This window comes from Triticum aestivum, chromosome 3B, assembly GCF_018294505.1.
Source record: "Triticum aestivum cultivar Chinese Spring chromosome 3B, IWGSC CS RefSeq v2.1, whole genome shotgun sequence".
NCBI classification, from domain to species: Eukaryota; Viridiplantae; Streptophyta; class Magnoliopsida; order Poales; family Poaceae; genus Triticum; species Triticum aestivum.
In genome coordinates, this window is record NC_057801.1 from 12441396 (window position 1) to 12513256 (window position 71861).

General features: G+C 45.4%; 3 protein-coding genes across 6 annotated transcripts; 1 reads left to right on the forward strand and 2 right to left on the reverse strand.

Moving 5' to 3' along the window:
• Positions 1–31434: 31434 nt before the first annotated feature.
• On the reverse strand, positions 31435–33287 carry LOC123068244 (uncharacterized). Its single transcript, XM_044490755.1, has 3 exons — positions 32731–33287; positions 31849–31920; positions 31435–31781 (listed from the first exon to the last, which is right to left on the reverse strand). The coding sequence occupies exons 1-3, from the start codon at positions 32785–32787 to the stop codon at positions 31602–31604; spliced, it is 309 nt and encodes a 102-aa protein (XP_044346690.1). The 5' UTR covers positions 32788–33287; the 3' UTR covers positions 31435–31601.
• A 498-nt stretch (positions 33288–33785) lies between these two features.
• Positions 33786–39906, reverse strand: LOC123068243 (beta-glucuronosyltransferase GlcAT14A). Of its 4 annotated transcripts, XR_006431627.1 has the most exons (5): positions 39101–39906; positions 37178–37438; positions 36417–37085; positions 34085–34104; positions 33786–34007 (listed from the first exon to the last, which is right to left on the reverse strand). XR_006431627.1 is itself a non-coding variant. In XM_044490754.1 (4 exons), exons 1-4 carry the CDS (start codon positions 39600–39602, stop codon positions 36571–36573), a joined length of 1209 nt encoding a protein of 402 aa, XP_044346689.1. In that variant the 5' UTR covers positions 39603–39905; the 3' UTR covers positions 35913–36570. The 4 variants fall into 4 exon arrangements, 2 of the variants coding, with proteins under 2 accessions (XP_044346689.1, XP_044346688.1); XR_006431628.1 differs by lacking the exon at positions 34085–34104; XM_044490754.1 differs by lacking the exons at positions 33786–34007; positions 34085–34104 and having other exon boundaries at positions 35913–37085; positions 37178–37293; positions 37363–37438; positions 39101–39905.
• A 4186-nt stretch (positions 39907–44092) lies between these two features.
• LOC123068245 (ABC transporter G family member 7) lies at positions 44093–49512 on the forward strand. The gene is made up of 11 exons (XM_044490756.1): positions 44093–44423; positions 44985–45175; positions 45261–45411; positions 45572–45704; positions 46341–46542; positions 47180–47456; positions 47919–48050; positions 48177–48397; positions 48511–48723; positions 48813–48897; positions 49150–49512. The coding sequence occupies exons 1-11, from the start codon at positions 44211–44213 to the stop codon at positions 49324–49326; spliced, it is 1995 nt and encodes a 664-aa protein (XP_044346691.1). The 5' UTR covers positions 44093–44210; the 3' UTR covers positions 49327–49512.
• Positions 49513–71861: the final 22349 nt, after the last annotated feature.

A 71861-nucleotide genomic window follows, 5' to 3' on the forward strand; every position in this document is an offset into this window, starting at 1 on the left:
GTTTTTTCTCCACTCTCCAGAGGGCGACCATGGTACCTAATCGCCCGGTTCTACATGTGTCAAACAAGCAGTGCATGCATTAATATGATCATTTTGAGAACTAAGGCGACCGCGCCCCCAACGTGAGAGGTAAGGCGAAGCTACGTGGCGCAACATAGCGACTCCGTCGATTTCTTTCCGTGAAGGAAAAAAAGTAAGTTATGGGCCGACGGGCTATAGCCCATTGTTAACAATGTCCCAGCAAAGCCATCGGGCCGACCTGCCTTTACCTGACCATTCAATGGCCCATGTGGGTCTCCCCAAAGAAATGCAACTGCAGACAGCGGCGGCGGGAGCAACTAATTAACGAGCGCTTCTTCGGGAGCCTCGCAACGATCATCGCCACTTGGCGCACTCTCAGCCATTTGCCACATGTCGAACTCTGAGCGCTCCATCCGGATTTTGTTTTTTTATTTTTCCGCACGTGTTTTCGGCTTTTAAATTGTTTTTTCGGGTTTTTTTTGACGTTTTGGTTTTCCACCGGTCTTCCCTAGCTTTTCGACAAAAAAAAATCGAAGCGCAAAAACGCATTTTTTCCGCGAGAGTCACGGCTTTGTTTTCGCGAGAGGCACGGTTGTGCTTTCACGAGAGGCACGGCCATGCCTCTTGGAAACGAAAAAAAAATGTGTTTTCTGTTTTCTTTTTCTTTTGCGAGAGGCATGGTTTTACTTCCGCGAGAGGCATGGTTGTGCTTTCGCGAGAGTCACGGCCGTGCCTCCTCGGAAACGAAAAAAACACATTTTCTGTTTTTTTTTCTTTTACGAGAGGCACGATTTTGCTTTCGCGAGAGGCACGATTGTGCTGTCGCGAGAGGCACGGGCGGAAAGGAAAAAAACACGTTTTCTGTTTTTTTTTCTTTCGCGAGAGGCACGGTTTTGCTTTCGCGAGAGGCATGGTTATGATTTCGTCAGAGGCACGGGTGTGCCTCTTTCGGAAAGGGGAAAAACCCCGTGTTCCCAGTTCGGTTTTTTCGTCCGGTTTTTTCGTGAAATTTTTTTCGTCAAAACCTATCAACATGGGTTCTAGTTTTGAAGATCTCAACGCGAGAAATCCAACGTCGAAAGCGATTCGAGATTTGGGCGCACGGTTTAAGAGATAAAATGTTTTGAATAAACGGATCTATGAAAAAAAGGAAAACTTCCAGGTTGCGACAAGTGGCGCACATACAGCGCGCCACTTGTCGTAACCGGGGGAAGTTGGAGTGATCTTCGCAAGGAGTACTCCTTAACTAGTGATTTCGAGCGACGGCTCCCTCCGGGGAGGCGAGGGCCCGAACGGCGGCGATCCGCAGTCCGACGCCGGCGGCGAAGCTTCCGCTTCACTCCGGTAGAGAGGTTAGGCACCTCCATCGCTCCGTTTACTTGCGCAAATCCACTCTCATGCGCCACGCTGTAGCATCTGTACTGTTTGTCGGCGGATCCTGCAAGAAATTAAGCCATTCAGGAACACAAAACTTGATTATCTTCAAAAAAGAGAATCATTCAACATAAGCCCTAATTTGACAAAGCTGCTCGCGAACTTCAAAAAAGAGTTGAGTTGGAATCGACCACCGCGAATCGCGGAGATAACACACACAAACTTGGGGCCGGGGCGCTCTCCATAGGGCAACGTACCGCAGTCTCTAATCGACCGGTTGTGCTGACACAAAGCCTCGCATCTCGTTAGCCGCGAGATCCCCCGTGCAGGGTGGTGCTTAATCGGCGAGGCGCGAGGAGGGCTCCCAGGCAGCTCAAGAAATCGGGCCGAGACGAGGAATCTGACCTTGCAGCGAGGAGCTGGGCGGCTGCGCGGCCATTGGGGAAGTTCACGGCCGCATCAACCACGGGATCTCGCCGACGACGAGCACGGGCGGCGGCGGCGGAAGTGCATAATAGCAGGGCCGGAGAGAGTACGTTGGTCACGTATATTCACACGTGCTTTATCTTCACATGAAAATATGGAGAGAAAAGACGCACATGGGAGCATATGCTCCTGCCATCGAAAAATATATTTCAAAATGTCAAAGAATACAGAAAAGAACTCTACGCACATATTGAAATAACTCTTTAAGAGGTTAACCTGTTCTATATAACTTATTTATTTGCACCTTACCAACGGAGGGTATTATTCATTTACGCCATTAACTAAGCTGTAAGAACTACTATGGTATATCTTTGTCCAGGTTCGCTCGAATACAATGTGTGTTGAAACTAAAAGTTATGTCAGAACTCGATCAAGCTCTCTCTTCAAAAGGAAAGGACAGTGGCGCTTGCTTGTAATCCACATGCATGGTGTCTAATGAAACACACCAGATAACTCGTAATGGTAGCGTTTTCCAGAACTGCAGCCGTGAGTTCTTCAAGTGTTGCTCGACTTGGGACGAAGGCCTGGCACCATAATCATTTCAATCCCGTCGGAGTTGTCACGGTCGCTCCACCTCAATTACCGATGCCTCATATTTCCATTGTGTGCTCATTTATCTTTTCAGCTTCTCTCATGCGCATGCCCCTCTATTGTTTATATGACTACGACATATTTCATGAACCGGACTAATGTTATCAACAAGTTCAAACAAAGTGAAGGCGTGCAACATATCTATCTACTCCTATGAAAAGAGAGTGGCTTATATAAAGGGGGGAATCAATGTTTGAGCAGGTGAAAGTTGGTGGAGAACTTATTTATCTACATGTGATAAATTTTCTTGAGTTGCGGTATAGGTGCATTTTTCTTAACTAATATTTTTTCTAGAATATGCACGAATGTGCATATCATATATTATAGAAGGAAGTGGGCGAAGAAACCCTCCATAAGGTTATTTACAACCGCTTTACATGACTATTCTAAGACGCCACACGAGAGTTCCAAAATATACGATTACTCGCCTACTTAGTCCACCAAAGAAAAACTCAAGGTCACCCTTTAGCCGGCCCGCCGTTTTCCATGTTCTTCCTTCACGGTCAATGTCTTGCCAGAGTAGTTGGATTGATGGGGACTCGCCGTCAAACACAATGGCATTTTGATGTTTCCATAGTTCCCATAAGCAAAGAGTGATGACCGCCCGTAGGTCTCTTGGTGCGCATGTCGTCACGGTCCGCGTGGTGCACCACTCTACCAACTCGCAGTCCACAACTGGAGCTTGGTTCGGTGCGTCGAGGGATGTCCAAATTCCAAGCCAAGAGGTTCTCGCCAAAACGCAAGTGAGAAGGATGTGGTTAATTGTCTCCACCTGTTGGTTGCAAAACGGGCATGAGGCTTGATGTGGCAGGCCTCGGCGTGCCAAACGGTCAGAGGTCCAGCAATGGTTCCACATGGCTAGCCACGCGAAAAAACGGCATTGTAGTGGCGCCTTATGCTTCCAAACGAACTCCGCGTATGGTGCCACTTCTCGTCCAATGAACTTTGCCGCGTACGCAGATCTAATCGAGTAGGATCCATTTTGCTCCCAAGCCCACACGATGGAATCCGATGCCTCCGCTTGCAATTCCACCTCCAATACCTTCAGCCATAGTTGTATATATTCCTCAATGTTTTGTAGTCCTAAGTTGGGTCCCACATCCATTGCCCAGCGGTTCTCCTGAATGCCTTGTCGCACCGTGCGTGAGAACCTGATTCTCGGGGCAACTGTGTCATAGATATTTGCAGCCATTTGTCTTCCCAGAATAGAGTATTGTCTCCATTCCCCACTGTCGCGTGCGTAGCCGCTTGGTAGATCATTTGCGCCTCTCTAGTCACATTGAAGTCAAACTCCGCCCAAGGTCTCTATTGGTCGTCGGTGCGACGAAGTCATAGACAACGCGCCTGTAATGCGGCATTTAGCCACTGCAAATTGGGGATTCCCAGTCCACCAGCCCAACGTGGGGTGCAGACCTGGGATGAGACTTGCCTGCTCCCCGCATGTGTGTCCATCTGTACTCCCGCATACGTGGCATGATTTGATTGAAACAAAATAAGGCCCGACTCACCCCCTTAAAATCAGTTGCCCCCTTGGGCCCAAGCAACGGAGCAGTTGCCCCCTTGGGCCTCTCGCTTCGCACACCACAGGAAACCACGACAGATCTTCTCCTAAGCTCTTATTGTTATTGGTGGGAGCTCCAAGGCCATGAGTGCATGGATGGGGATTGCGCACAGAACCGATTGAACGAACAGTAACCTTCCACTCTTCGGGAGCGATGTTCCCCTCCACGTCGGCAGCTTGTTTGCCAACTGATCCACCAAATATTGGAACTGGGGCGCCGCTAGTTTCCTGATGCTAAGTGGCAGTCCCAGATGCTTGCAAGGGAATGAGCCGATTGTACATCCGAGTAATTCACTAGCCATCTCGATCTGGTCTGCCGAACACTATATGGGCATAGCTGCGCTCTTTTGGAAATTTACTCGCAGACCGGAAGCCATTCCAAAGCTGTCCAAAATCTCAGCAGTCGAGCGAAGTTCCTGCACTGTCGGTCTTAACTAATGTAGATTTCACAAATCTTAAAGCTTGAATTGATGAAGTAATTGTTATTCTTTTTTCCGTTGATGAAGTAATTGCTGAGATGCTGCATGTTTCACCTTACAAGATAACAGGTGTGAGACTTACAGAAGAATAATCGGACCCACACATGTGCCAAACAAGAAGTACACACATTAATATGATTATTCTAGAGAACTAAAACTGGGCACGTCCACGGATGGGACGGATCCCTAGCAACCCACTGGACTAGCATGCAACTCATCCATTGGATGGACTCTCTAGATTGTCTGCATTAGGGATGTGTCCGCTCTCTTCTTTACTTCCATCTGAAGCTCCTGGCAATTATTTGTTTTAGAAAAATGCTGCTCTTGAAAATCATTGGTCCTCTCTTGTTTCTGGAATACAATTTTGTTCCCAGTGATTAAAATTTTGATTCCATCAGAGACAAACACAAGCACGCACGCACACACACGTCTCCCGCCACTGCATGGCGGGCTAGGGGCTCCATATGATCAAGCACTAGTCTCGTACAATTCTCAGAACCAACTTCATCAAGTCAGTACTCTGATGCATTCGATGAATTAGGTTTGCACCTATAGACGCATTAGAAGATTTAGGTTAGTTTAAGAGAAAGTTGAACAAACTTGTTATTGCCTAGAATCTTTAGTGCAGCAGGAATTCCTCCTGGTATCAAGTTTGCGTATACATTTCTCCTCATATGCTCGTAATGTTATATACTACTCCCTCCGTCCAAAAATGCTTGTTGGAAAAATGGATGTATTTAAACGTACTTTAGTTCTAGATACATCCTTTTTTATCCATTTCTCCGACAAGTATTTTTGGGCGGAGGGAGTACTTATTATTGCCTCGAATTTTCATCTTATCCATTTATTTGTTCCGTTGGACAAACTAAACAGAGTGTGTGCTAGATCTCATTCTCCCTGGAATTTTACAACCTGATAAATAGTTCATGTGCCAGGAATTTCACAGATATAATCTTCTGTCTGTACAAAATTTTGTATTCTTCACACAGAAGTAGAAAGTTCATGCTCCAGGAGTGTTACATCCAGTGTGGATACCACCTGATAATTTGATGCAACAAAATGATAATCCCAGATAATGGTGATTCCAAGTCATTACTCTGATTGAAACAAATAAGAGAGTAGTAACAAGTTTCATGAAGAGCTCAATTATAATTACAATTATGGAGGCTAGCTAGTTCATGGTTCCATCACTCATAGATAAACGACATTGACAAATAATCTGCACGGAGAACTGCTTTGTCGTATCTAGAGGCCCAAGACCGGATTCAACGGCATCATCAATGATGGCAACCATAAACAAGAAGAAAAAGAAACCAGAGCCGGCCTAGATGCCGCAATAATAGAGGGCCGGCGCATAGAGAGGAAGAAACTCGGAGAAAATGGACATTATACATGGCGAGGATGAAACCCCGAAATTTTAAGCCTTGTCTCCAAGAAAAAAAGTAAAGCTGAAATCAATCTGACAAACTTGGGTGGTCCTCTCCACTCTCTAGAGGGAAACCACGCCATCTAATTGCCCGGTTTTGCTGATACAAACCATCGCCTCTCATTCCCCTTGAGATTCCCCACTCAGGGTTCCCAGACAGCTCAAGAAATCGGGGAGGTTTCGGCCAAGTGGGTTAGGAATCTGACCTTGCGGCGAGGAGCTGCGTGGCTGCGCGGCCATCGAGGGAGTTCACGGCCACATCAACCACAGAATCTCGCCGACGATGAGGACAACGACGACGGACGGTGACGGCGTCTGGAGTGGACAATAGCAGGACCGGAGACAGTATGTGCGTCACGTATATTCACACGTGTTTTATCTTCAAATGAAAATATGAAGAGAGACAAAATAGCAAAAAGAACTCCATGCACTTATAAATATAACTATTCAAAGAGAAATTGGTCACGGTAGCGATTTAAGAGTTAACTGTTCTATGATGATTTTCAAACAAATTGTGCATCTTAGCAATGGAGGTTATTTTGTTTACGTTTTGAAAAATGAGTTGTAAGAACTATCTGGAACATTTTTGTTGTGATGATGCTCGAGTGGTGGTGGTACAAATTCTGATGCAACTGAAAGTTACATCAAAACTCGACCAAGCGCCTCTCTCTGACGGGAAGGTCCTCCGTGCTTGCTTCTAATCCATGTGCACAGTGTCTAATGAAACACACAAGATAACTCGTAATGGTAGATGTTCCGAGATTCATAGTTGTACGTTTTGCAGATCCGGCTCGGCTTGGCACGAAGACCTAGCACCATAGTCATTTTGATCATGCGACATCTAGATAATTGCCCCACCCCGATTATCGACGCCTCCTATTTTCATCGCGTGCTCATTTGTCTCTTTAGTTTCTCTCATGTGCATGCCCTCGATGGGCTAATACAAGCAACAAGTTAAAACATAGTGAAGCCACCCAACATATCTATCTACTCCCGTGAAAACAGGGTGGCTTATATAAAGGAAGAAATGAATATTTTCGCTGGTGAAGGTTGGTGGAGAACTTATTTATCTACATGTGATAATTTTCCTTTAGTTATGGTAGTTGTACTTTTCTTAACTAATATAAATTGTACACATCTTAAAGCATGAACCGATGAAGTAAATTGCTAAGATGCTACATGTTTCACCTTACAAGATGCAGAGATGTAAGACTTATTGAAGAATAATTGGAGCCACATATCTGCAAAACAAGCAGTACAAACATTAATATGATCATTCCAGAGAACTAAAATCGGGGAGAACCACAGACGGGGCTGATCCAAAGACTATCATGCAACCATTGGAGGACTCTCTTGATTGTCCAGATTAATAGTGGGAATGTGCACCCTCTCTATCTTTCTTGTTTTGATCCGAAGCTCCCATCAATTATGATTTTCTTCAAAACTGTTGCTCCTGAAAATCATTCAAGGACATAATCATAGTTTCATTTATTCTTCATTCTTCTGATTTAGTCCTCTCTCAATTACGAAAAGAAATTTTGTTTCCAGTGATATAAAATTTTGCTTGCATTTATTCATGTTCCTCCTCGAGAAACCAAACCACACACACATGGATCCAATTTACAATTTCATAATGAATCACCGGGTTGCGTGCGAAGCAGATCAAACTTACAAAAACATTGAATATTGCCGAATTGAATACCGGTTAGCCGGAAGATAGCAACGGTGTAAAGTATCAAACAGTGGCGGCAGGAGCCATTCCATATTAATAACTTACTTTATATGGAATGGCTCCCGCCGCCACTGCATGGACCGACAGCGGTAGTGGGAGTGTTTTATCTTCAGATAAAAATATGGAGAGAGAAAAATATCAAAAAGAACTCTAGGCACATATAAATAACTTACCAAAGAGAATTAAAAAGAGTAGCTATTTAAAAATTATCAGTCCTATGTTGATTTTATGCATCATAGCAAATTAGCAATGAAGGTTGTTATTGATTGATGCCATTATAACTAAATTAGAAGAACTATAGTGAACATTTTGCTACTGAATCCCTCGAGCGGTAGCAACACAAATTGCCAATGGAGAAGATTATTGATTTACGCCATTAACTAAGTTGTAAGAGCTATCGGGCATATCTTTGTCCAGGTTCTCGAATACATAGTGTGATGAAACTAAAAGTTACATCAAAAACTCGATCAAGCTTTCTCTCTAATAGGAAAGGACAGTCGTGCTTGCTTGTAATCCAAATGCATGGTGTCTAATGAAACGCACAAGATACTTGTACCGGTAGCGGTTTCGAGAATTATAGTCACGGGTTCTTCAAGTCCTGCTCGACTTCGGACGAAGGCCCGACAACATAATCATTTCAATCACGTCTGAGTTGTCACGGCCGCTCCACCTCAATTACTGATGCCTCATATTTCCATCGTGTGCTCATTTATCTTTTTAGCTTCTTTGGTGCGCATGCCCCTCTATTGTTTATATGACTACGACCTATTTGATGAACTGGGCTAATATTACCAACAAGTTAAAACAAAGTGAAGGCGTGCAACATATCTATCTACTCCTATGAAAAGAGAGTGGCTTATATAAAGGGGGGAATCAATATTTGAGCAGGTGAAAGTTGGCAGAGAGCTTATTTGTCTACATGTGATAAATTTTCTTGAGTTGCGGTATAGGTATATTTTTCTTAACTAATATAGATTTCACACATCTTAAAGCTTGAGTTGATGAAGTAATTGTTATTCTCTTTAGCCGCTGATGAAGTATTTGCTAAGGTGCTACATGTTTCACCTTACAAGATAACAGGTGTGAGACTTGCAGAAGAATAATCCGACCCACACATGTGCCAAAGAAGAAGTACACACTTTAATATGATTATTCTAGAGAACTAAAACTGGGCACGTCCACGGATGGGGCCGATCCTAGCAACCCACTGGACTAGCATGCAACCATTGTATGAACTCTCTAGATTGTTTCCCCCGCAAAAAAAAAACTCTCTAGATTGTTTGGATTAGTGATGTGAATGTGTGTCCGCTCTCTTCTTTGCTTTCATCTGAATCTCACGACAATTATTTGTTTTAGAAAAATGTTGCTCTTCAAAATCATTTAAGGACATAATTGCAATTTCATTTATCCTTCACGAATATGATTTGGTTCTCTCTCATTTTTTTAATAGAATTTTTATTCCCAGTGATTAAAATTTTGATTCCATTTATTCATGTTCCTCGTCAAGAAGCCAAACCACACACACACACACACACACACACACACACACACACACACACACACACACACACACACACACACACACACACACACACACAATTTTCAATTCGATAATGAATCGACGGATTGCATGCGAAGCGGATCGAGCTGACAAAAACTTTCAATAATGTCAAATTGAAGGAAATCATCTAGTCTGAAGATATGAAGGGTGTAGAATTATCAAGCAAAAAGTAAAATAAAAACTACATTGAATGGCTCCCGCCACTGCATGGCCCAACAACGGCACTAACAAGGGCTAGGGGCTCCGTATGATCAATAACAAGTCTCGTGCAATTCCTAGAACCAACTTCATCAAGTCGGTACCCTGATGCATTCGGTGATTTAGGTCTGCTCCTATAGATGCATTAGAAGATTTTGGTTAGTTTAAGAGAAAGTTGAACAAACTTGTTATTGCCTCTTAATGTTATATACTACTCCCTCTGTCCGAAAATGCTTGTTGGAAAAATGGATGTGATGTATCTAAACGTATTTTAGTTCTAGATACATCCATTTTATTCATTTCTCCAACAAGTATTTTCGGGCGGAGGGGGTACTTATTATTGCCTTGAATTTTCATCTTATCCATTTATTTGTTCTACTGGCGTGAAAGATCCAACAAGTGGGTGCTGGACAAACTAAACTGAGTGTGTGCTAGGTCTCATTCTCCCTAGAATTTTACAACCTGATAAATAGCTCATGTGCCAGGACTTCCACTGATATAATCTTCTGTCATTACAAAATTTTGTATTCTTCGCACGGAAGTAGAAAGTCCATGCTCCAGGAGTGTTACATCCAGTGTGGACCCCATCCGGTAATTCGATGCAACAAAATGGCAATCCCAGATAATGGTGATTCCAAGTATTACTCTGATTGAAACAAATAAGAGAGTAGTAACAAGTGAGCTCAATTATAATTTACGGAGGCTAGCTAATTCATGGTTCCATCACTCATAGATAAATGACATCGACAAATAATTTGCACAGAGAACTGCTTTGTCATATCTAGAAGCCCAAGACCAGATTCAACGACATCATCAATGATGGCAACCATAAACAAGAAGAAAAAGAAACCATAGCCGGCGATGCCGCAATAATAGAGGGCCGGCGCATAGAGAGGAAGAAACTCGGAGAAAATGGACATTATACATGGCGAGGATGAAACCTCGAAATTTTAAGCCTTATCTCCAAGAAAAAAGTAACGCTGAAATCAATCTGACAAACTTGGGTGGTCCTCTCCACTCTCTAGAGGGCAACCGCGACATCTAATTGCCCGGTTTTGCTGATACAAACCATCGCCTCTCATTCCCCACGGGATTCCCCACTCAGGGTTCCTAGACAACTCAACAAATCGGGGAGGTTTCGGCCAGGTGGGTTAGGAATCTGACCTTGCGGCGAGGAGCTGCGCAGCCATCGAGGGAGTTCACGACCACATCAACCACAGAAGCTCGCCGACGGTGAGGACAACGATGACGAACGGTGACGGCGGCTGGAGTGGACAATAGCAGGACCGGAGACAGTATATGCGTCACGTATATTCACACGTGTTTTATCTTCAAATGAAAATATGAAGAGAGACAAAATAGCAAAAAGAACTCCATGCACTTATAAATATAACTATTCAAAGAGAAATTGGCCACGCTAGCGATTTAAGAGTTAACTGGTCTATGATGATTTTCAAACAAATTGTGCATCTTAGCAATGGAGGTTATTTTGTTTACGTTTTGAAAAATGAGTTGTAAGAACTATATGGAACATTTTTGTTGTGATGATGCTTGAGTGGTGGCGTTACAAATTCTGATGCAACTGAAAGTTACATCGACCAAGCGCCTCTGTCTGACAGGAAGGTCCTCCGTGCTTGCTTCTAATCCACATGCACGGTGTCTAATGAAACACACAAGATAACTCGTAATGGTAGATGTTTTGAGATTCATAGTTGTACGTTTTCCAGATCCGGCTCGGCTTGGCACGAAGACCTAGCACCATACTCATTTTGATCATGCGACATTCAAGATCATCGCTCCACGCCGATTACCGATGCCTCCTATTTTCATTGCGTGCTCATTTGTCTCTTTAGTTTCTCTCATGTGCATGCCCCTTATGGGCTAATTCTACCAACAAGTTAAAACAAAGTGAAGCCGCCCAATATATCTATCTACTCCCATGAAAGGGGGTGGCTTATATAAAGGAACAAATCAATATTTGTGCGGGTGAAGGTTGCTGGAGAATATATTTATCTACATGTGATAATTTTCCTTTGGTTATGGTAGTTGTACTTTTCTTAACTAATATAGATTCTACACATCTTAAAGCATGAACCGATGAAGTAAATTGCTAAGATGCTACATGTTTCACCTTACAAGATGCAGAGATCTAAGACATATAGAAGAATAATCTGAAGGAAATGTGCCCTAGATGCAATAATAAAGTTGTTATTTATATTTCCTTATATCATGAGAAATGTTTATTATTCATGCTAGAATATTATTAACCGGAAGCTTAGTACATGTGTGAATACATAGACAAAAACAGAGTGTCCCTAGTATGCCTCTACTTGACTAGCTCGTTAATCAAAGATGGTTATGTTTCCTGACCATAGACATGTGTTGTCAGTTGATGAACGGGATCACATCATTAGAGAATGATATGATGGACAAGACCCATCCGTTAGCTTAGCATAATGATCGTTTAGTTTTATAGCTATTGCTTTCTTCATAACTTATACATGTTCCTCTGACTATGAGATTATGCAACTCCCGAATACCGGAGGAACACGTTGTGTGCTATAAAAAGTCACAACTTAACTAGGTGATTATAAAGATGCTCTACAGGTGTCCTTGAAGGTGTTTGTTGGGTTGGCATAGATCGAGATTAGGATTTGTCACTCCGTGTATCGGAGAGGTATCTCTGGGCCCTCTCGGTAATGCTCGTCACTATAAGTCTAGCAAGCAATGTAACTAATGAGTTCGTTACGGGATGATGCATTACGGAACGAGTAAAGAGACTTGCCGGTAACGAGATTGAACTAGGTATGAAGATACCGACGATCAAATCTCGGGCAAGTAACATACCGATGACAAAGGGAACAACGTATGTTGTTATGCGGTTTGACCGATAAAGATCTTTGTAGAATATGTAGGAAACAATATGAGCATCCGGGTTCCGCTATTGGTTATTCACCGGAGATGTGTCTCGGTCATGTCTACATAGTTCTCGAACCCGTAGGGTCTGCACGCTTAACGTTCGATGATGATTTGTATTATGAGTTATGTGTTTCGGTGACCGAAGTTTGTTCGGAGTCCCGGATGAGATCACAGACATGACAATGAGTCTCGAAATGGCCGAGAGGTAAAGATTGATACATTCGAAGGTTACATTTGGACACCGGAATGGTTTCGGGAAGTATCGGATAAGTTTCGGAGTACCGGGAAGTTACCGGAACCCCCCCTCCCCACCGGAAAGTAATGGGCCAACATGGGCCTTAGTGGAGGAGAGAGGGCCGGCCATAGGAGGTGGCGCCCCCTGCCAATCTGAATTGGACAAGGGGTGGGGGCGGCGGCCCCCCTTTCCCTCTCCTACTCCCTCTCTCTTTCCCCCTTTGCTACTCCGAAAAAAAGGAAAAAGGTGGGGGGAATCCTACTAGGTTTGGAGTCCTAGTAGTGAAGGAAATATGCCCTAGAGGCAATAATAAAGTTATTATTTATTTCCTCATATCATGATAAATGTTTATTATTCATGCTAGAATTGTATTAACCGGAAACATGATACATGTGTGAATACATAGACAAACATAGTGTCACTAGTATGCCTCTACTTGAACTAGCTCATTGATCAAAGATGGTTATGTTTCCTAACCATAGACATGTGTTGTCATTTGATTAATGGGATCACATCATTAGGAGAATGATGTGATTGACTTGACCCATTCCGTTAGCTCAGCACTTGATCGTTTAGTATGTTGCTATTGCTTTCTTCATGACTTATACATGTTCCTATGACTATGAGATTATGCAACTCCCGTTTACCGGAGGAACACTTTGTGTGCTACCAAACGTCACAACGTAACTGGGTGATTATAAAGGTGCTCTACAGGTGTCTCCAAAGGTACATGTTGGGTTGGCGTAATTCGAGATTAGGTTTTGTCACTCTGATTGTCGGAGAGGTGTCTCTGGGCCCTCTCGGTAATAATCATCACCTAAGCCTTGCAAGCATTGTAACTAATGAGTTAGTTATGAGATGATGTATTACGGAACGAGTAAAGAGACTTGCCGGTAACGAGATTGAACTAGGTATTGGATACCGACGATCGAATCTCGGGCAAGTAACATACCGATGACAAAGGGAACAACGTATGTTGTTATGCGGTTTGACCGATAAAGATCTTCGTAGAATATGTGGGAACCAATATGAACATCCAGGTTCCGCTATTGGTTATTGACCGAGAATAGTTCTAGGTCATGTCTACATAGTTCTCGAACCCGTAGGGTCCGCACGCTTAACGTTACGATGACAGTTTTATTATGAGTTTATAAGTTTTGATGTACCGAAGGTTGTTCGGAGTCCCAGATGTGATCACGGACATGACGAGGAGTCTCGAAATGGTCGAGACATAAAGATTGATATATTGGATGACTATATTCGGACACCGGAAGTGTTCCGGGTGTTTTCGGAGAAAACCGGAGTACCGGAGGGTTACCGGACCCCCCCCCCCGGGAAGTAATGGGCCTTGACGGGCCCTAGTGGAGAGAGAGAGGAGCCGGCCAGGGAAAGAGGCGCGCCCCCTCCCCTTGAGTCCGAATAGGACAAGGAAGGGGGGGTGGCGCCCCCCTTGCCTTCCCCCTCTCCCACTCCTTCCTTTCCCCTCCTTCTTGGAATAGGAAAGGGGGGGCAAACCTACTTGGAGTAGGTTTCCCCCTCCTAGGGCGTGCCTCCCCTTAGGCCGGCCTCCTCCTCCTCTCCCCCTTTATATACGGGGGAGGGGGGCACCCCATAGACACACAAGTTGATCTACGGATCGTTCCTTAGCCGTGTGCGGTGCCCCCCTCCACCATATTCCACCTCGGTCATATCGTCGCGGAGTTTAGGCGAAGCCCTGCGCCGGTAGAACATCATCATCGTCACCACGCCGTCGTGCTGACGGAACTCATCCCCGACGCTTAGCTGGATTGGAGCCCGGGGAACGTCATCGAGCTGAACGTGTGCTGAACACGGAGGTGCCGTACGTTCGGTGCTTGGATCGGTCGATTCATGAAGACGTACGACTACATCAACCGTGTTGTCATAACGCTTCCGCTTAACGGTCTACGAGGGTACGTAGACAACACTCTCCCCTCTCGTTGCTATGCCATCACCATGATCTTACGTGTGTATAGGAATTTTTTTGAAATTACTACGTTCTCCAACAGTGGCATCCGAGCCTAGGTTTTATGCGTTGATGTTATTTGCACGAGTAGAACACAAGTGAGTTGTGGTCGATACAAGTCATACTGCTTACCAACATGTCATACTTTGGTTCGGCGGTATTGTTGGATGAAGCAGCCCGAACCAACATTACGCGTACGCTTACGCGAGACTGGTTTTACCACCGTGCTTTGCACACAGGTGACTAGCGGGTGTCTGTTTCTCCAACTTTAGTTGAACCGAGTGTGGCTACGCCCGGTCCTTGCGAAGGTTAAAACAGCACCAACTTGACAAACTATCGTTGTGGTTTTTGATGCGTAGGTAAGAACGGTTCTTGCTAAAGCCTGTAGCAGCCACGTAAAACTTGCAACAACAAAGTAGAGGACGTCTAACTTGTTTTGCAGGGCATGTTGTGATGTGATATGGTCAAGACGTGATGAGATATAAGTTGTTGTATGAGATGATCATGTTTTGTTGAAGTTATCGACAACTGGCAGAAGCTCTATGGTTGTCTCTTTGTTGCATAAGATGCAAGTGCCAAATAATTGCTTTACTTTATCGCTATGTGATAGCAATGATTGCAACTTTGCAAGAGCAATAGTTGGCGAGACGACCATGTGACGACACATTGATATAGATCAAGATGATGAAGATCATGGTGTCGTGCCGGTGACGATAGAGATCATGACAGTACTTTGGAGATGGAGATCAAAAGGCGCAAGATGATCATGGCCATATCATGTCACATATTTTGATTGCATATGATGTTTATCTGTTATACATCTTATTCTGTTTTGTTTGACGGTAGCATTATAAGATGATCTCTCACTAATTATCAAGAAGTGTTCTCCCTGAGTATGCACCGTTGCGAAAGTTCTTCGCGCTGAGACACCACGTGATGATCGGGTGTGATAGGCTCTACGTTCAAATACAACGGGTGCAAAACAGTTGTGCACGCGGAATACTCAGGTTAAACTTGACGAGCCTAGCATATACAGATATGGCCTCGAAACACGGAGACCGAAAGGTCGAACGTGAATCGTATAGTAGATATGATCAACATAGTGATGTTCACCATTGAAACTACTCCATCTCACGTGATGATCGGACATGGTTTAGTTGATTTGGATCACGTAATCACTTAGATGACTAGAGAGATGTCTGTCTAAGTGGGAGTTCTTAAGTAATATGATTAATTGAACTTAAATTTATCATGAACTTAATCCTGGTAGTATTTTGCAAATTATGTTGTAGATCAATAGCTTGCGTTGTTGCTTTCATATGTTTATTTTAATATGTTCCTAGAGAAAATTGTATTGAAAGATGTTAGTAGCAATGATACGGATTGGATCCGTGATTTGAGGTTTATCCTCATTGCTGCGCAGAAGAATTATGTCCTTGATGCACCGCTAGGTGACAAACCTATTGCAGGAGCATATGCAGACGTTATGAACGTTTGGCTAGCTCAATATGATGACTACTTGATAGTTTAGTGCACCATGCTTAATGGCTTAGAATCGGGACTTCAAAGACGTTTTGAACATCATGGACCATATGAGATGTTCCAGGAGTTGAAGTTAATATTTCAAGCAAATACCCGAGTTGAGAGATATAAAATCTCCAACAAGTTTTATAGCTAAAAGATGGAGGAGAATCGCTCAACTAGTGAGCATGTGCTCAGATTGTCTGGGTACTACAATCGCTTGAATCAAGTGGGAGTTAATCTTCCAGATAAAATGGTGATTGACAGAATTCTCTAGTCACCATCACCAAGTTAGTAGAACTTCGTGATAAACTATAATATGCAAGGGATAACAGAAACGATTCCCAAGCTCTTCGTGATGCTAAAATCAACGAAGGTAGAAATCAAGAAAAACATCAAGTGTTGATGGTAGACAAGACCACTAGTTTCAAGAAAAGGGCAAAGGGAAGAAGGGGAACTTCAAGAAGAACGGCAAGCGAGTTGCTGCTCAAGTGAAGAAGCCCAAGTCTGGTCCTAAGCCTGAGACTAAGTGCTTCTACTGCAAAGGGATTGGTCATTGGAAGCGGAACTACCCCAAGTGATTGGCGGATAAGAAGGATGGCAAAGTGAACATAAGTATATTTGATATACATGTTATTGATGTGTATTTTACTAGTGTTTATAGAAACCCCTCAGTATTTGGTACTAGTTCAGTTGCTAAGAGTAGTAACTCGAAATGGGAGTTGCAGAATAAACAGAAACTAGTTAAGGGTGAAGTGACGATGTGTGTTGAAAGTAGTTTCAAGATTGATATGATCATCATCGCACACTCCCTATACTTTCGGGATTAGTGTTGAACCTAAATAAATGTTATTTGGTGTTTGCGTTGAGCATGAATATGATTTGATCGTGTTTATTGCAATACGGTTATTCATTTAAGTAAGAGAATAAATTGTTGTTCTGTTTACATGAATAAAACCTTATATGGTTACACACCCAATGAAAATGGTTCATTGGATCTCGATCGTAGTGATACACATATTCATAATATTGAAACCAAAAGATGCAAAGTTAATAATGATAGTGCAACTTATTTGTGGCACTGCCGTTTAGGTCATATTGGTGTAAAGCGCATGAAGAAACTCCATGCTGATGGGATTTTGGAATCACTTGATTATGAATCACTTGATGCTTGCGAACCATGCCTCATGGGCAAGATGACTAAGACTCCGTTCTCCGGAACAGTGGAGCAAGCAACTGACTTATTGGAAATAATACATACTGATGTATGCGATCCAATAAGTGTTGATGCTCGTGGCAAGTATCGTTATTTTCTGACCTTCACAAAATGACTTGAGTAGATATGGGTATATCTACTTGATGAAACATAAATCTGAAATAATTGAAAGGTTCAAAGGATTTCAGAGTGAAGTGGAAAAATCATCGTAACAAGAAAATAAAGTTTCTACGATCTGATCACGGAGACGAATATTTGAGTTACGAGTTTGGTCTTCAATTAAAACAATATGGAATAGTTTCACAGCTCACGCCACCTGGAACACCACAACGCTATGGTGTGTCCGAACGTCGTAACCGCACTTTATTGGATATGGTGCGATCTATGATGTCTCTTACTGATTTACCATTATTGTTTTGGGGTTATGCATTAGAGACAGCTGCATTCACATTAAAAGGGCACCATCTAAATCCGTTGAGACGACACCGTATGAACTATGGTTTAGCAGTAAACCTAAGTTGTTGTTTCTTAAAGTTTGGAGTTGTGATGCTTATATGAAAAAGGTTTTCAACCTGATAAGCTCGAACCCAAATCGGAGAAGTGCATCTTCGTAGAATATCCAAAGGTAACTATTGGGTACACCTTCTATCACATATCCGAAAGCAAGATTCGTTGCTAAGATGGATCCTTTCTAGAGAAGGAGTTTCTCTCGAAAGAAGTGAGTGGGAGGAAAGTAGAACTTGATAAGGTAATTGTATCTTCTCCCAAATTGGAAAGTAGTTCATCACAGAAATCAGTTCCAGTGATGCCTACACCGATTAGTGAGGAAGTTAATGATGATGATCATGAAGCTTCAGATCAAGTTACTACCGAACCTCGTAGGTCTTCCAGAATAAGATCCGCACCAAAGTGGTACGGTAATCCCGTTCTAGAAGTCATGTTACTAGACCATGATGAACCTACGAACTATGAGGAAGCGATGATGAGCCCAGATTCCGTGAAATGGCTTGAGGCCATGAAATCTGAGATAGGATCCATGTATGAGAACAAAGTATGGACTTTGATTGACTTGCTCGATGATCAGCACGCCATGTTAAATAAATGGATCTTCAAGAGGAAGACGGACACTGATAGTAGTGTTACTATCTACAAAGCTCGACTTGTCACAAAAAGGTTTTCGACAAGTTCAAGGTGTTGACTACAATGAGATTTTCTCAACTGTAGAGATGCTTAAGTCTGTCCGAATCATGTTAGCAATTGCCACATTTTATGAAATCTGGCAAATGGATGTCAAAACTGCATTCCTCAATGGATTCTTTAAAGAAGAGTTGTATATGATGCAACGAGAAGGTTGTGTCAATCCTAAAGGTGCTAACAAAATGTGCAAGCTCCAGCGATCCATCAATGGACTGGTGCAAGCATCTCGGAGTTGGAATATACGCCTTGATGAGTTGATCAAAGCATATGGTTTTATATAGACTTTTGGAAAGGCCTGTATTTACAAGAAAGTGAGTGGGAGCACTGTAGCATTTCTGATATTATATGTGTAAGACATATTGTTGATCAGAAATGATGTAGAATTTTTCTGCAAAGCATAAAGGAGTGTTTGAAAAGAGTTTTTCAAAGAAAGACCTCAGTAAAGCTACTTACATATTGAGCATCAAGATCTATTGAGATAGATCAAGACGCTTGATAAGATTTTCAATAAGTACATACCTTGACAAGATTTTGAAGTAGTTCAAAATGGAACAGTCAAAGAAAGAGTTCTTGCCTGTGTTGCAAAGGTATGAAATTGAGTAAGACTCAAATCCCGACCACGGCAGAAAATAGAAAGAGAATGAAAGTCATTTCCTATGCATTCAGTCATAGGTTCTATAAAAGTATGCCATGCTATGGACCAGACCTATTGTATACTCTGCCCTGGTTTGGCAAGGGAGTACAATAGTGATCTAATAGTAGATCACTGGACAGCGGTCAAGAATATCCTTAGTGAGGACTAAGGAGATGTTTCTCGATTATGGAGGTGATAAAAGAGCTCGTCGTAAAAGTTACATCGGTGCAAACTTTTACACTGATCCAGATGACTCTAAGTCGCAATCTGGATACATATTGAAAGTGGGAGCAATTAGCTAGAGTAGCTCCGTGCAGAGCATCGTAGACATAGAATATTTGCAAAATACATACGGCTCTGTATGTGACAGACCCGTTGACTAAACTTCTCTCACGAGCAAAACATGATCATACCTTAGTACTCTCTGGGTGTTAATCACATAGAAATGTGAACTAGATTGTTGACTCTAGTAAACCCTTTGGGTGTTGGTCACATGACGATGTGAACTCTGGGTGTTAATCATATACAGATATGAATATTGGTGTTAAATCACATGATGATGTGAACTAGATTATTGACTCTAGTGCAAGTGGGAGACTGAAGGAAATATGCCCTAGAGGCAATAATAAAGTTATTATTTATTTCCTCATATCATGATAAATGTTTATTATTCATGCTAGAATTGTATTAACCGGAAACATGATACATGTGTGAATACATAGACAAACATAGTGTCACTAGTATGCCTCTACTTGAACTAGCTCATTGATCAAAGATGGTTATGTTTCCTAACCATAGACATGTGTTGTCATTTAATTAATGGGATCACATCATTAGGAGAATGATGTGATTGACTTGACCCATTCTGTTAGCTCAGCACTTGATCGTTTAGTATGTTGCTATTGCTTTCTTCATGACTTATACATGTTCCTATGACTATGAGATTATGCAACTCCCGTTTACCGGAGGAACACTTTGTGTGCTACCAAATGTCACAACGTAACTGGGTGATTATAAAGGTGCTCTACAGGTGTCTCCAAAGGTACATGTTGGGTTGGCGTAATTCGAGATTAGGTTTTGTCACTCCGATTGTCGGAGAGGTATCTCTAGGCCCTCTCGGTAATAATCATCACCTAAGCCTTGCAAGCATTGTAACTAATGAGTTAGTTATGAGATGATCTATTACGGAACGAGTAAAGAGACTTGCCGGTAACGAGATTGAACTAGGTATTGGATACCGACGATCGAATCTCGGGCAAGTAACATACCGATGACAAAGGGAACAACGTATGTTGTTATGATGTTTGACCGATAAAGATCTTCGTAGAATATGTGGGAACCAATATGAACATCCAGGTTCCGCTATTGGTTATTGACCGAGAATAGTTCTAGGTCATGTCTACATAGTTCTCGAACCCGTAGGGTCCGCACGCTTAACGTTACGATGACAGTTTTATTATGAGTTTATAAGTTTTGATGTACCGAAGGTTGTTCGGAGTCCCGGATGTGATCACGGACATGACGAGGAGTCTCGAAATGGTCGAGACATAAAAATTGATATATTGGATGACTATATTCGGACACCGGAAGTGTTCCGGGTGTTTTCGGAGAAAACCGGAGTACCGGAGGGTTACCGGAACCCCCCCCCCCCCCGAAAGTAATGGGCCTTGATGGGCCCTAGTGGAGAGAGAGAGGGGCCGGCCAGGGAAAGAGGCGCGCCCCCTCCCCTTGAGTCCGAATAGGACAAGGAAGGGGGGGGGGCGGCGCCCCCCTTGCCTTCCCCCTCTCCCACTCCTTCCTTTCCCCTCCTTCTTGGAATAGGAAAGGGAGGGGGCAAACCTACTTGGAGTAGGTTTCCCGCTCCTAGGGCGCGCCTCCCCTTAGGCCGGCCTCCTCCTCCTCTCCCCCTTCATATACGGGGGAGGGGGGCACCCCATAGACACAAAAGTTGATCTACGGATCGTTCCTTAGCCGTGTGTTGTGCCCCCCTCCACCATATTCCACCTCGGTCATATCGTCGCGGAGTTTAGGCGAAGCCCTGCGCCGGTAGAACATCATCATCGTCACCACGCCGTCGTGCTGACGGAACTCATCCCCGACGCTTAGCTGGATTGGAGCCCGGGGAACGTCATCGAGTTGAACGTGTGCTGAACACGGAGGTGCCGTACGTTCGGTGCTTGGATCGGTTGATTCGTGAAGACGTACGACTACATCAACCGCGTTGTCATAACGCTTCCGCTTAACGGTCTACGAGGGTACGTAGACAACACTCTCCCTTCTCGTTGCTATGCCATCACCATGATCTTGCGTGTGCGTAGGAAATTTTTTGAAATTACTACGTGCTCCAACAAGTAGGACTCTCCCCTCCATGGCGCGCCCCCTGGCCGTCGGCCTCCTCCCCCCTCCTTTATATATGGGGGCAGGGGGGCACCCCAGAAGCACAACATTGTCTTAGCCGTGTGTGGTGCCCCCTCCACCGTTTACTCCTCCAATAGTATCATCATAGTGCTTAGGCGAAGCCCTGCGCGGATCACATCACCAACACCGTCATCATGCTGTCGTGCTGACGAAACTCTCCCTCGACCCTCTGCTGGATCAAGAGTTCAAGGAACGTCATCGAGCTGAACGTGTGCTGAACTAGGAGGTGCCGTACGTTCGGTACTAGATCGGTTGGATCGTGAAGACGTTCGACTACATCAACCGCGTTAATCTAATGCTTCCGCCTTCGGTCTACGAGGGTACATGGACACACTCTCCTCCTCTCGTTGCTATGCATCTCCTAGATAGATCTTGCGTGAGTGTAGGAATTTTTTAAAAATTGCATGCTACGTTTCCCAACATAATCGGACCCACATATGTGCCAAACAAGCAGTACACACATTAAATATGATCATTCCAAAGAACTAAAATTGGGGACAACCACGGACGGAGCTGATCCCTAGACTAGCATGCAACCATTGGAGGAATATCCTGATCATATGGATTAATAGCAGGAATGTGCACCCTCTATCTTTCTTGTTCTCTTAATTGTCTGTTCTGCTGATACAAACCCCCCACAGGTTCCTGGGCAGCTCAAGAAATCGCGCCAAGGTTTTTTCCCGGCGGGTTAGGAATCTGACCTTGCGACGAGGAGTTGGGCGGTTGTGTACCATCGGGCGAGTTCACGGACGCATCAACCACGGGATCCCGCCGCCGACGGGCGGCGGCGGCTTAAGTGGCTAATAGCAGGACCGGAGAGAGTACGTGTGTCACTTATATTCACATGTGTTTTATCTTCACATGAAAATATGTATAGAAAAAAAAGCAAAAAGGACTCCATCCACATATAAATAACTTATCAAAGAGAAATTGGCCAAAGTAGCAATTTAAGAGTTAAACTATTCTATAATGATTTTCAGTTTTTTGTTTATCTTAGCAATGAAGGTTATTTTTTATTACATTATTAAAGAAGTTGTAAAAATATGGGACATTTTTTTCTGGTGATGCGCTCTAGCGGTGGCGATACAAACTGTGATGAAAGTGAAAGTTACGTCAAAACTTAATCGGCCTCTCTCTCTCTCTCTCTTTCTCTCTCTCTCTAACAGGAAGGTCCTTCGTGTTTGCTTCTAATCCACATGCCCAGTGTCTAATGAAACACACAAGATGACTCGTGATGGTAGATGTTTTGAGACCCTTAGTTGAATGTTTTCCAGATCCGGCTCGACTTGCACGAAAGCCTAGCACCATACTCATTTTGGTCATGTGGCATTCGACATCGTCGCTCCACCCCGATTACCGACGCCTCCTATTTTCATCGCGTGCTCAATTGTTTATGTGACTACGACCTATTTGATGGGCTAATGCTACCAACAAGTTAAAACAAAGTGAGCGGCGCCCAGCATATATATCTACTCCCGTGAAAAGAGAGTGCCTTATATAAAGGAAGAATTCAATATTTGTGCAGTTGAAGGTTGGTGGAGAACTTATTTATCTACATGTGATAAATTTCTGTTAGTTGTGGTAGTTGTAATTTTCTTATCTAGTATAGATTCTACACGTCTTAAAGCATGAACCGATTAAGTAAATTGCTAAGATGCTTATGTTTCGTTCCACACAAAAAAGATGCTTCATTTTTCACCTTACAAGATACAGAGATGTAAGACTTATAGAAGAATAATTGGACCTACACATGTGCCAAACCAGCAGTACACACATTAACAAATTAATATGATCATTCCAGAGAACTAAAATTGGGGACAACCACGGACGGGGATGATCCCTAGACTAGCATGAAGCCATTGGAGGACTCTCTTGATTGCCCGGATTAATAATGGGAATGTGCACCCTCTATCTTCCCTGTTTTCATCTGAAGCTCCCATCAATTGTGATTTGTTTCAAAAAATGTTGCTCCTGGAAATCATTAAAGGACGTAATCACAATTTCATTTATTCTTCACTCTTTTGATTTGGTCCTCTCCCAATTATGAAAATAAATTTTGTTCCCAATGATATAAAATTTTGCTTGCATTTATTCATGCTACTACTCAAGAAACCAAACAACACACATTGATCTAATTTACAATTTCATAATGAATCATCGAGTTGCGTGTGAAGCGAATCGAACCAAAAACTTTGAATATCATCAAATTGAACATCAGTTAGCTGGAAGATAGCAATAGTGTAAAGTTATCAAGCAAAAAACCTATATGGAATGGCCACGGCCATTGCATGGCTCGACAGCGGCAGTGGCAGTGTTTTATCTTCATGTCAAAATATGGAGAGAAAAAATATCAAAAAGAACTCTAGGCACATATAAATAACTTATGAAAGAGAATTAAAAATAGTTGCTATTTAAAAATTATTTGTTCTATGGTGATCTTTTATGCATCATAGCTATGGAGGTTATTATTGATTGACGCCATTATCAGTAAATTATAAGAACTATCCTTTCATAGAAAAAATTATAAGAACTATATTAAACATTTTTTTGCGAATCCCTAGAGTGGTAGCAACACAAATTGTGGATGGAACCAAAAGTTACGTCAATACTGGCTCAAATCGCTCTCCCTAACAGGAAGGCCCTTCATGCTCGCTTGTTATCCATGTACACGGTGTCTAATGAAATGTACGTGATGACTCGTAATGGTAACTTTTTCTAGCCTTCCAACCTTGCAGTTTTGAGAGATCGCTTGATTTGGCAAGAAGACTCAATACCATGATCATTTAGATCCCGTGGCATATGAAGTTGTCGCTCCACCATGGTTACCGACGCCTTCTATTCTTGGTCATGTGCTCATTTGCCTCTTTAGCTCACCTTTGTGATGATCTAAGCTAATGCTATCAACAAGTTAAAGCAAAGTGAAACCACCCAACATGTGTATCTACTGCAGTGAAGAGAGAGTGGCTTTATAAAGGGAAAATTCAATATTAATACAAGTGAAGGTTGGTGGAGAACTTATTTATCTATAAGTGATAAATTCCCTTGAGTTAGGGTGGTGTATTTTTCTTAATTAATACAGGTTTTTATACATATATTGAAAGCTTGAGATGATGCAATAAATCACAAACGTGCTACGGCTTTCACCCCATAAGGTATGCAGGTGTAAGAAGGTGATTAATCATACCCACCCATGTGCCAAACAAGCAATACACACATTAGCATGATCGTCTGAGAGAACTAAAACCATACATGATCGGGATTGGGTCGATCCCTAGCGATCCATCAGACTAACATGCCATCATTGGATGGACTCTCTTGATTGTTTGGATTAGTACTTAGAATGTGTACCCTCTTTTCTCTTCCTTATTTTTGTCTAAGGCTCAAACCAATTGCGATTTATTTAAAAAGAGTTGCTTCTGAAAATCATTCAAGGATGTAAGTGTAGTTTCATTTTAGTCCTCTCTTTCGTTTTTGAAATGGAGTTTTGTTGCCATTTTAAAAAAATCGTTCAACGCCGCAACACAAATTTGCTTCCATTTATTCATGTCCTTCCTTGAGAAACCAAACCACACACGCGTGCATCTGATTTTAAATTTTGTAAAACAAAATCATCCGGATGACTGCATAGTGGATTGAATTGCAAAAGACTTTGGATAATACAGAATTAAAAGTTAGCTAACTGGAAGATAGCAAGGTGTAAAGATATCAAGAAAAAAAGAAAAAAAGTGTAGAAAAGTATGCATAGCCACATATAAATGACTTTTCTAAGAGAAATTGGCTATAGTAGCAAAATAAAAATATCTGCTCTACATTGACTTTTTGTGTGCATCTTGACAATGGACATTATCATTAATTTGCATAGTTAACCAAATTGTAAGAACATTGCTTGCTTGATTTCTTCAGCTGCTAGCGACACAAATGTGATGAAACTAAAAGTTATACCAAAGCCCTTCAAAACTCTTGTATCTACAAGAAATTAGCCTTGACCCACCATTCGACGGGTCTCGTTCACGACAAGATCCCCACACAGTGCACTGGTTAATCAGCAAGGCGCGAGGAAGGTTCCCATGAAGCTAACGGAATCGAGAAGGTTTTGGCCTGGTGGGTTAGGAATCTGACCTTGCGGCGAGGAGTTAAGCGGCTGCATGTCCATCGAGGGAGTTCACAACCGCACCGCATCAACCACGGAATCTCACGGACGACGAGGACAACGACGGGCGGCGGCTGAACTAAATAACGACAGAGCCGGAGAGTATGTATGTGTGCCGTGTATATTCGCAGGTGTTTTATCTTTACAGAAAAATATGGAAAATAATAAGAAGAACTTGGCTAGAGTAGTTGGGTAGCAATGGTTTTTCAAGGAGAAATTGGCTACGGTAGCAATTAAAATATTATCTGCTATATAATAATTTCTGTGCATTTTAGCCCTGGAAGTTATCATCGATTTGTGCTATTAACCCAATTGTAAGAAGTATATGAAACATTTTTCTCCTGATTTCCCCAAGCAGAAGCGGCACTAATTGTGAGGAAATTAAAAGCTACACCAAGGCCTTCTCAAGCTGCTCTCTCGCATGCATGGTGTGTAATGAAACATATGAGGTATTTCGTAATGGCAGCCATTTTCAGCTTTCCAGCCATGCAATTTGGAGGTCTTGCTCATCGTGGCAAGAATGCAAATGGTTACCGATGCCTCCTATTCCCTGCCAATGTTCTCATTTGTCTTTTAGGCTTCTCTCATGTTATCCTCTGTTGTTTATGTAATTGGCACATAATTAATGAACTAAGCTAGTGCTACTGACAAGTTATAACAAAGCGAAACAGCATCATGTTATCTACTCTTATGAAGACCGAAGAGATAGTGTTATATATGAAGGAAAATAAAAAAAAAATCATGCGTATAAAAGTTGGTGGAGCACTTATTGTCTATATGTGATGAATTCCCTTAAATTATGATTGGTGTGTTGTTAATTCACATATACGTTGTAGGCATCCCGAAAACTCGAGTTAATGCGATAAATGGCTAAGGTGCAGCGTACATCACCCTACAACATACACATGTGTAAGACAGGAGATTAATCGGATAACCATAGGCGCCAAACAAGCGGTAGATACATTATTATGATCATTTGAGAGAACTAAAAACAAACATGACTAGGGATAAGGTCAATCCCTAGCAACCAACCATTGGATGGACTGTCTTGGTCATTTGGATTAGTACTGGTGATGTGTACAATTTCTTCTCTCTGTAGTTTCGTCTTAGGCTCCCAAGACGAGCCTCTCACCAATTATGATTGTTTAGTAAATAAGTTCTTCAAATCATTCAAAAAAAAATAGTTACAATTTCATTTATTCCTTACTCTTCCGATTTGATCTTCTCTTATTACTGAAAATATAAAAAATTATAGGTGCTACAAAAAGTTGCTTCCATTTATTCCTCTTCCTCCTGCAAAAACGAAGCCACACATAGGCATCGGTTTTTCAATTTGGTATCAGTTAGATTTACATCCTTTAATATCTTTTAAGTCCAGACATTGATACAAAAATCATCGTGATGTGTGAGATGAGAGTATCGAACAGATAACTTATTTGAATGATGCTAAATTGAAATCAGTTAGCTGGAAGATAGCTAGGGTGTAAAGTTACCAAGACAAAAAGAAGTGCCTTTTATGGAGCAACTATGTCTTTCTTGACATGAGACGGAATGCATTGTTACCTCAAGGATGGTTTTAGTAAGCGGACCCAGTATTGTTCATGTGTTAGTTCTTTCTTTTTTATTTACATTTTGTAAACAGAAAAATATTTACTTAATTTTCGAAATGGTCATCTGGCATTAAGAAAATGTTCATACAGTGTAAAAATATGTCACCGCAACTTTTAACAATTGTTGATAGAATTCCAAAAAAGGTTCATGGCATTTCAAAAATATGTTCATGATATTTTTTAAACAATTGCTAATATAATGTTAAAAAAATGTCCATGTAAATTCTAAAAAATGTTATCTACCATTTAGAAAAGTGTTCATGTATTTTAAAAGTACGCTCGTGCCATTTTCAAAAAAAAAAGCAATAAAATTTTGCGTAATTAAAAACTGTCTCATACTATTCAAACAATTCGTGACATTTTAAGAAATGTTCATGCATTTCAAAAATATGTTCATGATTTTTTTAGAAAATATAAAAATGCTCAGAGATTTTAGAAAAGTATTTCATACCATTCAAAAAATCTTCAACATGTGTTTGAAAAAATGTTTATCATCTATTTGAAATATGTTTAACATACATATAAAAAATTATACCTCATATTAAAAATAAACAACAACAAAAAACAATAATGCAAACACAGTGAAAAAAATGGATGGAAGATTCTAAAACCAGTTGAAACCGGTCTATCGAACCATCTCAAAGCCAATTTAATGGACTGGCCCACTAAGGCAACCGTGCCGCCAACGCAGATGTGAGGTGAAGCTAGGTCTCGTAATAAGTGGGAGCAACTATCCGAGGGGTAACCCTTGCGGGAGCCCCTCAGTGGTCACTTTTGATGGGCTGAGAGGATGTCACTTGTCGTGCTCTCAGCCGCCGTCATGTGTCGCATGCTGAACACTCCCTTAGGATTTTGTCTTTTTATTCTTCTATAAGCGTTTTCGGGTTTTAGATGGTTTTTCCGGTTTTCGTCATTTTCCCGAGATTTTGGAAATAAAAAAATCGGGAAAATTTTTGCGCGAAAAGACCATGTTTTTTTTGTTCCATGAAAGGCACATATTTTCTTCTCTCAGAGTCACATGTTTTCTTCCACGAGAGGAAAAAATATATTTTTTTGCTTTTTTGCTTTCACAAGAGGCACATGTTTGCTTCTTGTGGAGACACATGTTTGCTTCTTGTGGAGACACATATTTGCTTCTGCGAGAGGCACTGTTGTGTCTCTCAAAAAAGAAGAAAAACAATCTTTTATGAGGGGCACAGATTTACTTCTTGTGGTTTGTGGAGGAACAGGTTTACTTTCATAAGAGGCACTCAGCCTCCCGGAATGGGAAAAGTATGTTTTATTCTCTTTTTTTCTTCCATGAGAGGCACAAATTTGATTCTTGTATAGGCACAGGTTTGCTTCCGCGAGAGTTGTGCCTCTCGAAAAAGGAAGAAAACATGTTTTTCTATCATTTTTTAAACAATCGTCAAAATCTATTAAGATGGGATTTAGTTTCGAAAACCTCGACGTGAGGAATACAACGATGAAAATAGTTCGGGATTCGGACGCATGGTACTATTATGTTTTCAAAAACAAATCTACGGAAAAAAAATGAAAAACTGCCAGGTTGCCACTTGTTAGCCCCTGAGGAGGTGGAAACGACCTTTGCAAGGAGCACCTTAACGTTAAGTGATTTCAGCAATAAGCTTGACATAGCTCCGTCTGGGTTTTTTTTCAGGGAAGGAGAAAAAGCAAGTTCTGGGCTGACGGGCTACATCCCATTAGTAACAGTCTCTAGCAAGGCCATCGAGCCGTCCGGCCTTTACCTGACAGCTTCGGCTCCCTCCGGGGAGGCGAAGACCAGAACGGGAGCTCCTATGCGCCGCTCGCTGCGGCAAATTGTCGAGCGGACGCACAGGCGCGTCTCCAGCTGGGCCGGCCCATTCGCGCAACGCATTGTAAAAACCCAAAAAAACTCTGCTCGAGAGAGGGGTCGAGCCAGGGACCTCCATCTTTGTATGCACGGGCATAGCCATCACGATAGACAAGCTTTCTTGGTTTGCTACGGCGTGCGGAGCTAAATGTAATGGAGACCCGAACATTTTCTCAAATTCCTAACACGAAAATTATTTTGAAAAGGTGTTTCTTAAAAAGAGAACACTTTCCAAATTTTAGAAGAAAAACTAAAAGGCTTGAACAAATTTTTGATAAACTGAACACTTTTTAAAATGCCGAACATTTCTTGAATTTAGAGAACAAAATTTGATCATGAACATTTTTTTAAAAGCACGAACATTTTTTTATTCTTGAGAACAAATTTTGAAACAGAGAACAAATTTGTAAGCGCGGAAATTTGAGAACAAAATTTGAACATGAACATTTTTTAAAGCATGAACATTTTTTTAATCTTGAGAACAAAATTTGAAACAGAGAACAAATTTGGAAGCGCGGATTTTTTTAAAAGCATGAACATTTTTTTTGAATCTTGAGAACAAATTTTGAAATGTAGAACAAATTTGGAAGCGCGAACAATTTCTTAAAGCACGAACATTTTTTGAATATTGAGAACAAATTTTGAAACAGAGAACAAATTTGACAAATCCTGAATATATTTGGAAGCGCAAACATTTTTTGAAAACCTGAACAAAAAAGTTGAAGGTCGATACATTATATTAAGTTCGAAAGTTTTGCACTTTTTTGTGTAACGAGAACAATTTTTGAATTTTGAGAACAATTTTTAAAAAACTGAACATTTTATGGAAAGGCAAACAAAATTTGAATATTTTGAAAAAAGAGAAAAGAAAAAGGAAATGAAATAAGAAACCAAGGAAAGAAAAAACAGAAAAAACGAAAAAGAAGAAAAGAAAAAGGAAACATAAAGGAATTTGAAAATCTGAAGAACAAAAAGGAAATAGAAAGAGAAGAAAAGGAATTGAAAAAATGAAATAAAGAAACAGAAAAACAAAGAAATAAGAAAAAAAGAAACAAAAAAAGAAAAAATAAAAAACGGAAAAAAACCGATGAAAGCAACGAAAACCCGGTTCAGAAAACCTTCTAGAAGGTTCACAAAACCGGATTGGGCAGTTGGTAACGTATCTAAGTGGGCCGGCCCAGGCAACGTCGCTCGGTTGTTTCCCCTATACGAAGCGCCCGCATTTTGCCGCAGTGAGCGGCCAATAGGAAATTCAGACCAGAACGGCGGCGCGGCTCCCGCTTCAGAGCGTGTTTGGTTCACGACCTGGGCTCTCTGCCTGGGGAAAATAGGTGCCTGGCCCGTGCCTGAGAAGCGATCGAGTTTTGCCTGGCCAGGCTGCCTGAGCCGAAAGGCGTTTGGTTCGTTCCTGGGCCTGAACGATTATTAAACTACTATGTGTCAGGTCCTCAATTCTTTAACTACCACCAGCCTCTTGTTTTTACTCGCCAGGCTCCTCGATTTTTGTGCCCAGGCGTTTGTTCCAGGTCGCCTGGATCAGGCTAAGGCCCTCTTTGATTTGCATGATTTTCAGAATGTAGGAATAGGAAAAACACATGATTTGAGTGGCATGTCCATTTTAATTTTAATCCTATAGGATTAACATAGAGTGTTTGATGCCATAGGAAAAACAAAGGAATTGTAAAAGGAGGTTGGAGTGGATGCTTGATTTCCAGTGAAATGTAGTACACTTGATTCCATAGGAAAAAAATCCTATAAGATTCAATCATTTGAATCAAATGACAAACGTAGGAAAAAATCCTAAGGATTCTAACCCTCCAAAACTCCTATGTAATCGAAAGTGCTAATCTGAGCTCGAGCTCAAATGCTCACTATATCCTACTCGTCCACTACCAACAAGATTCGCACTGCCCTGTGTATAGTCATCTGTATTCTGAATAGTATATCTAGCCTATTTCCTGGCCAGGGCCCACCCATCTACCGCACTTAATAGCATGCTCGCCATCCCACCCCAACTGGCTCAGACGGTCGTGCCACTTATGGGCCACGGCTCAGCCAAACTGGTACTAACGGGAGCCGTCCAACCCACCTACTCCATTTACTGCTGGTCACCAGCCACGTCTCCATCCTCCTGCAGATCCTTCCTTCTCCTATCCTCTCCAACCACGCTGCAGAGAAACCATGACGGCGGCCATGACTTCTTCAGCTTCTTCCTCGCTCCAGCCGTTCAAAATTCAAACTTTGATACAAGATAGCGTCAGCAAAGGCACTGTACATTGAGTTGTTTGGTCTGTGTTCTACATGATCATTTGTAGGAAGCTTAGGCATGTGTTGCAACAGAGAAATTACAAGTTCAGTTCTACTCATACATTTGTATTTATAGTGCCGGAGAGAAAAAATACGAAGATACAGACTGATGGCATGGCAAATGCTTTACAGATAACTCTTATTACGGCCAGCACCGTCTGCTGCCCCCACTGAGCAGACCCGCGCCGTCATCATCACCTGCTTAATCAGCTGCTCATCAGCGCCATCGTGGGCTCGCGATCGTAGTAGTCCTTGACTTAGACCATGACCCTCTAGTGTTAATAGGCTGCATTTCAGCCATGCTTTCTGAACCAAATTAAATTCTAAATCATGAAAAGGTGAAAACAAAATTTGCAAAGACATGGGAACTGACCACACAGTCCTGAAGTACGTGGATCCTGTCAGTGAAGCCCCCCAAAACATTACCTTGTGCACCAATAGAAACCTTGGAAAATAGAGATGCATAATCTTAGTAAGCATATCAGCACTACCTCTTACAAAGCGAAAATGTGTTCAATCATGGCACCCTTTAACAGTTGATTACTCATTTGTATCAAGAGTCGGACTAAGAAAACAGTAGGTACGTTGGTGTGTAGACTGGAGTGTCATTTTCTTTTACAGGAGGTTAATTCATCATTAAGGAAAAGTGAATAACATTAATACTGCGCATGGGCCTAAGGAACATCCCAGAGAAAAAGGTTCCATCAACTTATAAGAATATTTCCAGATTGTCGAATAACAATCAGGAAAACAGAGGTTAAACCAACAGTTTATCAGAAGGTCAAGCAAGTATAAGCATATTTATCACAGTAGTTCCTTTCGCGAAGAAATGTCATATATGAATGAATATTATCCCGAGATACCGGTTATAGAAGTACAGGTAGAAGCATAGACCATGGACTAAGGAGATCACTTCATATAATACATCTTCACCAAAGTTTGTTCGAACTAACTCTACAACATTTTCAATGCAAGTCTCAATGAGAACCTGCGAAGGAAAAAAGAACACCTACATTATTGTTGGGATTAGGAGACTGTGGGAGCATAGTAATGTTGGGATCAGGGGTGTTATGTGACTAATGGGAGCGTAGTAATGTTGCAATTAGGTGTTCTTTGACAAATGGTCACACTTAAATCATATATATTACACTACTGTGAGAATATATGTAGATCTCTTGAGGGGGAAAGTACATGCTCCAAGAGAAATGCCGTTGAATAAGTAAATCAAAAGTTAAATACATGTTATGAATATTACCTCACAAAGCTCTCTTTTCACCAACAGTTCTTGCCGCCATTTAATCGGGTCCTTCATGCTATCAGATGCAACCTGTGTGTCTTATGAACCCTCATGTTCTTTGTCAACTACATTATCCAAGTTAACTGATGCCTCATCCTGAAACAAAAGAAGCAATTTTCTGGGGGCCTGTTTCTCTTCAAAGTACTTAAGAGTTAATAGAATAGGTAATTTTCCTTTGAAATAAGGGAAGACACGTTGTAATTCCGATAAATCAAATCAGTCACAGTCAGATAATGTGAGCCATGTGGGTGAAATATCTGCAGCAATGGGTGTCTCCCGTTCTGTTCCAGCAAAGAGCTCCAACATAAATAGTCTCATGTGAATATAACTAGCAATTAAAAGTAAGCACATCACAAGCTTGGAATTCCTTTTACCTTGTCAAATATGAGTTCCTTTAACTGCTTTATCAGCTCTTCAATTAAAACCTACAAATATTGAAAGTAAGCTATAAGCATTGTCTATTCAGACTACATGTAATGGCAGCTTAACATCTGGTTCAAGCAAACTATTGGTGCTGGCTAACCTCAGTAACAAGTTTGGTGTTATCAACAATGGATAGAAAACAAACAACGAACTGGAGGAAAAAAGACATGTTAGTTCAGTTGATGATTAATTGCTTGGAAGCATAAAACCATCCATAGTTTTTGTGCACTGGGAGAATGTTTGTATAGGTTAGAGCATAGAATTCACACAGTACGACGAAAAGTGCCTGCAGCTACCGGGCTCCATGGCTCTTGGTATTTGAAAATTTTGAAAAACACACTTTCGTTGCTAAAAAAAATCTTAAATAAAATACGTGAATACACACACATTCCTAAGGCCCGGTAAAAATCTGAAGAAGAAATACTTTGTATTTTGGGAAATACAAGAAAGTGAAATTTCTGACAGAAATGGCACCCCTTTTCTCCTATATACTGTCAGAAATTTGTTTTTTTTTCTTCTATAGCCCAAAACAAAACAAGATTTCTACCGAAACTGGCCACGGGTATTCAAAATGTGTATATGTATCCCCGGAAAAAAAATCACATTATTCTGAAACTTCAAAAGTACAAAATTCAAATGTTTAAGTATAGAGTAGTGGAGCTCGGGTGCTGAAATCCTTCTCTCCACAGTACAATCCTGTTCAAACACTAAAATATATTACATATATAGACATCACTTACAAGGCATACATAATCACTGAGAGCAAGCTTCATAATCTTCCCCTTCAAGCTTTTGATAATCTTCTTCCTATCCTGAAATGCATTACCGTGTTAAATGGCAAAAGCACATTGGAAATAAGCAAGAAGGAAAATACTACTTCAATATGCACCGTGAGGAGGCTCCAATGTGCTTTTGCCATTTAACAGGGTAAGCACGAAGGAAATAAGCAAACTTAGTCGGATTTACACATAGTTTGAGAGGATGAGTATTATGCACATTGGAAATAAGCAAGAAGGAAAATACTACTCAATATGCACCGTGAGGAGGCTTCAATGTGCTTTTGCCATTTAACACGGTAAGCAAGAAGGAAATAAGCAAACTTAGTCGAATTTACACATAGTTTGAGAGGATGAGTAGTGTGCACATTGGAAATAAGCAAGGAAAATACTAGTGAATATGCAGCACGCTCTAGATCCGCACAGCAGGGAACCGCTGGACCGTGCCGAACACCTCGCTCCTTGCGATGGCGATCGTTCTTGCCGGACCAGCCATCGCTGGCTTTCCAGGTGCGTTGTGTCTACCTACATTTACCTTGCTGCTGCATTCAGTTTCCCAAATTCATAGATTCAGTCTTTCAGTTCATATATTCCTAGGTTCATAGATTTGAAGATTCAATCTTTACAATCAGCAGTACTTCTAGATTCACATAATCAAAGAATCAATCTCTACAATCAGCAGTACTTCTAGATTCACATATTCAATGGATTTTCTAGGGAACGATCTGTCCACCGGGTTCCATTTTGGCCCACATCCATACTTTGACAAACTGTATTTCTTACTTGGCAGCAGAAGTATACTAAGGTCATCGCATGATCTTGCTGAAAGTCAGTACAACTTTCCAGTTTACCCAGTGGCTGGCCTTGCTGCTAGTTGCTGCAGTAAGGCACTCCTAGCATGACCTCTCTAAATTGACCAAGCAGACTGCAAATGAATCCTAGCGGTTCTAACTGTACTATTTCTTCAGTCATGCCAACATTTTTATTCAGAAAATCGCTCCATGTTCGATGGGGTAAAGTTGTTTGTTCACTAACCTCCGGTTTCATCCGGGCGCCCAAGGATTCCTCCTCCCCGTTGATAGCTCCGATGTCGGCGGGACCTCTCCCTTCCCTCCGCCGTGAAGATCTGCGCTTCACCGCTGTCTGCCGCCGCGTGCTGCTGCGGCGCCGTCGGCCCTGCCACAACTTGGCCACCAAACTCCCCCCAACCTCCTCAAGCAGAGCGGATCTGATTCATGGGAGAAAGGGGTCCTCTCAGTCAACCAAGCTGGTCCTCTACAAATGGAGACGCACCCGCCCAAAACCAAAAGATCAACATACCAGCCGATCTGCATCAGAAACTCCATGTCCATGGTGCCTCGCCGCCGGCGGTCCAGACCTCTATCCCGCACTCCTCAGCTACCAAATGACCCTTGGGGGAGAAGACACTCGCCCCTGCATCCAATTCGTCATAGTGCCCACGAGACGGAAAGCGAACTTTCCGATCCACGGATCAGACGGGGAGCGGCGATTCTGATCCACGGCTCACCTCGCCGCCGTTCACCTTCGCGTTAAACTAGCCATTCTATTCCATCTGCATGACCCACCACCTATCCTGTCGCGTACGTATTTCCCAACAGTACCCAATTTCTGGCAGCCGACAACCGCGCGAATAAAAATATGCTCGCGAGTAGTTACTCCACGTCCCTATGTAATTCCTTTAAATCAAAGGAGCCCTAATTGTGTGCCTGCATGTTGGCCAGGCTAATCACCTGCGTCATCAGTCCAGGCAAGGCTAACTGAGAAATCGCCAGGGCAGCAACCAAACAAGGTACAGGCAGCTTTCAGGCGAGGCACCTTTGTACCAGGACAGCAACCAAACGCACTCTCAATCCGGTAGACAGGTTCTCTCATGCGCCAGGTTTTTCCAAAGGAAACGGAACAAACTCACGCCCTCCAAACTAACCGAAACAGAATTTAATCAGAGAGCCAACGAGGCAGAGTAACAACTCTTTCTACAACCCTACACCTGGTAATAATCCTAAAGCTTTGCTACATGAAGATGTATACACATTTAGACTGGAAAAGATAAATGTGAGCATTCTGCAGTTCAGGAGTACAAAAAATAAAAAATGTGAGCGTTCTGTTAAGCACAACAGCAACCAGTCCACAACCGCAAGGCCAACAAAATTCCCCACCCTTCATGTTTTTTTTTCTGCCTGTCTCTCGATTCAATTCCGTATGGGAGCACCAAGAATTCCACCAAGGTTCTATAAACATCCGCACAAGGCCGTTCGACGCATCGCTACTAATTACACTCCCTGCAAGCTCAGGTAATCATCAACCCCCACCCAAAAGCAAGCTCCCTGGCCTCCAACAATGCTGGGACGCAATGCAGCAGTGAGAGGCCTCGAAGTCATGACAGCTACCAAAAATATCTCGGAAAGAATAGGCACGCCCTCTCACCTTGGCCCTGTGCGCACAACCCAGCTGCAGCAAAAATGCTCCCACAGGAGGCGGAAATGCCGGAGTTCTGAACACGCGGAGAGCCACTCGATCTGTGCAAAATGAGACACGCTCGACTGCCGGAAAGTGCACGCAGCCGCGCGGTTCAGTGCTGCTATTGCGCGCATGAGCTGTTGCTCGACTTCGATTCTTCCAGGATCCGGTCCATGTATCTGCGGAACTTCTCAGCTTGGGGCCCGGGTCTTACAATGTTGACGTTGCTCCACTGGGAGCATGGATCGCTGAACCATCTCTTTCTGCCTGTGCACCACGCTCCAGGAACAGGTCTGTGGCGCCACCGCTGGAGTATTTTCTCATCAATCTTGTCCAGCAGATACTCTTTCTCCCGGAACTTCCTAGCAAAGGGCACCCCGCTCTCCACAATCTCCTCATAATGTGTGATGTTCAGAAACCGGGGCTCCATCTGAGGCGGGTCGTCCCAGGCCACGTACCGCAAGTCGTTGTTCACCGTGAAGTTGCGGAAGTCCGAGTTGCACGCGACCGAGTGGAAATAACCTTCCAAAGGCAGCATCACGTTGGTGAAGTACATGAGAAGGGTTCGAGGGAGGTTCTCCCATCCGAAAATGCAGTACTCTATAAACCGCCGGTTTAGAATGACCCAAGGAGAACCTATCAGAAATGAATGGAGTACATATAAGGATGTAAAATAATTGCTCAAAAGGAAGGCCAGGGAAGTAGAAGCAGAGGTATAATAATAATACCTGTGAAGAATTTGAAACCATCTGGAGTTGCCCGTTTCTCTGTGGATTGGAAGAACTGATTCCTGCCAGCCAGGTATATCCCAGCATCTACTATCACTGGTTGCACTCTCTGAGACCTGCAACAATATATTGGTGAAACTAATACCAGTGCAGCTAAATTTTTGCTAAGTTCAGATAGTACATACTCTTTCCAACCAATATCACTAGTGTGATCGATGAAGTTGAGGTGCCTTGGCACAGACGAGAAGACATGAATCAGGTCTGCAGCAAGCGAAAACATAAAAGACCATAAATACCAGAAAAGTCAAGAACACCCAAGCTTCATTAACTACCATAAAGCTTCATCAGTTGAAACATATTCACACATGTGAAAAGGTAAAGTGTATACGTCAAACTTAAATAACTCCAGACTAGCAATAAGTAAGTTTTTCTGTTGAAACCATCTTAGCAACATATACGAAACCAAACAGAGATTAATAGTGTGGGTTCATTAGGACTTAGGAAAGAGAGAATAACACAAGTGGAGCAAGGTGTGAGGGAATATTACATATGCATGTTGGGGCTAGCATGTTACACACATTTTCAGCACGAAATGATACAAGAGATCTATCATATATGAAAAGACAAAATATATGATGAGGTCCAGGCAAGGATGACTGTAGTCTGTAGACATTCTACTTACTGTACTAAGTGAACAATAACAGGGTAAAATGTATTAACAAATACCAGATTATTATTATTATGATAAAGCAAGCGAACCCAAGAAAAAAATATGAAGTACATTATGGACAAGCTAGGGAAGAAGTATACGAGTGAGAGCGCGACAGCAGCACATAACTTCTAAATATCTAGTGAAATCTATGTGAGCTGATTTTCCTTTTAAGCGACTGTTGCATTTCCGCAATGACTTTGGAATTTCAGAGCAGGAAATCTGGAAACGAAGACGTGGGCACGTGACCACGTTGGGAGGAAGGAACACAAGAAGGGGACTCTCAGGACTCAATTAAGATGCAGTGTCTTTTGTCTGATCCATCAGTCATGTTTGCTTCAAATTTAAGGTTTCCTCATGCACAACTCATGGATTTTGGGATTAGGAAACACACAAGATTCATTTCTCAACTGAATGCTGATATTTTTTTTCCCTCCATTTTTTGTAATTCCTGCTTATTTATTCAATTTCACCAAAGACCCCCTTATTTGTTAGAAACAACTTCCCCTAGACAATCAGCATAAATGAAACATGAATGCACCTAGATGTTGTCAATTAGCATTTGGTCATATGCTCCGTATAAAAAGGGTGATTGCTACATGCCCGAAACAAAGCTACAGCTAGAGTGTTGCGTAGAGCTGACACGTTTGATGATCTTCAATATGAAGAGAAGAACGGAGATAGGTAATTCAGTGGGTTTGGGCTTGACAACAGGAAGCGGGAACACAGCAATTGACGAAAACAGGGTGCCAAACTATATTTAGTAGTGTATATATATTGTGGTACTATCTTCTTGTCAAGGGCAGCTTTCCTACCAGTGCCTAAAGACATTGTAAACAAGTACAAATACTCCGTTGTTACAAGTCTGCCAAACCTAACTATAGCAGCAGCAACATTCTTATTAGTCTATAGTAAGTATAACTATGCATCTACTACTAGTAGTAATTGCACAATGTGACAGCAAGCATTAAACAGCACTTAAAACAAAGCCAGCATCACAAGACAGATTTAATTCCGGGGGCTACAGCAACAGCCCAACCGAACTGCCGAAAATGTCCGTCTGCAGCTCGACAATTGAAGAAAGAAACGCCTCCCGAATCCCCAAAGTAAGGCACCCGTCAGATTTGTGCTACTAGATCCGGACAGCGCAGGAAGCTTCCGAAACTGATTGCGCCAGATTGGGGAGGAGGAGGAACATCCATTTGGAATCTTACCGTCCTGGGTGAGGAGCGGGTAATCGGCGGCGCTGAGCGTGACGAACCAGTCCCACTCGGCGTCGAGCCGGAGCAAGGCGGCGGCGGCGCGGAGCGTGGCGGCGAGGCCGGAGGAGCCCATGGGGGTGCCGGCGGCGGGGCGGCCGACGACGTCGACGTTCCCGAAGGCGGCGATTGCGGGCGCGGCCCGCGCGACGGCGGCGGCGAGCTCGAGGCGCTCGGCCTCGGGCGCGTCCGCGGAGAGGTGGAGCAGGTACTGGTTCCGGGGGTGGTAGACGGCGAGGAGCAGGCGCAGGAGCCCGCGGCCGTCCCCGCGGCCGCCCGAGAGCAGGTACGCGAAGGCGGGCGGCGCGGCGGCCCCGCGCCGCACGTAGCTGGGCGGCGGGAGGCGCGCGAAGAGCGCGGAGGAGGCCGAGTAGCCCGAGAGCGCGGAGAGGAAGAGCATGAGCGAGACGAAGGAGACGGACACCAGCGGCAGCAGCCACTTGTCCGCTGCCCCCATCGCCCGCTTCCCGCGCTATGAAGCGGCAGCAGCGGTGGGGAGCGAGGTGGCCGCGGGAGCGGAGGGGCGCGGGGCGCGTCAACGCCGAGGCGGGCGGCGCTGGGGGGACTCCGGCGGGGTGCTGGTGGGGGTCGCTGCTGCTAGGGTTTGGCGGCGAGATCGCATCGGGGGTGGGGAATGGCGGGCGAGATCGGGTGGCGCAGCGGCAGCTCGATCTCCTCTCCTCTCCCTCTCGCGTACGTTTCTCTCTCTCTCTCTCTCTCTCTTTGCCTGTGCCAGGCCTCGCGTACGGAGGTGGGAGAGAGAGCGTGAGGCGCCTGTCGCTATGTACCGGCGCCAACGCGAGCCGGACACGTCGACGCGGCCGCCGTAGCCCCCATGACATGCCGGCCCCGCACGCCCGGGCCCGCGCGTCAGCGGGGGCAGGGCCGACGGGCTGGGGGTCGCGTGGCGGCTGGGCAGAGGGAGCGGGGAGTTGTCGGATGGGGCGAGCGAACGGCGCTTGCTTCGGGCCCACGCGTCGCTGACGCGTGGGCCACCCCGGGGGTGCCGCCACCGCGCGGTAAAGAATCGGGGATCCCGTCGGGTGGGGGTGGGTAGGTGGTGGGGAGTAGAGGGATGGTATCCATCCACGGGCCGTGGCCCGCCGTGTCAGTGAGCGGCTCGGGAGGCTGTTATAGTCGTGGGCTCGGGCGCGAGTCAGCGAGGAGATCGAATTTTAATAATTTTAGTTTTTTTTTTGCGTGGGATGGGAGGGGAGGGGGTGCAAAACTTTAGCCGCTAGCGTTTGTCCCGCGCGCGCGCGTGCATTTGACGTAAGTACGTGCGTAAGTCTTTGCGTAATTAGTGTAACTATAAGACGACTTTGCGTGTGGTTGTTCCTCGGCCTAATGTGGCCGCTAAAGTACTCCTCCTCCTCCTCCTCCTCGGCGATCTCTTTCTCCCTTTCGACCGAACCGAAACTCTGGCCTTCTTTTCTTGCTCTTTTTGAATTGAGTCTCTATCTATCGCTTTGCTGCGTGACATCACGGTAGCTGCAACGACCCCTGCCAACCATACCATCTTGGATGATGAACCCGTCACGCTCGAAGCTCCGCTGGATCCTTTCCCTCCCCTCGCGCAAAGCCGGCGGCTAGGGTAAAGTTCTCCTCCTCCCCTCCTTCAAGGTTTGTCGTCAGGTCAGCCTGCGGGTTCTTCTTTCCTCTGCTCGCCGTTTCCGACGACCCGTGATGAGGAGGAGAAATCTGGTGCCTCAGCCCTGGCTAGTGCTTTACATTATGTTTTGTAGTCATCGCGGGGTCGGTGCTCGATCGGATGGCGGCACTTCATCGCCGAGTTGGTCTTTGACCCTTCTCAAATTCGTCAGTCAAGGCGGAGTCGACGGAGCTCCGGTGTAGATTCCTTCCATCTTCATGGGATGACGACGTTAGGGTTTCTCACCGTGCGTGCACGGTCATGAGATCTGGTGTCGGATGCTTTGGATCAATTCAAGAGTTCAACGGCGACAACTTTGGCTCCAGGGCGCTAGTCCCTAGCGGCACGTGCAGGAAGACTTCTCAACTATGATCAATAAAATCAGACCGGCTCCAGTATGGAAGCAGCCACAAAGGTGCGCCAGCAGCTTGCTATTGGAGCATTAGCAGTAGTGGTCGCTCAATGGTCTAGGAACCTCGAAGTAGTTTATTATATTTGTGCTGACTTATATTTCGACGAACTTTTATAATTGATTGCTTATTTCTTAAGAAAGAAAAACCCGGCATGCTTAGTTCTGAATTTCCTTTTTTGCTTTTCTTTTTCGAGCAACCGAGATAGGACCTCGCCCTTTTTCTTCCTCTTTTCAAATTGAGTCTTTATCGCTTTGCTGCGAGCTGTTGTGTGACGTCAGGTTAGCTGAAAACGACCCCTGCCAAGCATCCCATCTTGGATGAACCCATCACACTCAAAGCTGTTGGAAATATGCCCTAGAGGCAATAATAAAAGGATTATTATTATATTTTCTTGTTCATGATAATTGTCTTTTGTTCATGCTATAACTATATTATCCGGAAATCGTAATACACGTGTGAATACATAGACCATAACATGTCCCTAGTGAGCCTCTAGTTGACTAGCTCGTTGGTCAATAGATAGTCATGGTTTCCTGACTATGGACATTAGATGTCATTGACAACGGGATCACATCATTAGGAGAATGATGTGATGGACAAGACCCAATCCTAAGCATAGCACAAGATCGTGTAGTTCGTTTTGCTAGAGCTTTTCCAATGTCAAGTATCTCTTCCTTAGACCATGAGATCGTGTAACTCCCGGATACCGTAGGAGTGCTTTGGGTGTACCAAACGTCACAACGTAACTGGGTGACAATAAAGATGCACTACAAGTATCTCCGAAAGTGTCTGTTGGGTTGACACGGATCGAGACTGGGATTTGTCACTCCGTATGACAGAGAGGTATCACTGGGCCCACTCGGTAGTGCATCATCATAATGAGCTCAAAGTGACCAAGTGTTTGGTCATGGGATCATGCATTACGGTACGAGTAAAGTGACTTGCCGGTAACGAGACTAACGAGGTATTGGGATACCGACGATCGAGTCTCGGGCAAGTAACATACCGTCTGACAAAGGGAATTGCATACGGGGTTGATTGAATCCTCGACATCGTGGTTCATCCGATGACATCATCGAGGAGCATGTGGGAGCCAACATGAGTATGCAGATCCCGCTGTTGGTTATTGACCGGAGAGCCGTCTCAGTCATGTCTGCATGTCTCCCGAACCCGTAGGGTCTACACACTTAAGGTTCGGCGACGCTAGGGTTATCAGGAAGACTTGTATGTGATTACCGAAAGTTGTTCGGAGTCCCGGATGGGATCCCGGACGTCACGAGGAGTTCTGGAATGGTCCGGAGGTAAAGATTTATATATGGGAAGTTGTCATACGGACACCGAAAGGTTTCAGGGGCATATCGGTATTGTACCGGGGCCACCGGAAGGGTTCCGGGGGTCCACCGGGAGGGGCCACCCCTCCCGGGGGGTAACATGGGCCGCGTGGGGCAGGAGCCAGCCCCTGGAGGGCTGGGCGCCCCCCCCTTGGGCCCATGTGCCTAGGGTTGGGGGGGAACCCTAGAGGGGGCGCCCCCTTGCTTGGGGGGCAAGTCCCCCCTCCCTGGCCGCCGCCCCCCCCTCTAGATCCCATCTAGAGTGGCCGGCCCCCCTTGCCCCTTCCCCTATAAATAGAGGGGTGAGGGGAGGGCTGAACACCCAAGCCAAGGCGCAGCCCCTCCCCTCCCCCAACACCTCTCCTCCTCCGTCGTGTGCTTGGCGAAGCCCTGTCGGAGTATTGCCTCATCACGCTGTCGTGCTGCTGCTGGAGCCTTCTTCCTCAACCTCTCCTTCCCCCTTGCTGGATCAAGAAGGAGGAGACGTCGCCCGTACCGTACGTGTGTTGAACGCGGAGGTGTTGTCCGTTCAGCACTTGGTCATCGGTGATCTGAATCACGGCGAGTACGACTCCATCATCACCGTTCCCTCGAACGCTTCCGTACGCGATCTACAAGTGATATGTAGATGCAAACTCACTCCCTTGACTCGTTGCTTAGTTGAACTCATAGATGGATTTTGGTGAAACCGTAGGAAAATTTTAATTTTCTGCAACGTTCCCCAACAAAAGCTCCCCTGGATCTTTGTCCTCCCCTCACGCAAAGACGACGAGGGTAAAGTTCTCTTCCCCTTCTGCACCGACCAGCACATGAATTCTTTTCGATCTTCGATCCTTCACGAATTTGTTCGTCAAGATGGAGTCGATGGAGCTTCAAAGTAGGCTAGAGTTCCTTGTTGTGTGTGCGTCATGATGAGATATACTGTTAGGCACTTGTCAGCTGTTATCGACAAAGTCAGGACGGCTCCGATATGAGAGCGGCAACAGGGACGTTTTGTCAACGAAGACGGCACATGCTCTCCGTAGAGGGGCACGGTTTCTAATTGGATGGTTCCTGTTGCAGATAGGAAGGGCAACCGAGACGAATGCAATTAACACATCTCCACGTAGTAGTGTAGGCCGCGTATCCATCCAGTCTGGAATCAACGTCACCGAATCACGGCTTGTTGTTTTGCGCGGGGGCAACGGCTACTCCACTCCACTCCACTCGCAGACTCCAGAACTAGCTAGTAGCTAGCTGGTGAGTCAGCCTGTCGTGACCAGTGACCACGACGATGCTACTACTCGTTCACGGGTCGCCCGCCACATGGACCACGACGTGGATCCGATCTTCCTTTTTTTTTAGGGGTGGGTCCGATCTCTTTATTATTATTTTATTTTGAGAAATGTTTTTTGAGAAGATTGAGAAATTTTAATGTTCGAACCTGTCGTCCGCTTCGGATGCGACGGCCCAGCGTGACAAGGCGTCCAGACGACCGGCCCAGCGGCGGCGGCCCAGGTCGCCGATGGCAACGCTCGCTCTCTCTCTCTCTCTCTCCCCATCCCGTGCCATGCCGCAACAAACTAACCACCACCACACAACGCGCCTCGAGCGAGCTGGACGAGGAAGACGAAGGCGAGGCTTAAGCCTAAACCCCATCCCCGTCCTCCTCCTCCGGTCGCCGCCGCGGGATGGAGATCAAGGGGCTGGGCCAGCTCCTGGCGGCGCTGGCCGCGGCGCTGTTCCTGCGGGTCGTCGCCGCGGGGGCCGGCCCCGCCCTCCTCCCGCCCGCGGAGGACGACGAGGGCGAGGACCTGGAGGCCGGCGAGGGCGGCGGGGTGCGGCCCGTGACCATCCGGTGGGCCCGCGTCACCTGCGCCCTCAAGAACAAGCGCGGGGACGTGGTGAGTCGCTCCGGCTGACGCCGCCCTCCCCCTCTCCACCTCTCTCTTCTCGCCGGAGCCCCGCGGACGAACACCTTGCGCGCGCGCGCGCATTGGCCTCGTTTCTCTCGTACCCCGCGATGCTAGCGAGGGGCCACGTTCGGCTATTCTGAGTGGCTGGCGCTGGGCCCTGCTGGGGCGTTGACTGGTTAACCCAGCGATGTTGTCAGTGGCACTCGACAGTGAGGCCGTACTGTTAATGTAGACCAAGTCGCATAATTTTGCGTGGGCTAAGAATTGTCTGAATCTCCCAGAGTACACACACCCTACATTGTTCATCATGTGCTGCGTAATTATCGTAGGACCGAGTCACTAAATTCTGAGTCGGAACGATTCAGAGCATGCACACCCCTACAATGTTGGCCCTGGGATGTACTAGCAGTGGCAACAGTGAGGCCAAACTGTTACTGTGGGACAAGTTGCATAAATTTGCTTCGGCTAACCCTTGTCTGAATCATCCAGAGTATGGAAACCCTGTATGTATGTATGTATTGTTTGTGATGTGTTGTGTGATTTTGGCAGGCAAGGTTCCTGCTGTCGAATCTGTCCGGGGAGGCGAAACCAGGGAGGCTGCTGGCACTCATGGGGCCGTCAGGGTCCGGCAAGACGACTCTGCTCAATGTGCTGGCAGGGCAGCTCGCGGCGTCGCCTTCCTTGCACCTCTCTGGGTTTCTCTACGTCAATGGCCAGCCCATGTCGCAGGGCGGTTATAAGTAAGCTATGCCAGTTCCAATTGGGGTCTCTCTTTTTCTCTGCAAAGGTTTGTGGAAGAGAACTGATGTGTATTTCTTTCTGTAGGATTGCTTATGTGAGGCAAGAAGACATTTTCTTCTCACAGCTCACGGTGCGGGAAACGCTCTCCCTTGCTGCTGAGCTCCAGCTTCCTGACACCATGTCTCCTGAGAGGAAGGAGAAGTATGTTAATGATCTCTTGTTTCGTCTTGGATTGGTAAGTGACCAATGGATGATCAATAGCAACGCATGTTTTTCTATTTATCAGGGAACCTAACCTGCATGATTGTTGGATTGTCGATATATGTTACTCTCAGTTCATTCTGATTCGCTTTTTATAGCAGTATAATCATGTGTCGGTCTCTTTTTAATGAAAGGTCAACTCTGCTGATTCTATTGTGGGTGATGCAAAAGTACGTGGAATTAGTGGTGGTGAAAAGAAGCGCCTCTCGCTTGCATGTGAACTTATTGCAAGTCCTTCAGTCATCTTTGCGGATGAACCAACAACAGGTATTTTACCTGATTTACCATTTCCTTCTGTTCCTTATTTTGAATTAGAGTTTTCTTTTACTTCTGTATAGTTATTATTGTAGTTAGAATTATTTGCATGACTGTAAGTGCTCGGGCCCCTTCTTTTATCTAGCAAATTAATGTAAATAGATAGTAATATACAATAACTTAATAATCAAAATAGTATAACACAGAAACCTACTTCACTCAAATGTAAGGTTAAATGTGACTTTGTGGCACCTTGACAATGTTGTTGCCCTCCCAAAGGGCAAGGAAGTTTCTGTCCTGGTTACTCCCGCAAAAGTACATCATGGTAATACTATAGAAGTACATGATGGCTGTTAAAAATCCCCTGGCTGTAGTGTGATGAGTTCTGACCAACCTAGGTATTGTCTTAGGCAAGACAATCCACCAAAGTATCGCCCACAGTCCCATGAAGAAAAATGAGACAGACTGTTCTTGCAACTTTCCGTTTTTAAGCGGGATCCCTTGTTGAATTTTCACATGGATCAGCTTTTTCTCCTGAGACCCTCTCCTGAACATTAGCCAGAGTTCTTTTTAATAGCTTGGTATGCCAGCTGTAAAATATGAACTGACAGCACATGAACTTTGTGTATCTGTGTTACTCTCTTTTAGGCCTTGATGCATTCCAGGCAGAGAAGGTGATGGAGACTCTTAGACAGCTTGCAGAAGATGGGCACACTGTCATATGCTCTATACACCAGCCGAGAGGTTCAGTCTATAGCAAATTTGATGACATTGTGCTACTCTCAGAGGGAGAAGTTGTATATATGGGGCCGGCAAAAGAAGAACCTCTAAAATACTTTGCATCATTAGGGTTGTTATTCTGTCATCACTTACATTCCTTTCTGTCATTTGGTGTTCTCTAAAACATATATTTTCCATGATTTCCACATATCTAGAATGTATTTACTGCACTTGTTTTTATTTATAGTATAGTTAGCAGGGCTAAGTAATATCAGGCATAGATTGGATTTTGGTAACACATCTCAGTCATTTTGTATTTGACACCGTAGCATGTCACGATCACTTTGTTATACACATGGATGATGGATATGGTGATGTGTCAACATTTTAGTATTATTCATGTGGCCAACACGGTACTGAAGCAAGTGTCAAATAAGTAGGCATAGAGGGAAGTACTCCATCCCTAGGCATACATTAGTCCTTCATGTTTTCAGCGGTTCAGGTTCTATATTTGCTTTTTCACACTTGCTTCAAGCTTACGTACTTTTATCATTTGACTGTATGTGTCCTTGTTAGGAGAGCCCTGAAATCGAACATTCATGATGCTGGAATTTTTGACACAGTGAACAATGTTTGTTTAGCTGTTTATGCCGTGAAACATACTTCAGGCCTATTTTAACTGCTTAAGTTTTGGCCCGTATCTCATTCTGCTTATTCTGCACCTGTACTATTACTCATTAATAATTTGAGTTTGTTTACTTCGTCAGGTACCAATGCCCAGATCATGAGAACCCTGCTGAGTTCTTGGCTGATCTCATTTCCACTGATTATAGCTCAGCTGAAAGTGTGCAGTCATCACAGAAAAGGATTGAGAACCTAATTGATGATTTTGCGAATAAGGTTCTGATTACTGAATTTAACAGTCCAGTAACACAATCGGAGGGCTCTGAATTTTCTACCAAACTTGCTCAGAAGTCCACTAGCAAGCAAAGACGTGGTTGGTGGAGACAATTCCATTTGCTGTTCAAGAGAGCATGGATGCAGGTTTTTCACTAAACCTTGTTTGATATTGTCTTCCAGCGTTTGACCCCTTTAATATGCTTTTCCTATTTCTGCCTTGAAATACGTTGATAAGTTACTTTGGCATATGTGTTTAGCATAAAATAAACCGGACCTATACTGTACCAAATTCAGGAGATCTATCTTTTTCAATATTTCCTGTAAGTTGGCACTGGTGGCATGATTGTGCTTTCACCAACTATGTGGCTCATGTAGGTGCAACATGTAACTACCGCATGAAACATGCAAGTAAACAAGAAAAAGGCTCTCGAATCTCGATGCTAACAAAATAAATTGAATGCTGCTAGATTGGTTATTTTATAGATTTCGAATCTTAGCTTGGGTGGCTTTGAGATACCTAAGCTTAGCTGCCTAAAATCTAATTGGGTGTTTACCTGAAGATTGACTATCACCCTGCCTATTAGTTGATTCTGAGAAGTATTTCAGGCTTTTCGTGATGGACCAACAAACAAAGTGAGAGCAAGAATGTCTGTTGCTTCAGCAATTATATTTGGATCAGTGTTCTGGCGAATGGGGAAAACTCAAACTTCCATACAAGATAGGATGGGACTTCTTCAGGTAGAATGTCTCGGATCTATCGAGCATATACATTCTGATATTTGATCTTATCGCTGTTTCCGTTTTGTCTTAAATAACAGTTTCTCTAAAAAAATGGCTGAGCACTTCCTCATATTGTTCTGTTAGGTGGCTGCCATAAACACAGCAATGGCTGCTCTGACAAAGACGGTGGGGGTTTTCCCGAAAGAACGAGCTATAATTGACAGAGAACGAGCAAAAGGTTCCTATGCACTTGGACCATATCTCTCATCTAAGCTGCTGGCCGAGATTCCGATTGGAGCAGCATTTCCGTTGATGTTTGGATCCATTCTCTATCCAATGGCTAAACTTCATCCAACAATTTCGAGGTCGGTCAAAGTTTAATGTGCTGTGCAGCGCCATACTTACATGCCAGATGGTAGAATTTGGCACTGTTTAGCTTATGCATATTCCTAACAAATATTTCATGCTCCGTATTCAGATTTGCCAAGTTCTGTGGCATTGTGACTGTTGAATCGTTTGCGGCATCAGCCATGGGTCTTACTGTGGGAGCAATCGCTCCTACAACCGAGGCTGCGATGGCTCTTGGGCCATCCCTTATGACGGTGTTCATCGTCTTTGGAGGATACTATGTGAACCCTGATAACACCCCCGTCATCTTCCGCTGGATCCCGAAAGCGTCTCTGATCAGATGGTAATACTCAATCTTGTGATACCTAAGTGGCTCCTAGCATAGCGTGGGATAGCTAACATCTAGATGTCCCTTTGTGTTTATTTTTCCAGGGCCTTTCAAGGACTTTGCATCAACGAGTTCAAGGGTCTGCAGTTTGAGCACCAACATTCTTATGATGTTCAAACTGGAGAACAGGTATGGCCCATTCATGTGAAAGGCAGTTTTACTGCCACGAAATATTGTTTAATCAGGGATGATATTTGAATAATGGTGTATGCAAACGAAGAAAAAAATGGTGTCTGCAAACGAAGAAAAAGCTCATATGCTCTAAAAATATATAAGTACTGGATGGCTACTTATACTAGATGTCAAGGCTAATAGCTCATTCTCATCTATTTCTACCGAGAGATAAATATGCCTGTTTGAACACATGCTTGTCTGTGACAGGCCCTGGAGAGATTTTCACTGGGAGGAATCCGCATCGCCGACACGCTGGTGGCGCAGGGCAGGATCCTGATGTTCTGGTACTGGATGACCTACCTCCTCCTGAAGAAAAACAGAGCGAGGTACCAGCAGCTCCTGCCGCCCTCCGAGGAAGATCAAAGTAAGCAGCAGACGGAGTAGGCGTAATCATAATTTGCAACATATTTATTCTGTGAAGAGATCATGGCAGGTAGTGCAGGCCGTGTGTTGTAGCCAGTTTTTTTTTCTGCTTCTGTGACATTTTTAGCATCCCTCTTTGGAAGAATCAAGAGAAATAAAATCGTGGGAGAACCATCACGTGGATGATTCTTCTTCGTTTTTTTTTTCTGAGGGGCCCTCGTCAGCAGCCCAGCTTAATAAGGGCCAACCGGCGGTGGTCCGGCCCAATGCACTCCTACAGGCCTCATCGGCACAGCGTAATAAGGGCCAACCGGTATGCCGCGAACCGTTAGCGTGATTAATTAGTACCGTACCGCTAATTGATGAACCAGGCACTCAGCTTATTAACTGGAATAGACGGCCTATGCTCTGCGCCTCCTCCACGGTTTGAAGCACGGCTGTCAGCTGACCTAAAATAAAAAAGGCCTTTGCAGCGAGATTGCCTCTCGGTTCTAGGCCGCGTTGCCTCACCCGGTGTATATAAGTCCACGGGCCCAAGCCGATGCATACGGCCGAAAAAACAGATATGTACATAAATAAAAATCTGTATGCTCACCATGGAGCGCGCTGTGCTAGACAATAGCACAATGCTTCTTTTGGCATGACATTTGTTTGAGTTTTTTTAATCAGTTTTCGTTCTGATTCATAAAAATGTTCATGTATTCTAGTCTTTATCTTTACCTAATATTTTTTCTGTCAAACAAAAATCACAGGACGCACAGAGCCGTAATGGGCTGGCCCATTAGTGTACCAACACCCACGCCATTAAACAAAATCCAAGAAAACATACTGCGTTGTGAGGAATCAAACCCAGTCGCTCACGCTGGAGCGCATTCGGAATGCTAGCCACTAGACTAAACAAGTGTTGGTGTTTAATTAGCAGCGCAAATTTTATATTAAGCTCACAGTCGGGCGAAATACTGAGAGGAAAAGATTTGTTTTTTAAATTGAATATATTTGACAATGCAAAAAATTTGCAAATTTTTTAATAAAAAATTTAAACTCTAGCATTTTTTTGAAAAAAGAACAATATTTCTCTTTTTATTTTTTTGAAACCTGAGCATCTTTTAAAACACAAACAATCTTTTAAAAATAGGAGGTACTCTTATGATTGTTTTTCGAAATTGCAAACATTTTTAAAACACAAATATTTTTTGAACTTTAAATTTGAAAAGGCAAACATTTTTTCAAAACATGTTTTTTTTAAAAAGGGAGGTAATGTAGCTAAATTGCTCTAATCTATACCTATTGATGAAACTTGGCGAATGTTTGAAATGTGCCCACCTGATGCATTGTTTTAGTTCAATTTATTAAACTAGGGATATGGAAGGAATCTTTTTCTCTGTCGCGTCTTCACGTACGACCAGTCTCACTTGACCCAGTGACTCTCGTTAAAATGCATGAGGAGTCCAACTAAGGTTTCATGGTCTATTGGCACAAACTACTCAATTTACATGATGACGGACATATATTATGCTTAGTGCTTTTTCCTTTTATATTAGCCCGATTATAAAAAAGAATCTTTGTTCAACGCTCTTGCTCTTTGCCGGACATGAAGGCGGCTCAACAATCCAACCATTGGACCTGGCCAACCTTGGTTAGGGACAACTGGTATTGCGACCATCGGCGACGGGGACGGGAAAGACGACAAGCGAAAACATGTGTCTGGTGTTATATTAAAATGGAGGATGTTGACCCGAGGATGAGGTATTAGTCATGTTTATTATGTTATGGGCATGAGGGTGATGTCTTTAGCCATGCTCAGTGGGTAAAAAGCGTGTGGGGGTTGTTTTCTCCCGTTGCAATGCACGGGCATGTTTGCCAGTACTACAAAAAAGTATTCATAGCTTGTAAAAACATATTCATTTTGTTATGAAAATTGGTATGCATCACCGTGGAGCGTGCTATGCTAGAAAATAGCATAATGTTTTTTTAATAATTTTATTTGAGCATTTCAAACATGGCAATTTTTTGCAATAATTTTTTTCTTGAGAATTATATATTTTCCAAAGCAAAAATAAACACATCACAAATACAATGGTTGATGAAATTTTTGCTGGCTTCAAATCAGCCGTATATACATCTGATAAGGGCAAAAAATATACCCCCTCCGTTCACAATATAAGAAGTTCTAACTTTTTCTGAATCAGATGTCTATATGCATCCAATTCAAAATATATACTCATGTTTGTTCACTCATTTCATCCCATATGTTACTGAGATGTCCACAACATCTTATGTTTGTGAATGGATGAAATATGTTTGAACACCAAAAAAATTGGTGAGAATTATTTGGTGAACTTGATTCTCAAATCAACATGACACTTTTATTGTCAACTTAATGCCTTATTGTCTTATGTTTTGCTGTTCCAACCTAGTGCTTTATGATGCTCGAATTTTGGGAGAAACATGTGCATGTAATGACCAAATTATTTTTACATAATGTTTCTTTTTTAAAATGATAACATCATGTTTTCGGAGTGGGGATGATGGGGGCGGAATCGCATAGGTCGCCGCGCTAATGCTGGAACCCGCGACGAACTCGGGCGAAGTAGGCCGCTGATTCGGTCATCGGATGGCGGCGGCGAAAGTGTGTAATTGGAGTAAAACAGGCTGCTGCTGGGGAAGGGAGGAGAACCCTAGGTGGGTCGCTGGTTGGTGGGCAGGACTGGAGGCAATATACTTGTAAGTGCATCTAGTGCCACCCCTAGTTGGTTTTGGAGTATTGACGACAAACCTGGTTGAGGGACTAATGTGTTTGTGAGAATTGCAGGATAACACAGGTAGTAGTCCCTCATTGATTCGGTTTACCTACCGGAGATGACCCCTAAAAATGTGTGAAGACATTGAAGACAATGATGGTCTATGAAGATATTCACATTGAAGACTATGACATGAGAAGACATTGAGTGAAGACTATGGAGCGCGAAGACTTAGTTGTTTCGTTGTTTCCTTTTCTTCTTTGTTGAGTCATAGGAACCACCACACTGTTAAGTGGGGTCCAAGTGAACAAAGTCAGAGTGGCTGAAGTGATGCTCAACCAAATCCTATGTCTTCGAGCAAAGACAATGTGAGCAAATCTTATCCAGAGTCGGATAAGTCAGCTTTACTTGTAGCCCAAGTTAAGCTGCCGCGTGTGTTTGAAATCTGACCGTTGCGACATGTGTCAGTTCCTTAGTGACCCAGGGTCATTTCGGACAAATCAGGTCGGGTTGCCCAGTGGCTATAAATAGCCCGCCCCCTACACCATAAATTGGTGGCTGCTCAGAGTTAGATACGGCTTTTGTCGTTTGAGAGCAACCCACCTCCGAAGCCTTTGAGAGAGAGAATCCTTGCGAGGACAAAGCCCAAACCACCCAGAGCCCAGAGAGTGTTTGGAATCACTGAAGTCTTTCTATCCGCGTGATCTGAAGACTTGTTACACTTGAGGACTGTGAATCCTCCAGCCGGTTAGGCATCACGTTCTGAGCATCCAAGAGTCATTGTGGATTGCCGGTGAACGAAGTCTGTGAAGGTTTGGAAGTCTACCTTGAAGACTTACCAGAGTGATTGGGTGGGGACTAGGTGTCCTTAGCTCAAGGGGAATAAGGTGAAGACATGGTCTTCTGAGTTAAATCTCAGCCTCCCTAACCAGACGTACAGTTGTCACAACAACTGGAACTGGTCGCTGTCTTCCTGAAGCTACTGGTTCTATCTCTCACTTCTCTGTACTTATAGCTTGTCTTCGTGAAGTCATTGCCTGCTTGCATAATCTGTTTGACTTCACTATTTGACTACTTGTCCTGATTGGCTTCATACTATCTTCCACCCTGATCCTTACTACCTAGCTGCTAATAGTCTTCGTGCTTTCACTTCATTAAATACTTGACTATGGCTTCTCTAGTGTAGTCTACCTTCCGCTGCATACAAATAGTGTTGTTTCTCCTGTTTGTCTTTGAAACTTCCATGTTTTGAAGACTTTCATAAAAATCGCCTATTCACCCCCCTTTAGTCGATAACTAGCACTTTCAATTGGTATCAGAGCAAGGTACTCCCTTGTTCTGTGTGATTCGGTTTAACCACCTGGAGTTTAGCTATGTCGACTGCAGGGATAATCAAGGTCTCCGCTGCGTGTCCCATCTTTGATGGCACTGAATATCCCTACTAGAAGAATAGGATGTGCATGCATCTTGAAGCCATTGATGTCGATCTGTGGTATGTCGTCAAGAATGGCGTTCCCAAGACTGGTGAAGGTGTCACCCCCGCTGATGTGAAGAAGTTCATTCAACTGGACTCTACCTCCAAGAACATTGTCGGTGTCAAAACCGACGGATCTCGGGTAGGGGGTCCCGAACTGTGCGTCTAGGCGGATGGTAACAGGAGACAAGGGACACGATGTTTTACCCAGGTTCGGGCCCTCTTGATGGAGGTAAAACCCTACGTCCTGCTTGACTGATATTGATGATGTGGGTATTACAAAAGTAGATCTACCACGAGATCAAGGAGGCTAAACCCTAGAAGCTAGCCTATGGTATGATTGTTGTTCGTCCTATGGACTAAAGCCATCCGGTTTATATAGACACCGGAGAGGGCTAGGGTTACACAGAGTCGGTTACAATGGTAGGAGATCTACATATCCGTATTGCCAAGCTTGCCTTCCATGCCAAGGAAAGTCCCATCCGGACACGGGACGAAGTCTTCAATCTTGTATCTTCATAGTCTTGGAGTCCGGCCGATGATGATAGTTCGGCTATCCGGACACCCCCTAGCCCCTGAACCAGGATTCAATGACGACGAGTCCGGCGCGCATATTGTCTTCGGCGTTGCAAGGCGGGTTCCTTCTCCGAATAATTTATAGAAGATTGTGAACACCAGGATAGTGTCCGGCTCTGCAAAATAAATTCCACATACCACCGTAGAGAGAATAATATTTACACAAGTTCAATCTGCTGACGTATTTGGTGGCGTGACGTCACACCACTACCAAGCTTTTACTCGAATTGTTTTTATTGTACCACTTCAGCATGTTTAGCGAAGCGGTCTCCTTGGCACGTCTTGTCGAAGCAGAGATCGTGTTCCCCTTATTCCGGGATTCCCATCAATACGGACGTGGGTAACCCAACCGCGCCATCGATTGCGGCGCTTGGGAGATAAGCGAGTTTTATCAAGCCGGCGGGGACGCATATTTTCGTTTGCCCATATAAGGGGATAAAGATCCAACCCTTTTACCTACGCCTTCTTCCTGCTTGGCTTATCCATCTCCGCGAACTCGAGCTCCAGCGCCCAAGTCCGCACATCTCACCTCAGCCTTCTCAAACTATGTCCGGAGCGGGAGGCAAGTGGATGGCCTCCTCCGTTACGGAGGGGCACATCCAGAAGCTGCGCAGCGCCGGATATCTGTCCAGCGACATCGCGCACCGGCTCCCCGACGAGGGAGAGCTCATCCCCACCCCCAGGCCCCATGAGAGGGTAGTATTTCTTTCCCATTTCCTCTGCGGACTGGGCTTCCCACTCCATCCCTTTGTCCGGGGGCTCATGTTCTACTATGGCCTGGATTTCCATGATCTGGCCTCGAATTTCATCCTCAACATCTCGGCGTTTATCGTCGTGTGTGAGGCCTTCCTCTGCATCCAGCCCCATTTCGGCTTGTGGCTCAAGACCTTCAGTGTCAAGCCGAAGGTTTGAAGGGCAGCCAAGCGGAGTGCGGAGGCGCCATGGTGGGCAAGATGCCCAACGTTACTTGGCTCGAGGGCACCTTCGTGGAAACCATTAAGGGGTGGCAATCGGGGTGGTTTTACATCACCGAGCCGCGTGACCCTGTATGGGCAGCGGCCCCCGAATTCAGATCTGGCATCCCATGCGGCTCATCTCCTGGAAAGAGAGTGGCCGGACATGGGGTGATTCGGAGGAGCTGACCGGACTTCAAGCCTACGTCCAAAAGCTAGTGAACAAGAAGCTCAAGCTTGTCAACGTAGTCCAGGTCATGCTCATCCGCCGGATTCTCCCGTGCCAACAACGGGACTTTAATATGTGGGAGTTCGATCCGGTGCAGCACCAGACTTTGAGCGGGTTCTTCGACACTACGTACGAAGAGGCCTGGAGGGTGCTGTTTAAGGGCGTCGAGGCTCCTGCATCCGCTACCGAAGATCGTGGATTCAGCTCGCAGCGTATGGCTAGCGAGGTAAGCGATTTTGCCCTTTACGGGACACTTGTTTTCCATAGTTTGACTCTATGTGGGATCCAAACTCCCCCTCCTTTGACAGGACTAGCTAAAGAAGGCTGAACAGACTATCTGTCCGACCCCATTGCCAGAGGACCCAGCGGACGCCCGCTTAATGGGGCTGCTGGCTCCGGCACCCCACGTGGTGCCGGAGAAGAAGGCCAAGAAGAAGGCCACGGGCACTCGGAAGAGTTCCCGTTTTCAGGTGTCATCGGATGATGACTCCGAGGCAGACTCCTCCCACAAAGGCGAGGAGGAGAAGAAGGCCTCTCCCCCAGCGGGGGGAGGGAAGAAAAGGAAGGCCTCCCCAACGAGGCAGGCCGAAGGGTCCAAGAAGGGAAGGACTCTTCCCCCGGACTGCTCTGCCAACACCGGCGATGACGACGAGGATTGGCCCCCAAGGGTCAAGCCCCTGGCGAGATCGTAAGTATCCGGATTCCCGAATAACTTCATGATTTTTCTTTTTCGACACATGGTGTCCTTCTAATGCCGCATACAACCCTGCAGTCCGCCCAAGGATGACTTTCCCGCTGCGTCGAGCAGGTCCTTGGGTGCGTCGGATATGGATTCCCTTCCGACCGCCTCCACCCCCCGTGATACGGACGATGGCAAGGTGGGATCCCGGGAAGGGACCCGCCAGGAGGAGGAGACCCCTGAGGTGCCGCAGGGCAACCTCCTGGACTTTGCACCGGACTCAGCCCCGGAACCCGTAGTGGCTCCGGAGTCTGGCGGGCGGCCCCTTCGTAAGAAGGGCAAGACCGTGACGCCGGCAGCCTCCGTCCAACCGGAGGCGCCGGATAGCTTGCTGGAGGCGCTCGACGGTGCCTCCATCGAAGAGGAACACCGCACCTTCATGAGTGCGGTGATTCCGAAGGTTCAGCTCGCCAAGAGCGGGCTGACTGAAGCCTGTAGCAGCCTTCTAACAGGCTTTGAGGTAAGAACTTTGATATATGTAAAATAGTACCGCATAGACAGTAGCCCCTGATGCTTGGTTCGGTATTCGAAAAGAAAAGCCGGACCGAGGATCTAAAAAGATATACGCAGGAGTCATAAAAAATATGTCAATATGGGATTGCAGGCTGTGCTGCTGACCTCTGCCGCACTGACTGCGGAGGTCAATACTTTGAAGCAAAGCCTCGAGCGGTCCGAGAACGAGCTCGGTCATGCCAAGAAGCAGCTCGAGGACAAGGAAGGTGAGTAACACCTTATTAAAATTGTACCTTACAGAAAAGGATTTGGTTGCAAGAAGAATGACAAGGATAACATGGGTATTGCAGGGTCCACGAACAAGGTGGCGACCCTAAAGGAGGCGGTGTTAGCGGCCGAACGCAATGCGGCCGCGGAGCGCACCAAGCGAGAGAAGCAGGAGGCGCGAGTGGCGGAGGTACAACAAGAGCTCCAGGCTCTCGTGGAAAAACATGAGAGTCTGGAGCGCGACTCGAAGACTCGAGAGTCCGAGCTTGCATCGGCTCTTGAGAGTGCCAAAGCCGCTAAGGCCGAAGCCTACAAGGCCCTCCAAGAAATCGAGGCGTTGAAGAAAATAGCAGCGGGTAAGGCATTTTTCATGCAAAGTAAGCATGTGAGTGTGAATTACCTATCACTTACCCGAATTCGGAGCTCTCCAGGAGCGTTCGTAGATCTGCCCCGCAGTGTGTCCGATGCTGCCGCTTTCTATAGGGCCGAGGAGGGGAGCTCGACGGAGAAGGTCTTCTGGTCTCAGTATGCTGAGGCCGGACATCCGGTGCCCCTTAGCGACCAGCTGAAGCAGCTGGTCGAGCTCCACAAGGTGGCCGAACAGGCCATGAAGGGCCTCATAGTTCGGCTGTGGCCTAAGGAGGCCATGCCTGGGAGCTACTTCGGCCTGGTGCGGCGACTGGTGGATGCGTGTCCATGGGTTGAAGTCATCAAGCACTCCGCCTGCATTGAAGGTGCCCGTCGGGCCCTTGCCCGCGCAAAGGTGCACTGGGGCAAGATGGATGCTCAGAAGCTTGTGACGGACGCGCCACCGCTGGGCAAGGAGTATCGCACGCCCGAGATGTATTATAAGAATGTCCTGAAGGGTGCCCGCATTATTGCGGGTGAGTGCTCCAAAGATGTAATATTTGAGTAGACTCGCATTTTGTTATCCTGTGCGCTGAAAACTTTGTTCATATGCGATAAGCAACACTTGTTAATTTAAAATATTACCTTCTGTGCGGCTGTTTATCAAATCTGAGAGATGGCAAGTCGTCGGCTTCAGCCCCCATGCCACGAGTGCTGGGGTGTTCAGGATAAATTTGAGCACTCTTGTTCCCATTTTTGGGTCCATCTAGGGAGGCGCTCAACACAACGAACAAGGCAACCGGACTTATAATGCTTGAACACTCTCACTTAGCCATTGAATTCTATAATTTTAAATTTCGGCGAAGCCCCTAGTGTTCGGAAGGCCGAATTTGGGGCGCTATCCACGCCTGGGCCGGACAAAGCCGGCTCCTCGCTCTAAGCGACATAAGTCTTTAGGGACTCGCACGAAACCTCTCGAACAGCGACCGGCTCTCGCCTCATCATGACGGTCAGTTTTAACTTTCTCCACTAAGGCGCTTGCCCAGCTCAACTGGGGCGCAATCGCAGTGGTTCTCCCAGTGCTACCTTAGCCGATACAACGGAACATAAGGTACCAAAACATGGGATCCAGGCAAACCCAACTATTGACCCAAGACATGATTCGGAGCCGATGCATATAATGCTATAAGTTCGGGGTGCCGCACTTGTGAAAGTGTTCGGACTTATCACACCGTGACGCGGGAAACATAAGCCCCTGGTGTATTTAGCCGTACCAAAGTGTACGGATGCAACATGTCATAAATGAACATATGTATAAGAAAGAAATGCAATTGTAAGCAAAAAGGTGCTGCATTGTTTATTCGAGAAATACTGCTGTGAATGCAGAATGATACAAATGGTGCGATAAGCAAGGGATGTGACTATTAAACATGTCCCCCTCCAGGGGTAGGCTGCGGAATGGTGTATAAAACAGATTTAATGCTCGTAATGGAGACCACCTGGATATCCGTCGTAGCCTTTCTCCTTCCCTGGCTGTTGCATCGTGAGTTCGGCAGGTCTGCTGCCGGACAGGGCCTCTGATGAACGGAGTCCTGTGGGAAAAAATAAGAAAAAGAGAGAAAGAAAAAAAGAACGACACACTTGAGAGCCCCTGGTGTGGTTAAGCCGCATTCTGGGCCTATCGTGGTCATGCCCCTCCCCCCATGCCCATGGTATCTCCAGAGCGTAATGATGTACGCGAAGGACCTGTCTTGAAATTTTGCCGGGGCTGGGGTTGGGGCCGCACTGCTACGCGTGCTCGGAACGTGCCAGGTGGTCTTGTTGTAGGTTACTCCGGGCGCATTTAGCCGTGTCCGGTCGCTTATCGGCCGGACTCGAGAATTGCCTTAGGAGGCTGCACTGTACTTCTGCCGCGAGAGCCGCTGTATGTTCCTCCGTTTGGAGAGAGCGTTCAGTGTTTGTGTTGACCATGATGACTCATCGAGGGCCTGGCATCTTGAGCTTGAGGTATGCATAGTGCGGCACCGCGTTGAACTTTGCAAACACAGTACGTCCGAGCAGAGCATGATAGCCGCTGCGGAACGGAACTATGTCGAAGATTAACTCCTCACTTCGGAAGTTATCCGGGGATCCGAAGACCACTTCCAGTGTAACTGAGCCTGTACAATTGGCCTCTACACCTGGTATGACGCCTTTAAAGGTAGTCTTTGTAGGTTTAATCCTTGAGGGGTCTATGCCCATTTTGCGCACTGTATCCTGATAAAGCAGGTTCAGGCTGCTGCCGCCGTCCATCAGGACTCTGGTGAGGTGAAATCCATCGATGATTGGGTCTAAAACCAATGCAGCGAATCCGCCGTGGCGGATGCTGGTGGGGTGGTCCCTTCGATCAAAACTGATCGGGCAGGAGGACCATGGATTGAACTTCGGGGCGACTGGCTCCATCGCGTATACATCCCTGAGTGCATGCTTCCGCTCCCTTTTGGGTATGTGGGTTGCGTATATCATGTTCACCGTTCGCACTTGTGGGGGGAAACCCTTCTGTCCTCTATTGTTCGGCGGTCGGGTCTCTTCCTCGTCATCGCTATGCAGCCCCTTGTCGTTGTTTTTGGCAATTAACTTGCCTGCCTGCTTGAATACCCAACAGTCCCTGTTGGTGTGGTTAGCTGGCTTTTCGGGGGTGCCGTGTATCTGGCACGAGCGGTCAAGTATTCTGTCCAAATTGGACGGACCCAGGGTAGTTCTTTTGAATGGCTTTTTCCGCTGACCGGGTTTAGAGCCTCTGAATCCGGCATTGACTGCCGTATCCTCGTTATTGTCGCTGTTAATGCGGCGTTTGTTTTTGTTGCAACGCGACCTGCCATTGCGGTCCTTGATATCCGGACTGCCAGAATTTTTGCTGAGGTTGTTGCTGCGTGCTAGCCAGCTGTCCTCACCCGCGCAGAAGTGGGTCATGAGTGATGTGAGGGCTGCCATGGATTTCGGCTTTTTCTGTCCCAGGTGCCGGGCAAGCCACTCGTCGTGGATGTTGTGTTTGAAGGCCGCGAGGGCCTCCGCATCCGGACAGTCGATGATTTGGTTTTTCTTGGTTAAGAACCGTGTCCAGAATTGTCTGGCCGATTCGTCTGGCTGCTGAATTATATGGCTTAGGTCGTCAGCGTCTGGTGGTCGCACATACGTGCCTTGGAAGTTATCGAGGAATGCGGCTTCCAGGTCTTCCCAACTCCCAATTGACTCTGCTGGTAAGCTGTTAAGCCAATGCCGGCTGGTCCTTTAAGTTTGAGTGGGAGGTATTTGATGGCGTGAAGATCATCGACGCGGGCCATGTGGATGTGAAGGAGATAGTCTTCGATCCAAACCGCGGGGTCTGTTGTGCCATCGTAAGATTCAATATTCACGGGTTTAAACCCTTCGGGGATTTGATGATCCATTACTTCATCAGTGAAGCATAGCGGGTGTGCGGCGCCTCTGTATTGGGCGATATCACGACGAAGTTCAAGAGAGCTTTGTCTACTGTGTTCGGCCCGGCCGGACTTACTATGTCCGGCGCGACGGTTGTCGTCACGTATCATGGGGCACCCACGCGATCCATAGATTGATCTTGATTGTCATGCCTTATCCTCCAATATATCTCGCAAGTCCAGAGCGTTCCCCTGTGGCCTTGTGCTTTTCAAGCGATGTCAGGGTACGGTTCTAGTGGAGGGCCTAGAGGCCTCTCTGTCGCGGCCACGGGGTGGTCGGTCAGCCGTATTGTCTGCTGGTGATGCAGGTTCATATGCCTCCTCCTCTAATCGGGGGAGCAACTTGCGTTTAGGGTAGCTTTTGGAGGGGCGTTCGAGCTCACGCTCTTCGGCCGCGAGGACTTCAGTCCATCTGTCGGCTAGCAGATCTTGATCAGCTCTAAGCTGCTGCTGCTTTTTCTTGAGGCTATTTGCCATGGCCATAAGCCTGCGTTTAAAACGCTCTTGTTCGACGGGATCCTCAGGCACGATGAATTCGTCGTCATCGAGGCTTGCCTCGTCTCCGGAGGGAGGCATGTAATCCTCTACCTCTTCGTATGCCATTATCTCATGAGGGCTGGCGTCTCCGTCCTCCTGTGCTGAATCTTGCTGGAGGGGGTTGTCGTTGGCACTGTCTGGGGTGTTATTATCTCCGGTGCCGGATTCTCCATTCTTGCTGTGGCGGGATTTAGAGCAGCGCCGCTGACGCCGACGCTTGGGCTGTTTCTTGGAGGGGTCATCCTCCGCTGTTCCTTCGCCATTCCCATCCTTTGGGATATCCACCATGTATATGTCATATGATGAGGCACTGGTTCTTGGTCGTCTCCGGCATCGTCGTCCATACCGTCGATGTCTTCAGAGTCAAAGTCTAGCATGCCGGTTAGATCGTCGACAGTGGCTACTAAGTGGGTGGTGGGTGGGCTTTGAATTTCTTCGTCATCCGCATCCCAACCGTCCTGACCGCAGTTTGGCCAGGGCTCTCCTGATAACGAGAGATACTTTAGCGAACTAATATGTTGCCGAAAGGTGAGTGTTGAAAGATGTTCGCAGCAGTGAACTCCATGATCGGCGCCCAATCAGATTCAATTGGAGGGGGCACGGGAGGTTCGGAGTCCGGCGAGGAGTCCGGCACCTCGGAGTCACGAGCTTCATGAGGGACAAGGTCAGTGTTCGGCTCTATCGCCGTAGAGGTTGCAGCCCCCGAGGCGGTGTCTAGCCACCCGTCCTCGATCTGTGCAGCCGGCTCCGAATTGAAGATCGGAGCGGACTCGTGTGCGGCCTCCAGGGTACTGTCCGACTACAGAGCTAAATCATGCCCGTCGTGACAGTTCGCCGCGCTCGGCTGTGGCTCGAATCCATCAAAGATCAAGTCCCCGCGGATGTCAGCCGTGAACTTCAAACTTCCAAATCTGACCTGACGGCCAGGGGCGTAGCTTTCGATCTGCTCCAGATGGCCAAGCGAATTGGCCCATAGTGCAAAGCCGCCGAATACGAAAATCTGTCCGAGAAGGAAGGTCTCACCCTAGACTGCGTTGTTGTTGATGATCAAAGAAGCCATCGAGCCTATCGGTGACGACACAGAGGAACTCTCAATGAAAGCACCAATGTCGGTGTCAAAACCGGCGGATCTCGGGTAGGGCGTCCCGAACTGTGCGTCTAGGCGGATGGTAACAGGAGACAAGGGACACGATGTCTTACCCAGGTTCGGGCCCTCTTGATGGAGGTAAAACCCTACGTCCTGCTTGATTGATATTGATGATGTGGGTATTACAAGAGTAGATCTACCACGAGATCAAGGAGGCTAAACCCTAGAAGCTAGCCTATGGTATGATTGTTGTTCGTCCTATGGACTAAAGCCATCCGGTTTATATAGACACCGGAGAGGGCTAGGGTTACACAGAGTCAGTTACAATGGTAGGAGATCTACATATCCGTATTGCCAAGCTTGCCTTCCACGCCAAGGAAAGTCCCATCCGGACACGGGACGAAGTCTTCAATCTTGTATCTTCATAGTCTTGGAGTCCGGCCGATGATGACAGTTCGGCTATCCGGACACCCCCTAGTCCAGGACTCCCTCAAACATCATCTGTGGTCATCTGACCAAAGGGCCGGATGGCCGTGTGAGCGCTTTGGAAACGTCGAAGCTAGTTTGGGACTGGCTCTCCAAGGTCAATGAAGGCGTCTCAACACAGCGTGATCAACGAATCAGTACTCTTCACAACCTCTTCAACCGCTTCAAAAGACACGACAATGAGAACGTCCAGCTCACATTTGATCGCCTCACCGATAGCACCAATGAGCTCCGTGCACTCGGTGCAACTGACATTACGAAGCATGAAATTGTGAAGACACTGCTGAGATCTCTTGACAGCTCATTTGACACCTTAGCCCTGATGATACAAGAACGCCCTGATTTCAAGACACTCGATCCGTCTGACATACTCGAGAGGCTCAACACACATGAGTACCAGCTATCTGAGAAACGAGATATCTATGGCCCCAACTACGGCCGAACTCGTGCCTTGAAGGCAAAGGCTGCGGCTCCTCATCTGGAGAAGAATCTGACTGCAATTCTGATGATCCTGAAGACATTGGAAAGGAGCTTTCTATGCTTGTGAAGAAGTTCCAGAGATTCACTAGGAAGAAAAACTTCAGAAAGTCTTCACGATCCAGCTCAAGGGACGATGAAGCTTCCACCTATGACAACAAGAAAAGAACCTGTCACAAGTGCAAGAAACGTGGCCACTATATCTCTGAATGTCCATAGTGGGACAATGAGAATAAGAAAAATAAGAGCAAAGAATATGATTCTGATGACAAGAAGAAGAAGAAATCCTCAAAGTCTTCTTCCAAATCTTCCTCTAAGTCTTCATCACACAAGAAGAGTTCATCAGGCAAGGCATGTGCTTTTGTTGGCAAGGAAATGGATTCAGAGGAGGAGTCCGCTTCTGAGGAGGAAGTGGTGGAGTCTGAGGAGGAGTCTGACTCTGGTGTCGCAAGTCTGGCTCTAGCTACAGCCTACGTCGCCAAGTCCATCTTCAACACTGAAGACAATGACTCCGTCACCAACACTAATGACGAGAACGACTCGGCTCACACCTACTGCTTCATGGCACATGGTGCCAAGGTAAACTCTCGCGATGCTTACTTTCAAACATCAAGTGAAGATGACTCTGATGGTGAATCCAAACCCAGCTACAAAAAACTTGCTAAAATTGCAACCGAATAACAGAATGCCATGGAACATATTCAAAAACTATTAGACAAAAGTGATGACCTGTTGGACGCGGAAATGACTAAGACTCAGTCCTTAATTGAAGACATAAAAAATCTTCATGTTAAGTACCAGGAACTTGAAGGTCGTCATGAAACCCTCTCAACATCTCATGAAAAGCTTTCCTACGATTATCTTCAAAGGAAGCAGGAACTTGAGAAATTGAGATCGGATCATGAAGATCTTCAAATGGAGAATGAGTCACTTCTGTCATGCCTAATATGCGACCCTATCCAAAAGGAACTCGAAGGTCCCACCAAGGATAGACCCGCATATTGAAACGCTTTTGCAAGGTGGATATCATTACATAATAGATGGGGATACATACAAGAGGCAAATAGTGCCACACGAATACAACATCACAATACATAAGAGCATCATCCGACTACGGATGAAAACACAAACAAAAACTCAAGCGACATCCACCCTGCTAGCCCAGGCTGCCGACCTGGAACCTATCCCCTGATCAAAGAAGAAGCAGAAGAAGAACTCAACGCAAGCATGCATCGCTCTCGCGTCATGATCATCGCATAACTTGTACCTGCAACTGTTGTTGTAGTAATCTGTGAGCCACGAGGACTCAGCAATCCCATTACCATGGGTATCAAGACTAGCAAAGCTTAAAGGGAAAGGAAGGGGTAAAGTGGTGAGGCTGCAGCAGCGACTTAGCATATATGGTGGCTAACATACGCAAATAAGAGCGAGAAGAGAGCAAGCGGAACGGTCGTGAAGCTAGCAATGATCAAGAAGTGATCCTGAACTCCTACTTACGTCAAACATAACCCAGAAACCGTGTTCACTTCCCGGACTCCACCGAAAAGAGACCATCACGGCTACACACACGGTTGATGCGTTTTAATTCGGATCTGGTGTCAAGTTATCTACAACCGGACATTAACAAATTCCCATCTGTCTATAACCGCAGGCACAGCTTTCGAAAGATTATACCCTGCAGGGGTGTCCCAACTTAGCCCATGACAAGCTCTCGCGATCAACGATGGAATAGACCTTCTCCCAGGAAGACCCGATCAGAGTCGGAATCCCGGTTTACAAGACATTTCGACAATGGTAAAACAAGACCAGCAAAGCCACCCGGATGTGCCGACAAATCCCGATAGGAGCTGCACATATCTCGTTCTCAGGGCACACCGGATTGTCCAAACTTCCGGTAGGCCAGCCCAGAGTTGCCCCTGGTGGCCACCGGCGGTTGACAGGTTGGACCAACACTCACGACGAGCACTGGCCCGGGGGGGGGGGATAAAATAAAGATGACCCTCGAGAGCGCGACTCCCAAGGGAAAAAGGGCTAGGTGAGGCAAATGTAAAACCAAGGTTGGGCCTTGCTGGAGGAGTTTTATTCAAAGCGAACTGTCAAGGGGTCCCATAAATCACCCGACTGCGTAAGGAACGCAAAATCCGGGAACATAACACCGGTATGATGGAAACTAGGGCGGCAAGAGTGGAACAAAACACCAGGCAAAAGGCCGAGTCTTCCACCCTTTACCAAGTATATAGATGCATTAATAATATAAGAGATATTGTGATATCCCAGCATAATCCTGTCCACCATGGAGCAATCTTCAACTTCACCTGCAACTAGCAACGCTATAAGAGGGGCTGAGCAAAGCGGTAACATAGCCAAACAATGGTTTGCATAGGAAGGGTGTCAAAGGTTAGATGTTCATGGCAATATGGGATGGCTTGATAAACAGGTAATAGGTAGCGCAACATAGCGATAGAACGAAGCAACTAGCATAGCAATGATAGTAGTGAGATCCAAGGTAGCGGTCATCTTGCCTGAAATCCCACAAGGAAGAAGAATGAGTCCATGAAGAAGACGAATGAATGAAGTTGAACCAAGCGTAGACGAACGAATCCTCACGATCGCAACGAAACAGGAACTATCGAAAAGAAGCACACAACATAGTAAACACACCACACATGAACAAGTCATGATGCACAACAAACATGATGCATGACAAGACTACATGAAGCTACTCATGGAAAGAGATAATGCAAACAAGAGCAACACATCAAGGCAAGTTTAAATGAGGCCGGGAACAACATATAACAATTCCGGTAAGTCCTCATATGCATATTTCGAAATTGGCCCAGATCTGAATAAACCTTATGTTCAAGTAGTTAAACATCAAGTTAAGATGCAACAAGATGATCTACACGAGATTCTAGTCAAGTTACATATGAAGTTCATTAGATTTGGAGCTACGGCCTAGAAGATATGAGCAAAACAAGATACACATGGCATATATGCAAAATGCACTCAAACATCAAGCAAACACCTCAAAACAAGGATGCAACATGATAATATGAAGCTACCTGCAAAATCAAGCAAGTTTCATATAGAGCACACTCAAAACGGAGCAACGGTTCAACACATACACATGAAACAAGTTTAAAGGACAACCTGTCCAAAACAGCAACTAGGCATATTGCAAGCACCAAAACAATATGCTACAGGACCTCAAAAAGAAAACAAAAGGCATGGGCATGATGTACAGGTAAAGCACAACAAAACATGAACATTGAACTATCTCCAGAAATCACTAGAACATGCTCAAACACACATGGTAAGATTGCAAGTTATAACAATTTCAGACTTTGCAGAAAATAACATCACGATGCAATGTTTAGAGCTATCAAACAACATGTTATAGGAACTTATCATGGTAAACAAAGGCATGGCATGAATCTACTAATTGCATATATCAAAAGTCCCTTACTGACCATAAGCCAAAAAGGATCAGAAAATATGATGGCACCCACGTAAACATGGCAAGTTATATTACAGATTCAAACATGGCAGAAACAGAATTATGAAGGCATGTAGATGAGCTTGTGCAACTCACTACAGAGCAAAACATGGCATGGCAAGGCAACCTACAGTAAGAAGGCATGTTTGTGAAGCTAAGCATGACAATAGCAAGTCTATAGGGTGCATGGAACACTAGCAACAATCATGGTAACAACTGAACTTGATGTTAACAGGCTGACAGCAATATTATGAAGCAACTTTGGAGCAAGATATGAACAATCTACAGCAAGCTATAAATGCAAACAGGGGCATGTATGGTTAGAGGATGACATGTAGATCAAAACATATTTAGAGCACATCTCCAGATTGTGCATAGAATGATTAGTAGCAACATGTTTATATAGCATCACGAAATAACAGATTCAGCCTAGAAAAACAGCAACATCATGTAACCTACTTAACAAGCTCGATTCACTCACCACAAGTCATTGCATGACAAGATAAGCATAGCATCATCAATAAGACATGTTTGTGAAACAAACCAAGTCAAGAACAAGTCTATAGCATGCAATGATCAACTACAACGAGCTTGGCCAAATTGAATAACACGTAAACAATCTGTCAGGAAACATTTTGAAGCAAAAGTAGAGCACTCAAATGACATGCTAGACTAATCCATAATTGCAACCAAGGGCATGAATGGATAGACAATAACCTATTGTTCAAAACATCCTTACTGAAGTATCTCAAAATATGCATGGATCTCTCTGTAGCATCCGGTTTACATGGCACCAAAATAACAGCAGAACAGGGACTAAAACAGCAATATCACGATGCCTAGTTTGCATGCTTGTGCTAGTCACCACATTGATCACAAAAATACATGGTAAGCACCTCTATAAAGAATACATGGCATAGTTCAAAACACATGTAGACATCAACCTCATAGGATGCACACATCAATCATGGAAAAAATGACAAATGAGCTCGTTCTGATAACAGACAGCAGAAAACATCACGAAGCACTCTTACAATGATGATTCAGGCATCTAGATGACCTAAAATGAATATGATGCAATGGAATGAAATGATGTACTCGTCGAGGCGAACAATTTGACATATTACACACACGAAACGGAGCTACGGATGCGAAGATACAATAGGTCAAACATAGCATGATTATGAACAAATTTAGGGACTTGGACGATTTCGGGGGTCAACCTCATATGGATCCAGATCCGCACGGACTTCGAGGACGCCGGAGTTCTCGCCGGAGATGGGCGTGGTGGTGGCCGGAGTGGTCGGGGACGAGGTTCTCCGGGCCGGATCAGACCGGATCCGGCCGGATCCGGCGCGGCGGCGGCGAAGGGCGGCGCGGGCGCGGTCGCGGGAGGCGCGGCCGGGCGGAGGCGGGGCGGCGCGGCTCCGGCGGAGCTCGGCCGGCGAGGACGGCAGAGAGGCGAGGTGGCGTGGCTCCGGCGGAGCTCGGGGTGGACCACGGCGCGGCGGCGGGGCCGGAAATGGCGCGGGGAAGGAGGGGCGGCGAGGCGGCGCGGCAGATCCGGCGCGCTCCGGCGGCTTGCCGGCCGGAGGCGGGGCCGGACGGCGACGGGGAGGCGGCGGAGCGAGCGGGCGGCGGCGCGACCGGGCGGCCTGCGGGTGCGCGGCGGCGGCGGGCGCGGGCGGGCCCGGCGCGGGCCGGCCGTGGGCTGGAGCGGGCCGCGGCGGAGGGAGGTGGCGGCGCGCCACGTGGCGGCCTTCGATTGGGCGGGGCGCGGCGGCGGACGCGTCCGGCCGGGGCGGACATGTTCGGTGCAGCGCGGAGGGGAAAAATCTAGGGTTTCGGGGGTTTGGACTGCGGAATTTCGGGGGAGGGGCTATTTATAGATTTCTGGGAGCTAGGAGAGTCCAAATGAGGAGCGGTTTTCGGCCACGCGATCGTGATCGAACGACCGAGAGCATGGAGGGGAGTTAGATGGGTTTTGGGCCACTTTGGAAGGGGTGTTGGGCTGCAAAGAGAGAGGGGCTTTACGGTTACCCGGTTAACCGTTGGAGTATCAAACGACCTCCAAATGGCACGAAACTTGACAGGCGGTCTACCGGTGCTATACCAAGGCCGCTTGGCAAGACTCAGTCCATTCTGAGAACGTTTAACACCCACTCACAACGAGAGAAAAAAGGGGAACGCCGGAGGGCATAGGAGCGCCGGATTGCAAAACGGACAACGGGGAAAAGGCTCGGATGCATGAGACGAACACGTATGCAAAATGAAATGCACATGATGACATGGTAAAATGCAACACGCAAGCAAATGACATGGCAACAACAGCGAATAACAGGCAGACACCTGGCGCATCGGATCCGGGGCGTTACAACTTCGCGCTCAACAGATCAGTCCCGCTCAGAAAGGATTTGAACCACCATGTTTAAAATGCATTGAGCATGATAACGTTGTTTCTGTTGCTGGATGTTCTACTGCTACTCCTGTTGCAATATCTTCAACTGCTGATGTGGTAACTAACCCCTCTGTTGAGGATACCACTACTATTGCTGATGAGAATGCCAGGTTGAAGACACTGCTTGAGATAGGGATGTACAAAAGCCTCAAAGGGCATCAGACATTATGTGATGTCCTCAAAAAGAAGATTCTGAACCAAAACCCTAGAAAAGAGGGTGTAGGGTTCAAGAGAAAAATGAATGTTGATGGGTCATACTGGAAACCTGAGCAGTACCCCGAAACCACCTGAGTTGCTGCAAAGGTACCTCCACCCCCTACTAAAGGCGTCATACGTTCCAAAAGCTTCATACAGACCAAGGATTTATCTGAGTCACCCTAATGTCAATGTTTTGCAGGAAAATCATACTCAGACCCATGAATATGAGCATGTTTCATTAACCGCTATGTTCATAGAACCAAGAACTTTTTGTCTTACTCACATGAGTATTATTCACCCCCTGCAAGGCTATTTACTAGGGCTCAGAAGCCAAAATTCTCAGATGCTGCACTTAGACTCATTGCTTCTAAGCCACCCCTGAAGATGTGGGTGGTTAAGATAACTTAACTCTCTTTTGCAGGGAAGGTCTCCAGCCGGAAATCAAAAGCATCCGAAGCTAATGCTGGAGACCTTAAAAATCTTGTTGGGCACAAGATAAAATGCCCAAATGGTCTTACTATGTATTCCACTCTAGATTTTCTTGATACTCATCCTGTCTATCCTAACCAAGACCTAAATTTCCATGTTCCAGTTGTTCGTCAAATGTTTCTGCTTCACAACTCGCTTGGTGAAGCCTATTCCACAAACTGCACTGTAGGCTATGACACCTCGTGCTTCAGAATGGATTATGGACAGTGGATGCACTAATCACATGACCGGCGATCGAAGTCTTCTGATGGATTCAACGCCGCGTCCATCAGACAAGAGCCACATCACATTTGCTGACACTAGTAAAAGCAAGGTATTGGGTCTAGCTAGAGTTGCAATATCAAGGGATCAACACATGGATAAAGTGATGCTTGTTGAATCCCCTGGTTTCAACTTAATGTCTGTCTCAATGCTTTGTGACTTAAACATGATTGTGCTATTTGGAAAATATCGCTGCCTTGTACTGATGGAATCTGACAAGTCTCTAGTCTTTGATGGATATCGAAAAGATGATCTGTATATGGTAGATTTCTCAGCAGGTCCACAGATGGCCGTATGTCTTCTAGCAAAAGCTTCAGAATGCTGGCTTTGGCATCAAAGGCCAGGGCATGCTGGCATGAGGAACTTGCACACTCTCGCGAAGAAGAAGCATGTTGTGGGCATTGAAGGCGTCAAGTTCAAGAAGGATCATTTGTGTGGCGCCTGCGAAGCCGGAAAGATGACAAGAGCCAAGCATCCCTCGAAGACAATCATGACCACGTCTCAACCCTTCGAGCTGCTGCACATGGACTTATTTGGCCCTACTCACTATTGCACTCTCAATGCTACTGCTTGCCTCTATGGCTTCGTCATTGTTGATGATTACTCTCGATACACTTGGGTGCATATAATCCTCTACAAGACTGAAGTGCAGGATGTCTTCAGACGCTTTGCCAACCGTGCCATGACGAACTACGATGTCAAGATCAAGCACATTAGAAGCGACAACGACACTGAGTTCTAGAACACCGGCCTCGATCTCTACCTGGATACCATGGGTATCACTCATGAGTTCTCTGCTCCTTACACACCTGAGCAGAATGGCATCGCCGAGCGCAAGAACATAACTCTTATTGAGATGGCCCGAATGATGCTTGATGAATACAAGACTCCACGGAAGTTCTGGCCTGAAGCCATTGATACTGCTTGCCACACCATCAACCGCGTTTATCTTCACAAGCTTCTGAAGAAAACATCCTATGAGCTCCTAACTGGTAAGAAACCCAATGTAAGCTACTTCAGAGTATTTGGTGCTAGGTGCTGGATCAAGGATCCTCATCACACTTCAAAATTTGCACCGAAAGCACATGAAGGTTTTATGCTTGGTTACGGAAAGGATTCATACTCCTACAGAGTATTCAACCTCCTTCACTATAAAGTGGTTGAAACTGTGGATGTGCGGTCGATGAGACTAACGGCTCGCAAAGAGAGCACCTGCCAAATGTGCTAGATGAGTTATCCCCTAGCGAGTCAATCAAGCAAATGGGAACTGGCGAAATCATACCCTCTGAGAATCAGGCTGAAGAAGAACTGATCGTTTCTTCTTCCACTCAACCTGAAGATAATCCTTCAAATGATGACATTGATCAGAATGAACAAAATCTTCGTCCTGCTCATCTTCGTGTTGCAAATGAAGTACAAATTGAGAAGATGATCGATAGCCTCAATGCACCTGGTCCACTCACTCGTTCAAAAGCCACACAAAGAGCAACACAACTCACCAATTTCTGTGGACATTTTGCATTCGTCTCTATCTCAGAACCCAAGAAGGTCACCGAAGCCTTTATGGAACCTGAATGGATTCAAGCAATGCAAGAAGAGCTTCAAAAGTTTGAGTTGAACAATGTGTGAGAACTGGTCAAGCGTCCTGATCCTCGGAAGCACAATATCATTGGCACCAAATGGATATATCGCAACAAGCAAGATGAACATGGTCAAGTGGTCAAAAACAAAGCTCGTCTAGTTGCTCAAGGCTACACTCAAGTGGAAGGATTGACTTTGATGAAACTTTTGCCCCTGTGGCAAGGCTTGAAGCCATTTGCATACTGCTT

Bases quoted from the DNA above. Each gene is read 5' to 3' on its own strand.
- LOC123068244 (XM_044490755.1), bottom strand. From the start codon at position 32,787: ATGAAGGACCCGATTAAATGGCGGCAAGAACTGTTGGTGAAAAGAGAG. The intron at 31,921-32,730 runs GTAATATTCATA...CTATTTTCCAAG, and splicing joins TGAAAAGAGAGCTTTGTGAG to GTTTCTATTGGTGCACAAGG. The intron at 31,782-31,848 runs GTCAGTTCCCAT...AATTTGGTTCAG, and splicing joins ACGTACTTCAGGACTGTGTG to AAAGCATGGCTGAAATGCAG.
- LOC123068243 (XM_044490753.1), bottom strand. From the start codon at position 39,602: ATGGGGGCAGCGGACAAGTGGCTGCTGCCGCTGGTGTCCGTCTCCTTC. The intron at 37,439-39,100 runs GTAAGATTCCAA...CGCTTGCTGCAG, and splicing joins CCCGCTCCTCACCCAGGACG to ACCTGATTCATGTCTTCTCG. The intron at 37,086-37,177 runs GTATTATTATTA...CATTTCTGATAG, and splicing joins TGGTTTCAAATTCTTCACAG to GTTCTCCTTGGGTCATTCTA.
- LOC123068245 (XM_044490756.1), top strand. From the start codon at position 44,211: ATGGAGATCAAGGGGCTGGGCCAGCTCCTGGCGGCGCTGGCCGCGGCG. The intron at 46,543-47,179 runs GTTGTTATTCTG...TTACTTCGTCAG, and splicing joins AAATACTTTGCATCATTAGG to GTACCAATGCCCAGATCATG. The intron at 47,457-47,918 runs GTTTTTCACTAA...GAAGTATTTCAG, and splicing joins TCAAGAGAGCATGGATGCAG to GCTTTTCGTGATGGACCAAC.